The sequence below is a fragment of the Bacillus rossius genome, chromosome 17, assembly GCF_032445375.1.
Source record: "Bacillus rossius redtenbacheri isolate Brsri chromosome 17, Brsri_v3, whole genome shotgun sequence".
Classification (NCBI taxonomy): domain Eukaryota; kingdom Metazoa; phylum Arthropoda; class Insecta; order Phasmatodea; family Bacillidae; genus Bacillus; species Bacillus rossius.
Genome location: NC_086344.1, coordinates 14521473 through 14582420, shown reverse-complemented (window position 1 = coordinate 14582420; position 60948 = coordinate 14521473). Strand labels below are relative to the sequence as shown.

The following is a 60948-nucleotide window of genomic DNA, read 5'->3' as shown; positions in this document are numbered from 1 at the left end:
TCATTTCGTAACGTAGCTATGGTTAAGAACCGGAAAGAACCAAGAATTTAAAATTGATTCCCGGTTTTTTCGGTACTTTCGGAACTCAACATCGACAGCATAAAATGTTTTTATTGCGTGCTCTCCTCTGGCGAGACGATCCTTGCTGGAGGGGTGAGGGGAGTGAGTCTGGTTGGCGACCACACACTGGAATTTAGAGCGCAAAATTTGTCAAAAAATTAGTGCTCTATTTGTGCTCTTTTGTGCCGTAGAACACAGAATTTGTTCTACATGATATTAAAATGTATAGAATATAGTAAGGTGGTTGTTAACTTGATGTCAAGTTCTATGGAATAAATTCTATCTTATGAATTAGTGCTCAATTAATGCTACTCACTGCCAAAATTTCCAAATTTGTGCTAAGGAAATATATATCTAGCCCTTGATATGTTTGTAACAAATTGACAGCTGGCGACTACACATCAGAATTCGAACTGAAACTTTGTCAAAAATTAGTGCTAGATTGTGCCGTAGAAAACATAATTTGTGCGATATTACTTAAAAAATAATAGCATATAGCAAGGTGATCGCCAACTTGACGTCAAGATGTTGATAAAGGTAGAGGGGGCTATTTTTCATAAGAAATAATTAGGAATATGATTCCTCATCAAATATAAGTCCTTGTTTGCAAAATAAAAATAAAAACTTTATTTACAGGCACATTACACACACAAGACATCATTAGTATAATACTAGATAAACTAACAATCAACATATATTCACATAACTTGATATCTTCTCATAGGCTAATGATAGGTTGGGTGTAAGAATACTGCATTTATTACGATGTAACATTGGTTTTGGGATTTTTAGTTTTCCGATTAATTTATTAATAAACCAAGTTTTGAAGGTATATGTAGTATTCTTACCTTTCACGTCCTTTCCCTTTACCCAAATCTAAAACCAAGATTTTAAATTCATGCTGTATTCCTACTACTGGAAGCAGATTTATGTCACGTCACAAGAAAATATTTTCTTTTACGGCAGTGACAAATCTGAATCTTGTATTTGACCAGCAGGACAGCATAATACAACTACTTACAAGCACGATAATCTCAGTCACTCCACTACAAACTATGCACTTTCGCTTGTTTCATTCACGCTGGCTCTTTCAAGAGGCAGGGTGGCCTACAGACAAGTAGAAAGAAACGTGGATCACGTGATCTACACAGATGTTCACAGATCAAAAGCTTTAGAACATACTGTAGCCGCATCCGAATACTAGCCTAATGGATCCCTCAGCTAAGGGATGCACTAGAAGTGCATCATACTGAACACGGCCATCTTTTCGTTGCTTCCGAATTCTCACAAAGTGATAGATCGGCATCCCTAAAGGCGTCCACTAAAATCAAGGATTCTAGGGATGCAACACTCGCATCCACTGATGCGTTCCTACATCTATTAACTTCGGAATTGTGTTTTATTTTGTTTCTATTATATATTGATTTATATATTGGCATAAGATGTTTAAAACGTTATAATATAAGCATAAGTGATAACTCAAATAGTAGGGATAAATAAAAACCCTTAATAAAAATTACTTAAAGAGGATTTAAACTTACGTATTTAATTATAAGTATTTTTAATATTTTTAGAATCATAAAATTATTTTTTATTTTGATCGCTGACATTTATAACATTTTTTTAATTGGTCTTTGTTATTTACGTTTTGCTGAATATGTATTCGTAGATATTGCGACTGAAAATGACCACGTGCACATCGGTTCGACCAACGTGCTCGGATGCTATCCATCCCTCGGAAATACGTCCTGTACATTAGGACTGCATCTGGTGTGTGCTGTGGACGTATCCCTGTGTATTCGGACACAGCTTGCGTCACCACGCAACTGAAAACTACTGACAACATTCTTCCCTTGACATTTGTATTTTAACTGTTCGCGTGTAATTTTCGCAATTCAGTCACCGAGACTTCATTTTTAATATTATAGAAACATTTTTATTTGCTTCTAGTATTCATTGTTTGGTGATCCACATCTGGTTCATCGTAGGTGATTTTCCTTCGTTTCCACAGATACACACACTGCTGACCACTCTGCCACTTGTCACAAAACATTTTTTTTTTTCATTCATACGCAGACTGCAAACTTGAAACAACTTGTTAAGGATTCTAAACACATGGGAATCAGAATTTAATGAAATTATTTGGTAACTTTATTTATTCTGTCATGATTCCCATTTTACCATATGCTGATAAATAATTTTTTTTTCACAATATTAAAGAGAATGATTTCAATGTTTTCTATAGTATTCTATGGCACGGATAAAATTTCAAAAGAAATGGGAGGCCAGTTACTGGATGGAAATTATATGTATAATGCAAAGAAACAGAACTCGAGCGAAACTGTGATCTTGTAAAAATCTTTTTACTTTTTTTCTTTTTTTTTCTTTTTCTTTTTTCGTAAATGAGTATTGAGCAGTCTTTTACATTGAGGAACAAACATTCACGGCAGTGCTGTTATTGGGGCTGACGTCTGTCTGGAGCATACAATGTGATTCACGAGGCTTGGTCCTCACATCATCTAAATATTTCATTCCATGGGGAGGGATTTTCGCATTGTCTGCCAAAAATTCATAACAGCACTTAATTTTTTTGGACAAATCACTTTAGTAATAACAGCATTAAAATTCAATTTGATGAATAATCTAAGAAAACATCAATTACCTGGATAAAGTATTTTAAGTGTGGCTACAAAAGAATAAATTACCTCTCACACGGAATTTCAGGTTGAGGGGTCCATAACCCAAAATAGTCTTACATGATACCCTCTAAGTCCCTCTTTTTCTTTAAATATCACTGCACCTGATTGAATTAAACCCATTTAAGCTGTCTTCAGTATTCGCAAAACAAAATTTAGAGAACAAACGCAACAGCAATACTAGGATTCAAACATCATCACTCATCAGATATGTTGTTGAAAAAGGACAGCCAAAAATATAGAGCGAGATGTTAAGTAGGGTGTTCTCATCAAAGTTGTTGGAAGAGTCCCTAGATGGAGCGTGTGTTAGCGAAAGTGAAGCCAAACAAACTAAACCGGATAACTTATCTTTCTAATATGATGGTCATTGTATCCACTTGTTTATTTTTTTAGGCACACAGAAACTTCACACTTTCTTTTCGTTACAAGGTAGAGTGCAAAAATGTATGCCTTTGCATTAAATTGATGTTAATATCGCCACTCTTTCGACACTCCTCTCTACAATTGTAGGTGAGATAGCAACTAGCTAGCAGCACAGTGATCAAATCTGTCGACCCAAATATAAATTGGTTCTGTGGTAGGTAGAACCAAGATTATTGCATTATACACTGGCAAGTTGAATTTAGCCTGAATGAAAATATGCGAGCAGTAAGAAATCAAGTCAATGGGGTAAAGAAAAATATGGGTAGAGTATCACTGTGAATTTTAGCGTAACGGAATTATCGAGTGTCAATTATAAACAAAGAACCTGGCGTTCTCAAAACGGCGCTGTCAGGTTTATCCCTGTCGTCATTAATTTTGCTTTATGTTCGCCTTGTGACTGCTGAAGCCCTTCGCGTCAATGGGCATCCCAGACAGATGCCGGCCCCTTAAACGCACCACCACTCACATAACATACTCTTTAAGCTGCTTCCGAATACGTACATTCTCGGAGGAACCTTCAGCATGAAGGTACCTTGAAGAGTGCATATTTAAAGGATGTCACCCGTTTTATTTTTGTAACCTTCGGAACGGTTGCCAGGATCCTCGGAGAATTGCCAGTGCAGCCCCTTGTATACATCCTCCCGGCCTTTTAGTGAAAACATGACGATAGTCTGTTGTTTAGCCAGCCACCTTCTGTCCACGCCATTTTACGTAAATTGATTAACTAGAACGAGTCTAATTTTAAAAACTGTCTCAAAACACACTAGAAGTCACAAATTAGGGTTTCCCCCCTTTTCTTTGATGACCCAGCGCTCTTAGCCGTTAGGCCCTGCCGCCCTGGGGCCCCCACGGGCGTGGATGCGGATCACGCCGCATACGCAACCAGGAAGAGCGTTAGAGCTTTTGGCTATGCAAAGGGACTGAGGCTACCCATCTCAGTTTATGCACCACCTCCGGCCCCCTACTCCACTCAGTTAACCAGCAAGTTGGATGCTCCCTTGACCTCTGAAGTCATCACTTCTGGCGCCTGCCCCAGTCTCCCGCCTCACACTGGGACCCCTCAATCACCCAGCGAACCCGCGGTCCGGTGGAGGCCTACCCAACCTCTGCCAGCTGTCCAGGCTGGTTACCGGAGCTGTCCTCGTCGCTCACAACGTCAGTACTTCAATGGGCTAGGGAACCCTGATACCTGCCCCTAAGCACTCGGGGCACCACTCCCAAGTACGAGTCCTTCCCAACAAGAATCCTGGGCCTTAATAAAACCTCAGCGGGGAACCATTCAAACATGATGGATTCTTCCCGTACTACGACCAACTTTTGGTCTCGTCGGCAGACTGTTCGCCGGTAGTTTGACCAGACCACCGCTCTTCAGAGTGCAGCCACGAGGCGTCCTCGTCACCTCGGAAAGCCCTCCGACCCGCCGTACCTCGGCCCGGCGGGTTTACAGCCGATTAAGGCCCGGATGCGACTGCACCCCTCCGGCAGCGACCGCCATCAACCCCGGCTGGAAAATGGCAATCACAGTGCCCAGGCAGGAAGCACCTGGGGGTTGCCTCAGTACCTCTACCGACTGCAAGGCTAAAGGGGAAACCTCGCCGTGCAGTTTACAGCCCGTTTTTAGGCCCGGTCGCCCGAAACCGTGACCACCATACCCAGTCGAACTCCTTTACCATGGGGCCTGATCCATTCACTATGGGGCCCTTTGGGACCGATGCACCGAGGCTCGGCCGTCGAACCCCCCGGAAAGGTTTCTATCGCATCTGCTGTTGCCCGCAGATTCAGCCCTTTCACCATTTCCGGTCTCATACATGCAATTGAGGATGCACTGTGGCAGAGTCTGACCCGGCAGCGCCCTCTTTAGTTAGAGAGGTGCTATGACCAGAGGTTGGGGAAACCCATCCCAACATAGTCACCACGATCCTCCCCCAACAGCGGTGCCAACGTGGAGGCAGAGGGTTGCCACTTGGTGTGGAGAGGCTATATAATCGCATCACACACCCTTTCCGCGGACTTGGTGGTTCATGTCTCGGATACTAGAACCGGCAACAGTTCCGACACCTCAAACGACAATCACCTTCCTGATCGGTGTGTGGAAACCTTAGAGCAGGCAGAGGAGACCTCGGGGTTGCCTGAATCTCCTCACCGACTGCAAGGCTAAAGGGGAAACCTCGCCGTGCAGTTTACAGCCCGTTTTTAGGCCCGGGTGCCTGCTCTCCAGCGCCACTGCCAGAGAAGCCAAGTCCACTCCCACTTATCCGGACCTCGCTCGTCTGGACATCCCGTTAATCCAGGATTTATTTTCTTTTTTAAGAAGAATTTATTAAATTTCGCCATCCTCAGTTAAAACTGCGATTAGAAAGAGCAGAGGAAAGAAAAGAAATTACGGTTTTTCTCATATAAAAATTGTATTATGTGCATTTAAGGGCAATTTCCATTATATCCGGACTGTGTGTTCCTTATCCAGCCCAGATCAGCGGGACAGAAGAAAATGACTGCGTAAAGGGTATTTCTTTGGTGATGCACCGAATTGGCTGAAATAATTCGGACATCCTTTTCTGTGCGAAACGTGTTTCTTTGTTGACGCACCGGGTTGGCTGAAGAATTCGGACATGCTATCACGGCTAGTTCCTCGTGGGGAGGGGCCGCGCCGGCACGTGTTCGGAAGCAGCATCGATCGCCCCGCCGGGGGGCGGCGCCGGGGGGAGGCTAGTGGTCGTAGGAGCGCAGCGCCAGGAAGTTCATGAAGTCCATCTTGTTCTGGATGGGGCTGCGGGTGGGCCGCCCCAGCTCCTTGCGGCTGCCCGAGCGCACCTTGACCTCCAGCAGCACCGGGCCGCGGGCCGCGTGCAGCCACGCCATGCCCTGCTCCAGCTCGTCCTCCGTGGTGGCCACCCTGCTCTGCAACCAGGCCCCCCTCCCGCCGCTCAACCCACACTGTAGCACAGTCGCAACATGCTGCCCCCTCACGTTCACTTACGAGTAGAGACCCGGAAAAATTCGCAGGTTCAATGACCTCCAGGATAGACTCCAATATCTTCTACACACTCGGGCAAATGCCAACTGTTCATTGGCTGCTGACTTGTGAGTCGTCTCGACTGGGTGGGCCTGTGATTCGACACTTCTATGAGCGAGGGGTCCTCTAATTGGCCCTCAGTCCTCCAGATTAACAGTGAACCGATGACAGAAGCAGCACTAAGGTATAATTATTAGAATTTTAGCATAACACGAAGTGAACCCGCAAATTTTCCGGGCGAGAGACATTCTTTGCCCCCCTCATGTTTGTAAAACGGGAGAGAGACATATGTGTTTCTCACCACATGTTAAAATACACACAAAAGACATGAATAAAGGTGGACAACACACTTGAATAAAGAAACTCACGAAGATCAAGCTTAATGTTACATCAGAACGGAATTCCGTGGATGACAGGATAGACAAACACAGCAGCAGACCGTCGAGGACGAGACAGTTGCAACAGGAACAGTAAACACGGGAAAAAAACAATAACTCCGGACACCACTTCGACAGACGTACCCAGTGATGAAACTGAACAGATGATCTGGAAAACACGGCGATGACAGAACGGACGAACACAACTGGCATTTTGTGGCAAACCAGTTGTGACGTCGCCAGTTACAGAAAAAAAAAAAAGCTAAGGCTACAGGGGTAAAGAATTAATATAAAGTTGGACACACTCCCATTATTTGATGTACAGTTTTTTAACTGTATGTTTGTGGAGTCAGGGAGTCACGGGTTCGCGCGATAACCGCCGGAAGGACGCGGATAAGGGCCGGTACCTGCAGGTAGCCGCTGGCGAGGGCGATGCGCGGCACGCTGAAGCGGTCGTGGTTCGCCGCGGCGGTGGGCTGCCCGCCCACCGAGTCGTGCGTGCCGTTGTTGATGACCACGTGCTTGAGGTTGGGCGGCTGGAGCTGGCCCACGGTGGACAGGGTGCCCATGTGCATGATCACGCTGCCGTCTCCGTCCAGGCAGAACACCTGCGCACACCCGCTCGTCAGTCCCTGCCCGGGACACCTGTACTAGTGTTCCCCATGTCTTTGAGGCACGTCCTTGCCAAGTATCAGCAACAAGGCCTGTTTACAAACAGTCCAAACCAGCGCACGGACAATTTCCTCATTCTAGTGTGAACCTGCTCTGTCTACTAATTGCGACGCTCAAATCTTACCGATTTCTAAAATGGTTATCAGAGCATAATAGATGTCGAGGCTAAAATAAATTTTTTTTTTTTTCCCCATTGTTTTTGATTATAGTTTTCCATGCATAAAATGTTGTATTACCTAAATCCTATACTTATTCATTTCTGCAATCACCCCTTCCCTTTCTCATTTTATATCATCAGTCCATGGTCGCATCCCCAGGTCACTCGTGTGATACCGTTCCTAATCAGTGGCGTTCGCCAAAAAGGTGGTAGGGAGATATATCCTTCAACCACCCCCCCCCCCCCCCCCACTAACCCCACCAACCCATTTTCTCACAGATATCAGTGAAGGCATTGTGTAATTTTGGCGGACAGCAATGTTCAAGTTCCCGCCCCTTGCATGGTAGTTCTGCCCCGAACAACTCTTGTACCGGGACCCTTGCTACGACTGTCTGGTACGATATAACGAGATGTGAAGCAAAGTATAATATTTAATCTGCCTTTGCTACGATTGCCTGGTACGATGTAACGAGATGTGAAGCAAAGTGTAATATTTAATCTGCCCTTGCTACGACTGCCCGGTCCGGTATGACGAGATGTGAAGTGTGGTCCGGTGTACGACGGTGTGAGGAGGGAAGTGGTGACCTAGCTACCTGGCGGGACGGCTTGCAGAGCGCGATGCCCAGCGCGATGCTGGCAGCGTGCCCCATGGAGCCGACGGTGAGGAAGTCACGCTCGTGGCCCTGCTCGTGCGCCACCCGGTGCTCGAACAGCTCGCGCGACACCATGCCCGTGGTGCTGACGACGGCGTCGCGGTCCGTCAGGCCGGCCAGCACCCCATGCAGGGCCTGCTCCCGCGTCATCGGGAACCTGCGGCACACACCCTGCCCCCTTTACGCAGGCTCCCGCGTCATCGGGAACCTGCGGCACACACCCTGCCCCCTTTACGCAGGCTGCCGCGTCATCGGGAACCTGCGGCACACACCCTGCCCCCTTTACGCAGGCTCCCGCGTCATCGGGAACCTGCGGCACACACCCTGCCCCCTTTACGCAGGCTGCCGCGTCATCGGGAACCTGCGGCACACACCCTGCCCCCTTTACGCAGGCTGCCGCGTAATCGGGAACCTGCGGCACACACCCTGCCCCCTTTACGCAGGCTGCCGCGTCATCGGGAACCTGCGGCACACACCCTGCCCCCTTTACGCAGGCTGCCGCGTCATCGGGAACCTGCGGCACACACCCTGCCCCCTTTACGCAGGCTCCCGCGTCATCGGGAACCTGCGGCACACACCCTGCCCCCTTTACGCAGGCTCCCGCGTCATCGGGAACCTGCGGCACACACCCTGCCCCCTTTACGCAGGCTCCCGCGTCATCGGGAACCTGCGGCACACACCCTGCCCCCTTTACGCAGGCTGCCGCGTCATCGGGAACCTGCGGCACACACCCTGCCCCCTTTACGCAGGCTGCCGCGTCATCGGGAACCTGCGGCACACACCCTGCCCCCTTTACGCAGGCTGCCGCGTCATCGGGAACCTGCGGCACACACCCTGCCCCCTTTACGCAGGCTGCCGCGTCATCGGGAACCTGCGGCACACACCCTGCCCCCTTTACGCAGGCTCCCGCGTCATCGGGAACCTGCGGCACACACCCTGCCCCCTTTACGCAGGCTCCCGCGTCATCGGGAACCTGCGGCACACACCCTGCCCCCTTTACGCAGGCTGCCGCGTCATCGGGAACCTGCGGCACACACCCTGCCCCCTTTACGCAGGCTGCCGCGTCATCGGGAACCTGCGGCACACACCCTGCCCCCTTTACGCAGGCTCCCGCGTCATCGGGAACCTGCGGCACACACCCTGCCCCCTTTACGCGCCTCCAAGTCTCGTTACAACGCACAGTTTACCATTGCAGTCAGTAGCGGATCCAGAGAGGGAGGGGGCTAAGGGGCTTAAGCCCCCTTCAAAAGCATCTGGGTCCACTATCGTTTTAGTGTATGTCTTGATAAAGCCTAGCCTCAGCTGGGTCAAGCCTCTGCCAAAACAAAATCTTTTATCCGCCACTGATTGCAGTCTCGTAACAGACCCAATGAAATCTCGTTAAAAAAAAAACCTTCAGGACTCTATAAAATACCCAGTGTAATCTCTATAAAATGCCCAGCGTAATCTTGGTAAATTGCCAAGTGAAATCTTGTTATAATGCCCATTGCAATCTCGTAAAAGACCTAATGAAATATTTTTTTAAATTATTTTGGACTCTATAAATACCCGGTGGAATCTCGTTAAAATGCTACGTGATATTTTGTATAAATGCAGAGTAGACTTTCGGAAAATGGTAAAGTGAAATCTCGTTAAAATGCCCAATGGAATATTGGAAAATTTTAAGTGAATTTTGGTTAAAATGCAAAGTGAAATCTTGTTAAATCTCCGTGGAAATTCGTTTAAATGCCCAGTGTAATCTCGTTAAAATTTCAAGTGAAATATTGTTAATATGCCCTGCGTTATCATGTTAAAATGTCCGATGGTATCTCGTCATCATGTAAAGTAAAATCTCGATAAATACCCAGTAGAACTCTTACAACTTAAACCATGCTATGCGAGACATGTGATGGATGCTACCTGTCGAGTGGACCCATAACTACTAGCAAAAAACCACTCGGGCGGGAGTTTCAAATCCAAAGTGTCAGGTTCATAAATTAACTACTTGATGACTAACTGCTTAGTAAAAGATATAAACTGTTAATGTTGTAAACTTAATGCTGTATTTTTTTTAATGAAAAAAAGCATGATCTATATAAATTAGTAGAAGTTGCAAAAAATTTTCTGACACATGTGGCTAGCAAAATAAAGTGAAACTTTTCCTGTCTTGCCGACTTTTCAAAATCAGCGTAGCTATGTTGGTAATACATCATGGAAGCTACTATCTGGCAGGAAGCCTACATTTCACAGACGAGAGAGCCACATCCGACGTTCCCCGAAGTTCATGCTCGCTTTGTTTTTTCCGTACCACAACAGGTGTATTTATTTGGGTGAAAAAAAAAATTTGTGGGCATTTATTCTCCAAATGCGCGGGTTTAACTTATATATGTCATTATTAAAATTAGCAAGAAGTAATTTAAAGAATTATTCAGTAGGTTAGCTACATTATAAATACTTTAAAACATTGTGGATGGTTGGTTATATTAGGTAAGTATAGCTACATTAAAAATACTGTAAAATCATTTTATGGTTGCTTAGCAAATAGAGCTGGGCCGATCACCTATTTTGCCGATCATGCCGATGCCGATCATCTGCTGCCGATCTTGCCGATCTTCTGAGCCGATTAGAGCCTTTCAAGTACCTCTGATTACACGTTGCATTTGACGGATCACTATAAACGGTGAAATATTCCCAGACAAAACTACTTTTCATTGACATGATTACTTAAAAATCACGACATAATAAATTTCACGGACTAGCGATTATACAGGTAAGCCCGGAAGGTCTTGTCAAGCTTCTCAGACACCAGCGTGCAGCTGGGTTAAGGCCAAGGTCATGTGACGTAACATCTCCCGAGGCTTACTGCGCCTTGGCAGCAGATGGATAAAAATAGTAAACTCCCCATTATTCGTGTTCATTGGGACCCGCCGATGCCCGGATAATTGAAATTCTGTAAAAATAAATAAATAAATAAACCCGGATAATCGGTTAACAGTAAGGGCCGCCTACGAATTGTTGTCTCGGCTTAAAAAAATACGGCACTGCCTAGCCATTAGTTCACGGTCATTTACAACAGCCGAAGAGAGAAAGATAAGATCGTGCTGACCTTGTACACATAAATTTTGGGTAGCTCCCCACCCCCCTCCTCCCCTTCGACCAGCCGAATGCCAGCCAGACACGTCACTCGCAAGGCACCTGCCGTGCGTTGGCGGGCGGAAAGTAACTCAGCAGCACGTCAAACAACATTCAAACAAACGGGAGACGGGAAGCAGAAGTCAGGACATCCCCCTCAAGTTTAAAGAGTGACAAATGTGACAGCTGAAAAGGGGGGGGGGGGGGGGGGCGACACAAAGGGTCGGTACAAACAGCGTTGCAGAGTTTGGCGGCCCACGCGATGGCTTGCAGTGTTTGCCGGCCGCCGGCCAGCGTGACGTTAATTTTAAGCGCTGACAATTTTAGCTTCTCTTTTTTTTCTGCACTTTTAAATCGTCCCGGATTATCCGATTCCCGTATTAGCGCGTCACAGATTAACGAGGTTCTACTGTGGGAAACAAAACTCTTCATCAACCAGGTTTTTATACAAAAAAAAAGTTAAGCTCTATTTCCCGCTAAACAGTATAAGAATATTAATTTCGCTAAACAAAACTTTCAATGGGCCATATTTAGCGAGAAAAAACTAAATAGATGAATTCCCGAAGAGTAGTTGTTTACTAACCACGAGACTACTAGCGCCATTAATCCTACGAATTCCGTCGCGTGACGCGCGTCACTCTAATCTCTGGCGTCATATAACCAACCTAAACAACATTCGCCACTCGCCATTCCGGTAATATTAACCGTAAATGGTAAACAAACACATAGTTTTCGGTTCGTAAATGATAAATAACTTTACAAATAGTATAATGGAAAATTATTTTACCGAAAGTACCGTAAATATACGTGGAAATTGATACTTAGGTATGTAACTGTTCAATGTTTATAAAACTTACGGTATTTGTTTACTTTATTGGTATATTTTTTTTTTCGTGTGTGGTTAGTTTTAAATTATTAAATCCTAATATTTTTCGATGAGTACCTAATCAAATTTTCTTCCCGGAAAGTACTGTAAACAAACATGGAAAGTTGTTAGGTATAGGTAATTATTCAATGTTATAAGTTTGCAGTAGGAGACCAATGATCGGCTCAAATAATCGGCTACGTTTTGCCGATCATTATGATCGGCAAAATTAACAAAATCGGCCGATAATTACGATCGGGGATCGGCATCGGCCCAGCTCTATTAGCAAATAACTTTTTAATATGAAGCTATCCAGCGCTAGGAAACCGTTTACGTGATTTCACAGTATCTTAGATGTAGATATCCGATACCAAATCAACCGTCCACAATGTTTTAAAGTATTTATAATGTAGCTAACCTATCCTAATCGACCATTAGTTATCATGAGTTACAATGAACAAAAAAAAAAACCGAAGATGCACGATCGGGCGTTTGGCTCTCTCGTCCGTGAAAAGGAGGTTTCCCTAGCTATGTTGATAATACATGATGGGCGGGTGGGCCCGGAACTACTTCGGTCCCCGGCGACCGGAGCACGTACTGCGGCGGTGTCTTGGGCAGCTTGTACGGCAGGAAGGTCTGCCGCTTGACCAGCAGGGCGTAGGGGCAGCTGTGGCGGTCCATGTACATCTTGGCCTTGTCGAGCGTCACCTTGGCGCCGTCGATGAAGTCGGGCAGCGTCGAGAAGGGGATCCCCAGCGAATCTGCGGGTCGCACAACGGTATTTACCAATCAACAGGGGTGTAGCCGGGGAGGGGTTTCAGGGGTTCAAACCACCCCCCATCCCTTAGCACCAAATCTTTAATTAATTTCTTATTCATCACTCAAACAAATTTCATATTAAAATGAAAAAAAATTTTACCATTACAATGTTTAAATTTAAGAACAGAAAAACTGCTAAAATAGCACTATTTTACACCTTAAAATCAAAATTTTCCCGGGGGAGGACACCCCGAACCCCCCGCTTTAATACGGGGGGGGGGGGGGGGGGGCATGCTTCTTAACACCCCGCATACACAAATCCTGGCTACGCCACTGCCAATCAACATTACATACTTCACTCATGTTTGGCATTACAAGAATATATTTCACCGGTCTTGAAACTCTTTTTTAACTCTACACGAGAAAATTTAATTTTTTTCTATCGCGTGTCGTGCATGCTGGATCTTGGGGCAAACGAAGAAGACAAAATGGCGTGGTGGTAGTAGTGACCTGCGTGTTTGCTGCCACGGAATCTCATCTTCGTATAATCTTTATCTGTAGTACATCATGCATAAAAAAATAAGGTACTGGCTTTCATAAAATAATTGAAACCAGGGGTGTGTATGTCAGTATTTTATTCACGATGTACCAGAAATAATAATTTTACGACAACTGCCACAATTGAGCCATTAATTCCAAACTGTTCATCGTTCATACTAAAGCTAAGATCCAAAAAATCTTGAAATTAAAAACTTATCACATTGACAAAAAAACCTCATACGACTAATTTAATTTTTTTTAAATTATAAATTTTATTTAATAAGGAAAAAGATGCAGTTTTATAAACTGTTGGTTTAAAGCACCATTAGTCGATGCAGTGAGCATTGCAGAAGTGTTTCGTCACTTTTCTGCTGTAATGTTTTTATTTACTTAAGACTATTTTTTGTGTTCATGGGGGAGGTGATGTAGGGTTCCACGAGTTTGTATGGTTCTGTGCGCAACGTCCTTTGAATTTTTATTTTATTTTTATTTTTTTTTTGCAATGGGAAAGATTGATTTATGATTTTTGTTTAAACATACACAATGTCAATAGTTACATGGATAGAAATTACAAAAAAAAAAAAGTTTAACTTTCCACATATTTGTGAATATTTTTATCAGAAACTGTTGAAAATAAGGTTTCACATTTTTTTACAAGTGCGGCAACTAACACTCAGACTTTGGCAACTTAACATTATTATCAAATTAACAAAGAAATAGCTATTGATGCATGATAAGTTTGTTTGGTGCTTCACGAATCTGTGTTTTGTTTCGCGCACTGCGCCGAAATAAACTCAGCAGTGAAAGTTTTAAATTTACGTGGGGCACACGTCGAAAAAGCGACGCCTTATCACGAGCACAGTTGCACGACTGTAGCAAGGTTTGGCGCCCACAGTTTTCGACATTGGCGGGAGTAACTATGACTCTGCGGTGCACTCCCGTAATCCAGCTTCTGGAGGCCGATTGAGGTCGTAGTTAGCAAGTAGCGGCCTCTGCGTGGTTCTCGCCACTAGTAATCTTAGTAGGGAGTAATCCCGAACAGATGAAGCTAACAGCTACCTCCGCGATGGTATCCGGGGCTGGCCGCCCCGGATGTGTACCTCAGGCTGGCTCAGTTTGGTTTAAAACAGCCTCGGATGGCGAGCTCGCCTCATAGCGGCAGCTCTCAAAACGACGCGCCCACCGGTGCCGTCGTGCCAGCATCAGAGGAGGGTGTAGGACCATCTAGTCATGACCAAGGAAGACAGTCTCTTTCCCGCGTCTCGCCGTTTTCGCTGTCCTCCGAGCGGGGCGGCTTCCCGTGCGACGTGACGCGACTCGCACCGGGGAACAGGACGCAGGTCGGGACTTGCTCGGGACGGAGGAGGGGGGAGGCCGCCACTCACTCAGCATCCCGGGCGTGACCTGCCCCTGCAGCATGTGCTGCGGCTCGTCGCGCTTGCCCGGTTCGCCCCGCCAGCCAATCAGCAGCAGCATGGGCACGGAGTAAACCTCGGGCGCCGCCAGCGACAGCAGCGGGTTCACGGTGTTGCCGAGCCCCGAGTTCTGCCGGGAGAAGGCATCGCGCACGCACCCACACGCGCGGGGTTAGGCCCGTCGCTTTCGCTTCCCCGTTGCCCGACTACCACTCAACCAAAATACTACAATTATTGTACGTTAAATAAGATTTTAATTTTCCAACTCCAGCAGGAAAAGTAAAACATCCGATCTCTAAAAAATACATATACAGTAGAACAGTAGAACCCCCCCATATCCGACCTTCCCACAACCGACTCCTCCGGATATCCGACCCTGGTCTCCGTGGTTGGCGAGCCTGTTCAGACTTGAAAATATGACGCATCTGCATGTTTTCGTTTCGCAAACTGTCAGTTCAGCCGTGATTGTTGGTGTAGAATGTGCTCGTACTATGATCTTGTACTGTTCTATGTTTTTTTTTAACCTAACATAATGTTTTGTGGGCAAAAAAAAAAGTGGAGGGACACTTCCGCAAAATCAAGATTTGGCAAAACTGAAACAAATATGTACATCACTGAATTATTTAAATAAGGTATGCTTACATTGTATTCATCTTCCCATTTATAATTTAACAACAGCAAATGTTTTAAATGTATACAGCAACATTTTTACAATAAAGTTGTATTACTGTACATACTGCATAGCTGGGAAAGGCGTTTTTTTTTTTTTTTGCTCCTACGGATATCCGACCTTTAGACCGTCCAACCATGGCCCAGTCCCATCAGGGTCGGATGTGAGAGGTTCTACTGTATGTTAAATAAACAATTAATGTTACATGAACTATCATTGAACTTTTGCATAATCACTATTTACATCTCAAACTTACTTTTATAACTAACATACTTACAAAAAAAATTGTTTGCCCTGGGAAAAAAAAGCATATGATTAAAAAAAACTACGTATTACAAAATAACCTTTTTAAGTTTATTAATGTCTGTGGACGAGCGAAATTCACGTTAATGTTTGGTAACAGACCAGACTGCACACTGTGCACTACCGGTCGTTCGAGGGTTATTTGATCAATTCTCAATGACTAGGAACCAATAACAAACTTCGTAACAATTATTTTGGGCCAGTAATTTGCGAATGCACACTGTTAAAAAATTTTCACCTTCAAATTACGTACACTGCATTCGCTTATTTTGAACAATACATCCAAAAAAAATATTCTTGGTATATTAACAAACCTTTCAAATATATGTTAAGAACACTCTCCACGTGTTAGTTTATCTTTGTTTGGAACGGAAGATACAACTCGGAAATCGAAATACGTTGTAGTTTCTATGAGGATTCAGTTATTTTAAATTACGAAGAACTCTTCGTATATTCTGTTAAGAGTTAAATATTTCTTTGAAAATTCGGTGAACTAACTGTGATTTTTAAACAGCGCACGGATGTGTGGAATCTGCCCTTGTTACGAGACATAACGTGAATTTCGCAAGTCTTCGGTAACATTCAGAGCCATGACCATCCCTCGGATTGACTTCCACTCCGAACTGGACTCAACTCGCACGTCAGTCAACGAGACTGGCTAGCTGCTGCCTTTGAATATATATACTGTATAGAAGTTGCGAGTGGATAGGATTTACTCTACGTTTTTCAGGAGCGTATGATGAGCAGCTTGGGAACTTCACCGCTGCAGTGCGCTGCCGTAACGTCCTGTATCGTCTTAGGTTGTTATTTACACGTTAGAGCGCAGCGCTGTCACCCGCTGTCATTCCCCGCACCCCTCATCCATCATTCACTGCAGCTCAAGTTCGTTCAACGGGAGGGGGAAGGGGTGTTTGAAGAGTTCGACACTTGTCCGCTAGGGACCACCACAAGTCGATGCCCTAGAGATGGTGGCGATTGCAGCGGTGAATTAACCAACTACCTCAAAACTGTATTAGAAATTTTAACCTGGGCTGGCGACTTCTATACTGTATATATATTCAAAGCTGCTGCGTAGCGGTCGTCGGAGAGGCGTGGCGAGAAAACTGCCGCCCAATCAGCAGCGTGGAGCCGGGGAATAATGGCGGCTCTAGCGTTACACACTTACAGGGACGGATCTAGGCTTTCCTTCGCCTGGGGCAGAAAATGTGGTTAGTGTCGTACTTCCTCCCCCCTCCCCCCCCCCCAGTATAAAAGGTTTTATCAAACTTCTCCGCGTAGTTACCAGTTTTTTTTAGTGTACGTTTAATTTCACAGCCTGTACACGAGCACTCCACGCAAAATCACTAGAAAATGAGTAATAAATACCACCATTTAATATGTACATGATTGTTGATAACAAGTAAGATCAAAATGCTGGTAGATATTATACAATTTTATTTTTTTTATTCGCCTTTTACTTCAAACTTTTGGTAGACTTAAATTTTTCTACGTAAATGGAACAGAAATATTCATGTAAAATTACAAATATTTGTAAATTAGAATTTTTACCTGGAAAACAACTTTATCACTACAAAACAGTGCTCGGAGTAATGCTGGGTTCGTATTCTTACCTGGGAATTTACGCTTTTTTTTTCCCCAGTACCTCCAATAGTTAAAAATATTTGTAAACCATTCCCTGAATGACTTTTCAGTATCAACTGTGCATATTAATAAGCTCGGTAAAACAAAAACAAGTATATTTGTTGAGTATTAAATTATTTTTTTCCATAGTTTAAAAAAATATATATATATGCTTGAATGAAACATCAATTTTCATAAGAAATACTCAGTATTATCTCGGAAAAAACACCCATTTTATATATTCAAAAATTACCATAGCCGTGGGTTGTACAAAGTTACAGCATGTTTCTTGTAGTATAACAAACTATTTCTTGGCAACTGGTTTCCAAAGTAATCTTTCGTAAAAGTACAGTTTCCGATTTATTTCTGTATATGTGGATGTATTTAATTTACACTTGTATCGTTTCAGAATCTTTCAGTTATTTCACATCAATATGCACAGTTAGGTAACATTTCCAAACATTTTAGTTCTTTCTTTCAATTTATTTCGGTACAATTAAAGCATTTAATCATTGAAATTCGATTCTATTAAAGTACTTTTATTTCATAACAAATGTGTTGTTTTGATGTTTTTTTTATGTAGTTATACTTCATTTTATTTATTTACATTTGGGTACAAATAATTTCATTTGTATTGTATCAAGCGATTTTGCTTGTTGTATTAGGTTTCCGATTTTATTTCGGGTATATGTTGATGTATTTAATTTCCGTTTGCAGATATCGTTTCAAATTATTTCGGTTATTTCACATCAACATGTACAGTTAGGTAACATTTCCTCACATTTTAGTTCTTTCCATTCGATTGACTTCGGTATTTCGCCCCTAGACCCGTCCCTGAAGACGTCGCACAGACACGTACGTCGGACGCGCGCAGTGAAGAGTCGGAGAGCACTTACTGCGTGCCTACCTATCAGGACCAGACACCGGTCCGCGAGGAAGGCCTGCGGTCTGGTCGGGCCCCTCGGAGCAGACAGAGAGAGAGAGGCGTGTCCGGTCCTGCACCCAGGGGGAGCGGAGCAGGTTACGAGACACGGCACACCAGACACAGGCGGGACCCCGAGGGGGGGGCAGCGACACCGGTCCTCACCTGCAGGTACACCAGCCCCGTGCGGCCCGACGCCAGGTGGTAGCCCGTCGCCAGGCCGACGGCGCTGCCCTCGTTGGCGGCGATCACGTGGTGCGTCTCCGGCACGCAGTGCGTCACGAACGCGCAGAAGTCTGCAACACCCACACCCGACATGCTGGACACACACTTCTGGAACACGTTCCCACGGCACGCACGGAAACTGACATCTCACGACAGCGTCTGCTGCTTCCGCGACGCACGGAAACATCACGAACGGCAACTATGACACTGCTTTTTCAAAGTTAAGAAATACCAATTTAACAATAAAAATATATTATGCTTCAAGATCGTGGCGCAGGTGGAATTAATGTGCACGATAAAAATAAACGACAAAGTTATGATAGAGCATTAGATATTCTTGTGCTTGAAGCAATTTGCCTTGTCTCCGGTGTCGGCTAGCGGGGAACCACACATAACTTAGAAACACTTAACTTAGAACAGTCATAACTTAGTAACCTCGAAAAAAAGCCACGTAACTTAGAACTGTCATAAGTTAGAATGATCATAACTTAGAAACACACAACATAGAAACACACATCATAGAAACGTCATAACTTAGAACCATCACAACTTAGAACTATCACAACTTAGAAACACACAACTTAGAACTGCCATATCTTAGAAACGTGTAACTTAGAACTGCCATAACTTAGAAATACGCAATGCAGAACCACACTACTTAGAAACATAATAACTTACAAACACACAACTTAAAACAGGCATAACTTAGAAGATTCTATCTTGTGTGTTTCTAAGTTATGTGTTTCTAAGTTGTGTGTTTCTAAGTTGTGACAGTACCCCGGCCAGGGAGGAGGAGCTGGCCTCATTGACGAGGAGGGCAGGGGAAAGCAAACGGGAGGGGGTGCAGTCCCCAAGGGGTCGCCATCAGGAGCAATAAATTACAATATTACTTGTCGGGTTCCATTGCCCCAGATTTCTCTGGGGTAGGGATCGCTGAAGTTGGAGGTTTGCCCAACATACACATGTGACCAGGTTGTACTCTGCATTTACTCCATACAGGGTGTTGGGTGTCACATCTCATTACACAGGATAAACAATACACAATTTGATACGTTGTAATCACAGTTTATATTACCTATGTTTCAGCGCTGGATACACAGTTAAAAATAATCGTAATATTTTCGCTGCATGGAAAATGAGCAAATATTTATCAACCATTTTATAATATTGAAAATAAATATATATGATATACATTAAGTTCTTGTGTTCCAGAAGTTTATAGAAGTTGCAAAAATATTTTCAGAATAAATAGGTACTTCGAAATCTACTTACGGCGCTAGGCTGTGCCGAAAGGGATTTTTTTTTAAAGGATAGGTTACAGACCATCGACTGATATTACTGTAATAGCAGCTAAAGAATCAACTCACGTGGCTTTATTCGATTCATGGTCGTTTAAAAAGTTTCTGAAGTATTCTTAAGAACAATGTACCATATTTACACAAATTGAAGATTGCCTGGAAATTGAAAGAACATGATGTCTTACATAGAACGACAATAAATCAAACACCACCATGAATAGTTTGTGACTTTGGTATATGATTATAGATTTTGGTTAAGCCCATCACTTAATGTAACTGTAATTCTGAAAACCAAACTACTGTGAATCTGTTTTTAAGTTAGGAAGTTTATTGAAATATAAACAGTATGTATGTGTTTCTTTAGACACTGCCTTCTTTTTAAACAGAAAAGACCCGTCTACAACAGTCCGATCATGTGAGCGGTCTGTGTCCTTAACTTAATGTGAATGATGTCACATTGTCGCACGGAAAACTTCCCTGTCTACAATTGCGATGTCTGATGTCCAAATCCACCAATTTCTAAAATAGTCACTCGAGCGCAGTAAATATGTAGCGCCAAAATAAGATATTTGATTGTTTTTGTTTGTTTCCGTGCATTGTAAATAATGAATACGCAGCTGTATTGGATATTCACTTAACTTGTGAATGCCATGGGAGTTCAATAATACTTAAGTTATACGGCAGAGCAAAAGTAAATACTATTATGTGAATTCTAATCACACTGCCAAAAATTAATTTGCGTGTGCTGCCTTTGAAAAGCACCGTTGGCAAATGGGCAGCACTAATTAATGTTTTTTTGTCTGCGTCTTATTAGCTTCCTGTCCATTATTTTCTGTTTTACCTTTTTGAAACGGGAATCGGAAACAGCAAGTATCATGAGGGTTATTCTTTCATGCTACCAAAGGACTCAGATTGGGGCAAAATGTTCAAGTTGACTAATGTATTCGGACCAGGGAGATTCGGTCAATCGCCCACACCACCCATGACATCAGAGGTTCACGTGGACCAATCAGCGATCAGTGTCCGTCGGACACAGTTTAGGACATTGCAATTGTAGACGGGCCTAAATTCATCACAGTACAGCGTGTATATTTGTCTGAACAGCTGCATTAACATGTTTGACTTCACCTTTCAGCAGAGAATCAGGGACCCCGCAGAAGAATTCAATGTCAATGTTGCGCAGTGCTTGGTAGAACTCCGAAGGGTTCAGGAAGTCTCGGATGAGTTCTGTCAGGTGCGCGGATTCTTCGTTGCGCTTTGTTTGCTCGTGGATTTGCTGAAAGCAAACAAAAAAAAAAATAACAAAATAAATTTAGGAAATGGACGTTTGCATGTTACAGGAAAAACTATAAAAATGTATGACTCAGTTTATTTTAAAATTTGAAAGACATCTATTAAAGTGATTATCTTTTGTCAGAGATATAAAATGCTTAAAAACAGTAGTTTTCTAATTTTATGGTTTCTGTAATTTTCTGTTTTTGCCACTTATTAAAGTTTAATTTGTAACATAATCCTGTTTGATAGTTTGCAAATATATGTATCAATTTAATAAGTTCTTTTTTTAAGGTTTTAAGAATTTTAAAATTTTAATTTCTTTCAATTAATTTATGAACTGAGAACTTAACTATGCAGTTTTAAAAAAAAAATTGTTGTAAAACTTGTGGAATATTTCATAGATCTCTAACATTTTTCTTTCATGCAAATTTCTTAAGACATTAAATTTTTTCAAAGATAGGGGGAAAACAAATATTTTGAGTACCATAGACAATATCATAAAACTAAAGAGTTTTAGTACTAAAGCTAATTGCAAACGGTTAATTCAAACTGGTATACCACAGGATTATAATCTATCAGTTCATGCTAGGGTGGAATGGTAAATTTAAACATGTATAACACAGGATTATAATCTATCAGTTCATGCTAGGGTGGAATGGTAAATTTATATTTACAGTTCTTAAAATGAATAAGCACTATTGATAAAATTGTTTAAAAGAACAATTATTCTCTCACACTATGAATGAAATGTAAATTATAAGCAAAAATACAAAATTATTTAAAAAATAATAAATAAGGAAACTTTTAATCTTCTAAAATGTAACTATCACACTAATAACTATTAGCAGGTCCTTTTTTGTGATTTTGTTTTGAGTATGTATTTCAATGTTATCAGCCAAATAAAAGCATTATAAAACAAAGTCCAAATTTTCTATTATTTTTTCATGATTTAAAAAAATTGTGCTTGTGATTGAATCAAATATAAAATTAGGTGACAATTTACGTTAGAAATACTCACTGTTTTCTCGAAAAACATATCTCATACATGTAAAAATAACAATAGCCTTGTTTTGTACAAAGTTACAATATATTTCTTGTAATGTTACAAACTATATCTTTGCAACTGGTTTCCAAAGAAATCTTTTGTAAAAGTGCAGAATTAATTTTTTTCTGTGTGATTGTGCCGCAGTGCCTTGACATGCCCTTGAAAGCTCTCAACCAACCATAAAAAAGGAGAAGAAGTGGTTACCCTAATCACAAGTTACCCGCCGAAATACGTCGACGAATTAGCACTAAAAAAATTGTTTGGTTGTACATACATAGTCAACATTGCAGGAAGCAGTTACCTCCTGCGGGTAGGTAGCAGTAGGTAACTGCTCCCTGATGATGGCAACTGCAACGTCGACCGAAACTTCGGCGATATATTCGCCTTGGACGCGGCTACAACCCAGAGGCCAAGCAACTCCGGACAACTGCCGCGGAAACCTGCGATCTTTACTGCACGTAGGGCAAGTTGAGTCCGGACTGGAGTGGAAAGAATCCGCGATTTAACCGTGGCTCTACTAAGGATGGGAGTCGCAATGCAGAGACAGCCCTGACACGCTCAGTAGCCAATGAAAGACAAAGTCGCAGTAACGTCAACCCCGACGGTCCCGCAAGAAGTAGATTCCAATTACCATAAACACGGTGATATCCATTTATATAAACAGATGAAGGCAAGCTACAAATATTAAAACGCATAAAACCAAAAAAAAAATCTTTTTTTTTTCAGCAAAAAATATTTACCAAGTAGATAATATTTTTTGAAGTTAAGTTCTGTGAGATTCTGTTTCCGTTACTGCACGACGCGGCAAAACTATAAATGTAATCTATTCCTTGTAGGCCGTCGGGCGCGTGTATTTTTTTGTAGGTGTGACGTCAGCGCAGGCTTGGAGCGTATCGGGCCTGTTGTGGCATTGTGACCCCAGCTGTTTGTCGTCCCCCCCCCCCCCCCCGCGATGGATGTGAAGGCACAGAACAAGAAGGGAAATAAACAAGTGCGACTCTTACAGTGGAAACTGAAACCATGTTTCATGCGACATGTGTCGCTATCTGTCGGGCAGGCCCGTAACTACCAGCAAATAAAAAATCGGAATAGAGGTTCTCATACAAAATTTTTTAATACTTTTTTTTTGTTATATTAAGTTATCTTCTTGGCGGCGCAAAACTAATTTAATCAATGCAAAAATACTTAATGCTGTTTTGTAATAAACCGTCATGTAATAAATAAAGTAGGAGGTGCAAAAACTCATTGTATTACACACCACAAAATTAGTGGCTACCTAAATAGAGTGAATTTCCACTGGTTTGTTTGCCTGATAATAGCTTATACATTACTTCTCATAATAAATTAATGTAGTTGTGTCAGCAATATATTGTGAAAACTACTATCTAGCGGACGGGCCCATGACTACTTCAGAGAACTAGGTCTCCAGTCTCGGTAGTTAGAGTTTCTCCCCCATGCTCACCAGCTCGTGAGGACTCCTCAGGTCCGCCAGAGTGGAGAGCGGCCGCAGGAGCGGGCTGCCGTGTCGCAGGCCGGAGCGCAGTGCTACCACCAGACTCTGCATGGAGAACATGGTCCCAGCCGCCTGCAACCACACACACCGCCCGCTCGTCACACACTAGTCGCGCTTCCGTCGTCTGTTCCGATGTGCTAACATCTCAGCTCTAGGTGTGCGGCGTTTGGGGAAGCCTACATTTCACAGACGAGAGAGCCACACCCGAAGTTCCCAGAAGTTCATGCTCGCTTTTTTTTTTTCCGTACCACGACAGGTGTATTTATTTTTGGGATGTAGCTTATTCATACGTCATACGCCGTTCTATCTCATTGTATAAACTGGTGTGGCATTAAATTTTGCGGTCGATTAGGATAGGTTAGCTACATTATAAATACTTTAAAACATTGTGGATGGCTGGTTATATTATGTAAGTATAGCTACATTAAAAATACTGTAAAATCATTTTATGGTTGCTTAGCAAATAACTTTTTAATATGTAGCTATCCAGGGCTAGGAAACCGTTTACATGATTTCACAGTATCTTTAATGTAGCTATCCTAACCAAATCAACTGCCACAATGTTTTAAAGTATTTATAATAAAGCTAACCTAAACTTTTACAATGAACAAAAAAAAAAACCGAAGATGCACGATCGAGCGTTTGGCTCTCTCGTCTGTGAAAAGAAGGCTTCCCGTGCGGGGTTTGGTGCGAGTGATTCCGTGAATGGAACGGAAGTATCACGGAACAGTGCTGCCATCTGTGGTGGATGGCGTGAACGTAAGTTCACAAAGCTACAGGGAAAAACAGTTTTTAACCGTTTTGACATGGAGAAAACCACCAACATAATGTAAGGAATAACCACCTAAAAATATGAAAAAATAAGTTGTGCAAACGATTAAATTGATTAAAGCAACAAAAAAAATTATAAATAAACTTTTTAAATTCAAACAAAATACCCAATGCAAATAATTCTTCATCGTATTTAAACTAAGGAGTTACTCAGAAATGTACTACGTATTGACAAACGAGGTAGTACAATCGGGAGGCCTCTAGTACATATATATTTTGTTCCATCAATGTTGATTTTTTTTTATCCCAAGGTTTTCTGAAATTACACAGCGTAGGTACGTCTCCAGTGACCTCGCTGTCACGTTGAAACCAGCTGTTTGGCTAAATGTTTTCTGAATATTTTGTAAACAAAGCTCGTGCAGTATTATTCCGAAAATTAACATGAACATAGCATCTTAATTTGTACTTTTATGTAAAGGAGAAATTTAATTTCTTTTTTCCTTAGACCTAAATTTTGCAACGTTTTTTAACTGTTTAATGAATCTTAACAATTTGGGCAGAATTTTGATAAACATTTTTGTCGAAAATCAAGTCCAAATCCGGGGTTTAGTATTTTCCCAAGACTTTTTCTTCATACAAGTAGTTTAAAATTTTGGTCTGCTACTCAAATGACTCAATAGTCGACGTAGATGCTCCGGCAGCGAATTCTAGAGGCGGATGCGGAAACTACGTGTGATTCGCGTCAGTAAATATAGCTGAAAACACAATTTACCGATATTTATCATGCTCGGCGTTATTTGAAAGAATTCTACGTCAAATTTCGTGTCCGAGTTTCGTATTATAAATATAATGGTCTACGGAAATAATTTTTTGTAAATAATTATCATCATATCTTCAAGAACTGTTTTAGACATCAGAATTAGTAAAGGTAAAATTAATTCTGAAGTTACTATCTAAATCTTATTTGTATTTCAAGTCAATATCATTAGAAAATTTTGATCTGTAACATTATATTTGGTATGTGTAACTAATAGCCTATGCAATAGTAAAAATATTTAACATGGAATAATTCGGAAATCATACACACACTTCAATTTTATTTACTTTCATTAGTGTTCTTTGACTCCTAGTACAAATAAAGATATTTTCGGTCTTCATACCTGGGTCAATTTAAATAACAAGTAGACAAATCGATTGCGAACTTCATCATTCCTACTCCCCTAAAAAAATTGTCATAAACCACAGCAAGTGAGGCAGGTCGTAAACACATCAATAACAAGAAACAATTTTAATGTACTCGTAATCAATTCATTTGGGCTACGCAAAATGTTTTTTGTGATAACGGGGTCAAAGCACTCGTGTTTCTTTTTTCTTAAAAAAAAAAAAAAAAAAAAGAACTTCTTATCTGCGCAGCATTCCCAAAATGAAAACAAAATTGACCTTCACAACACGGTTCAAATTAATTCATACACTGCCAACGTAAACACGGGAAATCTTCATCAGCCTTTTATCTCGTGAAGTGATTTAACAGTTTTTTGGACGATTCTCGTACATGATACGAGGGCATTGTTTTGGTTCGTCAGCGGGCTCTCTTACTCTGTACAGGGCGCAACTTTACTTTAGCTTAAATTACGTTATGTCGCACACCATACGATTGCTGACTACATATTCCGAGCTTTATTTTGTTATATATGACTGAAAATAACTAATTTTGAGCATAGGCGTGCCTACAGGGGGGGCCAGGTGGGCCATCCCCCCTAATGTAATCACTGAGATCGACATTTTCTCTAATGCGTTCGTTAATATTCGTATATTCCTGGCACTGTGACACTCAAACTGTGTTTCAGTGTTGCAGCGTGCTAATTAACAATATTTTTAAACATTTTATCGTTCTGGAAATACAGCCGCCTTAGTTTATTTAAAACATGAGGTCCCTTAAAATGGCCAAGCAAAAAAAAAAAATTTAAGAGGTTTGTTAAAGTTCTGTTGTCTGAATTGCTGTGTTTGCATTCACTAAAAAGAAGTTCATTTCAAGGTAGATCTGGACCAAGCTATTGAAAAATTCGAGGGGGGAAAATGTATAAGTATCCTTTAAAGATTGTCTATGAAAAAAAACAACATATTTTCAAGATTTTTAAAACTATACGGATATAAATATTAACTAGTAAACATATCTCGTTGATACTGCACAAAAATATAAACACAGCAATGAGTGAATGTATTTAGGCTATTTAACATTCTAAATTCGGCTTCTGATTTAAAAATTTAGCAGAGCCCCCCCCCCTAATGGAAATGTCTGGGCACGCCTATAATTTTTAGTAGGGGAGGATGGTGACGTTTGGAAAATTTTTTTAGGTTTTATTTTTTTTTAATTTTTTCCATTAGTCTGATTTTATTTTCAACTACAAGAACTTTTAGAGTGTTTTTTCTCATTATTGTTGCAACTAAAAGTAAAAGCAATAAGAATTAATTCCTATGGAAAAAGTAATTATATAAGCCAAGTGTAAACTGTCCCAAACCTCCCCATGTGAGGGAGTTTCGGGACACAATTTTATACAGATTACAATTGAAGGTATGTTAAACATCTATTCCATTATTAATAGAATAATTAATATGTAACTCATACTAAATAATGTATTTGTAAACATATTTTTAAGCAACTAAATAAAAATAAGTTTTTTTTAAATTTCAATAACTTTATGCATACATAACTGTAAGTAATATCATCATATTGAATCAAGTTTGGAATAAGTAGCTACAATTCCCAATAAACTAGACATGTGGACAAGATGTTACAGTTTCCATTTACAAAACACAGTTTCTTTGTCAAGTGATCAAATTAAAATCATTTTTCAAATACATCCACTTTCTTTGTGAATACATATCTACATCTGTCACCATGTGTAATCAAATCAGGAATGGGCAAAATCCCCAGGACATTTGACATCTTGACAAAAGACACATCACTTTCATCAACTACAAACATTCATTTTCTTTGTCTTGTCTAATGATTTCAGAGCCATCACACTTAGATCTGCCTCATCAGAAACCTCACCCGAGCCTTGTTCAGGTGGCATCTGCACTATACACACATATTTATAAGTAACATAACATCGTGACCCACCCTTAAACTTAACTAGCACATATGTGCCTTGTTTCAAATCCTCTGCCTTGAAATTCAGCACATCTTCCACTGTATCTTCTGAGCAGTTGACTACACTCACACTAGATGAGATGCTACCACTTTCCTCTGGAGAACTATCCTCAGAAGAACTGTCCTTAGGTTTAAAGGTTAGCCCTAATGACTTTGTAATTTTTTTTTAAATCCAGGCTTCTTCACTATCTTCTTTCTTTTCGCGGCTGCTTTTACCTCAGCTTTCACTGGTGTGTCTGTCAAAATTTGTGTTCTTCCTAGTTTCCTAGTAGTATTTTGTAGTTTCCTTGGGCCAGATTTTGGGTATGGTTTGAGTTGTTCTGGAGTGACAATCTGCTTTGTTGTTCTGTTTGGCGAGTTAGTTGGACTAGATTGAAAGTTGGTACTTGCACATGGATCAGTTGCAGTTTCATCGGGAGATGTAGGCCTATGATGAGATACCTGTGGAATATTTTCATTTGATTCTGTCGTAGACATATGTTCTGGACGGTCAGTCACCGAGGAGCACAGAAAGTCATCGTCAGTAAATGTGTCCCTATTTAACGGATATATTCCACATTTTGAAAATCCTGCTTGGATGTTTTTTGGTGTGAATGACAGAGCAAGTGCTTGACCTGCCAGCTGGGCTACTTCAAAAGTCGGACACTGTTTTACCAGGGTTTGATACCATCCATGAGTCCTATGCACGGTTGTAGTATCCCTTGAAGGGACCGAAAACACTCACGTCTAAGGGATGTAACTTATTGCTACAATGTGGAGGAAGTGTCAAAAGTGTAATGCCATTTTCCTTTGCATAGTCAATTGAATTTACTGAGACATGACTCTCATGATTATACAGAATCAACAGGATTGGATTTGCAAGAGAGGGTTTTACGTGCTTGACAAAATGCTTTAGGAACATGGGGAATATTTCTGTGGACATCCAGCCTGATGGATTAGCTGCATCACTAGACCCAGGTGTAGCTCCTTTAAACATTATATTTTCCTTAAAATGTACCCTAGGAAATACATAGAATGGTGGGATGAAATTTCCCACTGCATTTACAGCTACACACATGAATGGTGGGATGAAGTTTCCCAGTCCTCTTTCTGCTGAGGCCATTTGCCCAACTTGCTTGGATCCTTTCTGAGCTATTACTTTGCAGGTATTTTGAACTGTTTTCACAGCTGTTTCATTCATATTATAAATGAATTTACTTAGGTCCAAATCTGTACCTTTTGTAGACATCACTCAAACTATTAAAAAAAGTCCCCAACATTTTTTTATTGAAACTTGTGGCGCTTGACAGACTAATAGCCTCTGGTTTGCGTACAGAAAGTTCAGGGTTCCGAGCAAAACAAAACCTCAGCCAGTCTAGTCCTGCCAATTTAGTGAGCTCCCAATTTGTTGGTATTTTCTTTTCGTTTGCCACAGCAAACTGGTATGCTAATTGTCGAGTTATATTGGTCAAGAGACATTAATGCATCCGGGAAGATGTAAGGACATACTTTACCAAAAGATTTTCTTCATGAGTTGTGAAGATTTGTGTGGAAGTGTGCTTGGACTGATATTTTCCATCAGCTCCAGGCAATTTATCTCTATTCATCACATACCTCGATAGCGATGACTTGGAAATGCCATACTTGAGAGCAGTTTGCCGCAAAGCCATCTTTTCCTCCACCACTTCTCTGATGGCATTCTGAATTGTATCAAAGGCGGGAGGTGAGCGATCCGTTTTCCGTTTATATTTTAACGGCATGTTTTTAAATCTAAAAATAAAAAGTAGACTATTAACATTAATTTAAATATGAATAACTATTGACCCATAGCACTCTTATCTTAATTTTCAAAATTTTAGAGAATATTATGTAAAACAGTTGAAGTCCAAATAAATGCTGTAATTTTTATCTATATGTTAAGGGTGGAATGGAACAGTCCAAAACATGTCCCATTCCTCCCACTTGACCTATTTTTTGTATATTCAAAATTGTTCCAGTTAGGTTAGGTATTTTCACGTCTTCGCCATATGAACTTAATCTACAGATCTCTGTTTTAAAGTTGATTTAAACAGCACTCACCTTTTTTATTCAAAGTAGAAGTTATGAAGCTCACATATCTTCACTAATTTACACGCTCTGAAGCAACAAAATGGTTTTCTGCTAACAATTCTGTAACCCTTTAAGAAAGGAAGTAAACAAATCCGTTTGGGGGGGGGGGGGAAGTATGTCAGGGCAGCCAACAGTAATATGGAAAATTACTCTGTCACAAACGTCACCACCCTTCTCTATGCTAACAATGTGGCATACTTATTTCCGAGATTAAATTTAATGTGCTAAAATATTAGTCAATTTAAATTAATAAATAATCGCAGAATATTAAAAAGGTAGGTCTCTTAAAGGTTTTATTTATTTTAAATTTGCGTTAAATAATATTAAATTTTTAGAAATATTTCATTACTTAGCTTTCACAAAATTAATAGGTACTATATATATATTTCAAACTATGTTTGTAAGATTACATTGAAGAATTAATATTTCTAAGTTTTTATAACATATAGGTAAATAAGAAAAATTAAGGATTAATAAACAGAAACTAATAGAATCTTATAAAATTAAATGCTATGATAGTGACTTGAATTGTTGATATGGTTGGTTTAAATTTCTTTCAGGAAAATTTATTTATTTTTACCTACCCCATAAATCACTTTAATTTGTGGGAATTTTGACACCTAAGTAGTATATAATAGTACTGTGGACAGAGTGAGGTGCCTGGTGCCAGTCCGCCAACTGGGATTTTGACGTTACGGCGACCATCTTATATAGGGGTTAATTTTAGGTAACAAAACTCCAATTTGTTAAAATTGGTGTAAATCCCTCAAATCAGCTAAAATTCATAGACATATAAAAAAAGTGCGTATTCGAATGAAATATTGCGTCAAAATTTCAAATATAGATAAGAATTAACTCTCTCTGTGAATTTACAGCTAGCTATAGTAGCTCTACCTATCATGTCAATTAGAAACTCTGCTTGGGTACACATCGGGCTGGCAGGCACTTGGCTCAGGCAGTAAGTTACTTACAGGCGAAAAGGATCCAGACAGTGCAGTGGCGACGTGCTTCTCTGGAAGGCGGCGGAGCGATTGAGTCCGCTCGGCGACAGCGCGCGTGTATACAGCCTTGGAGGCACGCGACGTCACAGGCACGAGCCAGTTCTGGCCGCACAAGGTCGCCGGAGGGGGGACCTCCGCTGCGCTGATAGCAGCCGCGAGTTGCAGCGACGCCAATGGCCCCTTGGTGACCCCCGCCGCCGCGTCGAGTGATAACTCTGGGAGCGCCTTGCATCAGCTGCACGCAGAGCTGATTTGAGACATGGAGGCGATACCAACATCATCCTTCACCACCTAAGCCCTTCAGTTCCCACTTTAACAATTTTCCCCACCATCATTTTGGCTTCCGCCTACATCACTCAACCTCCAACCCATTGCCAGTTGTGAGCTCCTGGTGTACCAAGGATTCTACATATAGTAACACAGAGCTATGGGTCTCCTAGACCTAGCAATGCACTTTCGACTCCATCACCAAACTCCCACCCCACCTGACCCTCACTTTTTCTCGTTCCTGGAGGCCCATGATGTCCAAGTGGTGAGCGAATTGTCCCTTCCCCTTCCCATTTCCATCCTCAAGCCCTCCTGTTATTACCTCTACATCACCAACCTCAAATCTCCTTCTGGTACACAACTGACACCTTTATTCTAACGTCATCTATATCCGTGTGGTTGTTCAGTAACCATACCACAACTGTCATCCCTAGAATCTCGATTACACTTACACAGCATGTCTTTTCCCTTAATTTTTTTAAGCAGGGGTGCAACAACAGGGGGGGGGCAAGGGTATCCCCCCCCCCCCTTCTGAAATCTTGAAGTGGTGGCAAACGGGGGCAAATAAAGTGCTGTGTAATCAATTTTTAGATAATAAAACTGCTTAAATAGCACCATTTTCCACCTTGAAATATAAATTTTCCCGGGGGAGGACCCCCGAACCCCCCACTTCAATAGGAGGGATCGATGATTCTTTAAAAAAAAAAAAAAGTATATTGTCCCCCTTTGGAAATTTAGTTGCTGCGCCCCTGGTTTTAAGGGTCCGAGCCCCCGGGGTTCCGTGCCCTTAAGTTTCTTTACGTCTATTGGGGTCACGCCCGAGGCGCTCGCCTGACTCATTCCCGCTGGGCTGGGGGTGCGCTCCAAAAATGGAATCGGGTACTAGCGGTGCGGAGCATGGGCTTAGAGGCCATGGTCGGTACGACATCAAACTAAACTAATGTCTCATAATACTTGTGGAACGATTTCTTTTCTTCTACTGTTACATTACGAAATAATTCATTCTCAGCATGATAAAAGAAACCATTACATACTTCTTTGTTTCCGTTATTTTTTTTATTACATGCCAACCTTATTTCTTTTTAACTTGTCCAGAACATTATCAGTCATAAATCTGTCCAGTTCCACTTTAATAAATCGCAAATATAGGTAAAAACAGATCATTTAAAATTGGTGAAATTGGGGTTTTGGTAGATTGGTTCTTTTTTTTTTTTTTTTTTTTTTCACTCACGAGGGTGGTTATCTAACAATTATTTAAAGGAACAAGACAACATTTACAAAATAATGACTATTCTGATAACATAGAGATCAGCTCCTTGTTGGTTGCCAAAATAGACCAGATGATGGTGAGTGGACAATGTGAAGTGGGCCTGTAATAATAGAGCAGCCATACTAAAGTCGTACGGCATATCGGTGGTTGAAAATGCTGGGATGATGAATATGGTGAGTAGTTTTAATATAATATTTCTAATTTTTTTGTTCCAATTTTCACATTAAATTATTGTAAATGATCAGGTAAACTTTTGTATCAATGCTCTGTAAACATATTTTTAATCCTTGAAATAACTTGACATTATAGATGGTAAAACCAATTCAAAAATTTTTACATATTGCATTTAAAATGTAATAAATTAAAATATAAGTTTTTAATCATAAATAGCACTGATTGTAAAATTTTCAATGACAATGTAAAATTACTGGTATGGCCCACATTTTGGGGAAGCCTACAACTCACATAGTGTCGGTTCACTGCAAGAATTTCCGAAGATTTCCGAAGTTTTGCGGTTTGGTATTAACGCCAATTCAGCCGCTTAATCAGAAGTTTCAAATGAAAACAAGCATTTTGTTACTGACCTAACCTAACCTAACCCTTCGATTTTTTTAAATTCCAATTTTTGAGAGAAATCCGAAGTTGCACGAACGTTGTAGAGAACCGAAACTATGTGAGTTGTAGGCTGCCGCACATTTTGCTTTTGAGCTTCACATATTTTCTCTCTACTCTATTTTGTTTGAAAGTTTACACCACCATATACGTACATAACATGTTTGTTTTTGTTTGTTGTGTAGGTGTGCCGTGAAGTGTCAAAGGAAGATAAAGTAAAGGTTTTAGCACGTGTACCGTTGGTAAGTTTATATATATAATGGTTATTTAGCAACGGTATATAAATACATATATACATAAACACTTTGTTTTATATGACAAAAATTTAAAAAAAAATTCATTAGCAGTTGACATTTCTTTATTTCTTTTTTTTAATTTTATACTTGTGGACTAGGTAAAAGCTGTTGAATTATAAATGGGAACCACCTCAATTTGAGTAGGGTAACTTTTTAATTATGGTTTTAGAAAATGTTGTTTATTGCAAATAGTGTAAGTGTGCACTGAGATGAATAGAAATGTGATGTTTGTTTAGTATATTTTGAAAGAGAACCTCTTTTCCAAAAGAAAAAAAATTCAAACTTTTTTTTTCAAATTTTTTACATGTTTTTGAATAGTGTACATATTGAGTACGTGGACGCATCGGAACAAAGGCAAATTAAAAATTGTTAATATCTTAACCTTTATAATGACATTGTAACACGTCATTACAATAAACCAAGCAGTTTAGCAGAAATTAAAGTTTTTAATGTTAGGTTAGGTAAAACATTTAAATAGTGATTATCGGTTTATGGTTTGTATGAAATTATTATCAACATTATCTGTAATGCAAGTGATGTAAATTTGTGTTGTTCTAGCCGAGGGCGAATGTGCGCTGTTGATAATGGCCTTACACGTCGTACGATGACGTACAATCATCTAAATAAATATCTGTAAGGGCCCAAGCTTCTGATACCCATACGTAATGGTTCAGTTGGCGTTCTGACACCACTAGTGAAAACTCTGGAAGGTAGGGGATGGGGGAAAAGGAGGAATGAAGTTGGGGATAGGTCAGCACCATAGTGGGCGGAATTCGGAGCTCCGGACCTTCGCACTTATCGGTTAAGGATTTGCCTTAGTCTGGGGAGTCGGCTATCAATGCCTGTTCAGTTCCATACACACTCTATTTATTTCTTCTGCACTTATCTGCCCTGAACAGCTTTGGTATCTGGATTCTCTCTCTCAATCTCTCTCTTCCTCTCTCAATCTCTCTCTCCCTCTCTAAATATCTCTCTCTCTAAATATCTCTCTCCCTCTCTAAATATCTCTCTCCCTCTCTAAATATCTCTCTCCCTCTCTCAATCTCTCTCTCCCTCTCTCAATATCTCTCCCTCTCAATATCTCTCCCCCTCTCAATATCTCTCCCTCTCTCAATATCGCTCTCCCTCTCAATATATCTCTCCCTCTCAATATATCTCCCTCTCTCAATCTCTCTCTCAATCTCTATCTCTATCTCTATCTCTATCTATCTCTCTATATATATAATCTCGAACCACAGATCTCCAGCATGCGCGACCCCGAGTGAAGTACATCCTGATATTATTGTGTCGGCAACCCGCCATGCTCGTTGATAACTATCATCCTAGTATAAAAGTAAATCTTAAAGCAATACTCGGTACAACTATCATTATGTACTCTCGCTGGCATTACAACACAACTCCATCTGCACACGTCCCACTGTAAGTCTCAACAGTAAAGAAGTAAGCGAACCTCTCGTGGCCCAACCACGGAGGGCGTCTCCACGCTGCAAGTCAGCGATTCCTGCCAGTCAGTGTTGAATTGTACAACACACCTCTAGCGATGCAAAGCCAGGGCGGCGAACTCCAAGCTAACGAGTCGGATACACACTCGCCCGCCGCAGACTACAGTTTTAAATTCCCTTGCATACTTATCTTTAATTTATTTATCTATCTCCAGGCCGACTTAGTCGTTCTGAACACACCCCTGAGTGATAATAAAATCTTATGCTTTCAATACTTTAAAATACAAATTATATTACGTCTTGACTTTGTGAAGTGTTTTATGCCTAATGCTTTTAACGTATGTGGCACTTTTTTGAATAACCCAGCGGCTTTTGTGTCGTGGCGTGGGTGTGGGCCTACAGGGCGCTCAGGTGTCGTCTATCCCCCCCCCCCCTCCCCGACGCCGGGATCATCATCGTCGCCTGCTACCGATGCATTACTTCTGATTGTTGCTAAATTTTGCTGATCTCTTTTCTTTTAACCTCGGGGTCTGTCTCGGAAGGCAGACTGTTTCATTTAATCCAATTGGAACCCTGCACAGGACTTAGACATTAATGCACATGTTGTGTCCTAGTCACATGCTGCATGACGTTTCATCTGTTTCAACGTTATTTTTGTTTAATGTTAATTGCGGTGAAGTACAGAAGCGTGCTAGAACCAAGTGATTCTCTTCCCAAACGTGGGACTGCGTGGAGGTGTAGAGGCATGGGAGACGCCTTCAGAGCCGTCGCGATTGGTAACGTCTAGCTTGTCCGACACTGAGAGAGGACCGAGTTTTTGCGTACCGTACGACGTTACTATCAGGGGTCATGACTTGAAGTTGGCCCGCTTGGGCTGCGTCACGCTCCTAGTCGAGAGTTCCGTTGCTTGGCCACACGGTGACGCATGGCAATATGTCGGCACACTCTCGCCAACTTATGCCCTGCAGCCCCTGTGTCACCTCCTAGGGGTGGAATTGTAGAGAATTGGAAAAAGAAGTGGGTAGTTATTTGTTGTTTATTATTCATGCCCATTATCTTACCACCTGCCTTCATTTGCTTCACAGATATTATCATTATGTTTTATAAAAACATATTGACCTCCTTTTCGCCCCCTTAGATGTGAAATTTCTTAATGGTATATAGATATATAGCCTGTATTTTAAGTAAGCCGAAGACCATGCTAACAAAATATTTCCTTAAAACTTTATTCAGTAGTTTTCATGCGATCCAGGAACAAACACACACATGCACACAAAGATTTATATTGTTATAACATATAGCGCAATATATATTTATATATTTTTTTCCACTGATGTATATTTTAATTAAATTGTTACCACATTCATTGGAGTTTCAATTTAGCGCATGAATTTAGCCTCAATGAATCATTGAGTTTTGAAGAAAACCTGGCAATGACAGGTGAGCCACGCATGCTAACCCAGTGTGAGAACAGTAGCGACAATAGGTGACCAATATGGTTTTTACACTTCTCCGAAGCCAAGATGTAGTTATACTTTTTGGCTGCTCTTCTGCCAGATGTAAATACAGCTAGCTGTTGACTTCACGAGCAAAATGTAAAATATTAGAGTTTCACTCCGTTTATATGGATCATCAGGAATGTGCAGAGTCAGAAAAACAATGCACTTTGAGTAGATGATGAAGTATCGTTATTAAAAAACGGTGTAGCAGACTAAGTTCTGTTTTCATGTTGTTGTGTTTATTTCTCTAGATGATAGAGAGAGCATTTTTTTTTAAATTTATTTTTCAGTTAAAGTTTGGAATTGAAAATTTTTTTTTCTTCAAATTTTGAAGTAAAACAGCCGTATCACATTTGCTCATGACTAATGCAGACTTTTAAGTTGATGATTGGTGGAAGGCACCAGAATGTGTTTCCTCCGTAAGAAAACGGAATGCTGAAGCGAGATTTATCTTGTTATAAAGGTAAAGTTACTCTTTATAGCAAGGAGTAAGGAACAATTCAAATTCAAGGAAAATGCTAATTTTTTTTGGGGAACATTTTTTTTTTCTCTAAGCTTTTATACGGAATGTCATGTAAGAGTTTTAACGTGTGGTTTAGTTTTTGTTTAATCTTTGGTTGTTGGTTGTTTAAAAAAGAAAAAATATATAAAAAGTGGAGAAGATAAAATAATTTAAAATTTGAATTATAATTTTATTTTATGAAGTTATAGATGTGACTAGTTTTAAAATTGCTGGATTGTAAGTTGTTGAAATAGCTTAGGAGGTTGGGTGTAGTCGAAGTCCTTGAGGATAAACTGTATACTACAGCGACGTGAAGCATGGTGCAGGACAGGGGCGTAGGAACCGGGGGGGACAGGGGGGACGTGTCCCCCTGAAATTTTTGGGTGGAGGGGACTGTCCCCCCCAACTTTCTAGACCGTGATATTTTTATTTTATAATATTATTCTGCCCAACTTTATTTGTAATTTCTTCACTCTCAAATTTTATCTTAAGGAAACAATAATAATTTTAACATCGATGTATCCAATGGTTAGATACAAAAACTGCTTAAAAAAAGCTATTTTGCACTTTTAAAATCAAAATTTTCCGGTGGAGGACCCCCGGACCCCCCGTCTTAGTAAGAGGGGAATGGGTTTACATGACATAAAAATCATTATTTGTCCCCCCCAACTACGCTAATGGTGCAGGAGCCAGATAAGGAATAGATGTTGAATTGATGAAGCTACCAGACGACTACTGGTAGTACTGTGCCGTCATCGGGACGATGAAGTGTCGCAGGAGTGTTCCATCTGGTGCTCGTGTACTGCCTACATCGGTATAAATTTCGGGAAACCTAAGATGTACATAAAGTTCTGCCATTCCCAATTACACCTGAACAATTCATCTTCGACCAACCTCGGGTTTATTTATATATATTTATATTTCTCTGTTTATTTTAATGTAGCTATACTAACCTAACTAACCGTCCATAGTGAATATAGAGATCACTCTACCAAAGGACCGGTTATATAAAATAACTTCTATAAGGTTGATCAGTTGGTTGAGATATGGAGAACTGTAAATTTTTACTATTTATAATTATTTAAACTGGAGTCTTACTCCAATATAATCATTATTGCACTAGTGAAGGGCCCTGTGTTTATAACAAAATAGTAAGTAAGAAGTCAGTCGATTACCAGTAAGGATGAGTTGTAGTTTGATACCCGTATGATTGCCATTTATTTAATGTCTTCTTTTAGTTGTTTTATCTCCACTTGTACAACCCCAGAGGAAAAAAAAATCCGGCTGAGTTAACTAAAGCTTGGCAAAAATAAAATCTTTGTTTTTTCAATATTCGTAAAATTAAAATAATAATTTATAGAGTATTGATATTAAATTTAGGAAATGAAACTAAATATCTAATTAGGTATTAACTGAGTACGTACCACCTACCTTGAGCATAATATTTGGTATAATATAACTATTATCCAAAATCCACTAAACGAAGTTGTACATTGTGTTAATCAGAAAACGTATTAACAGACCTTTAACCCTCTTACAGTGAGTGTTGATTTTTTTTTTTTCTCGCACGCGAACAAATGGCCTAAACTTGGCGACTGGCCAAGGATGTTTCGAACTGCGCAGCTTGCTGTACTGACCTCGGCTAGCGAGTCGGGGATGTTACGTGCTTTCGCTCTGCCACTTACGTAAGCCCTGCGTCGCAAGGCTGTGTCCGTTCAGCTGCCTGTCGTGTCGGACGTGTGGCGACCCTGGGTCGCGCCGTGTCGCGCGCTCGGCGTTTCTCGGGTGAGCCCTTTCGCACCGTGGCTGTGCGTTACTCTGTCGCAGATATTTCAGTAACCGTCTTCAATAAATCATAAGTCGTAATCTCTCGGGCACCACCGGTGGTAACTGGTATTAAGAGGTTCACAAAACCAGCTCGCCATATCTCAGATGTACTATGTATTTTCCTGAAATAATTGCTCTAATCTTTATAGCTGTGTTAGAAAAAAAATAGTTTTTTTTTTACCAAACAACCTGTTTTTTATTTTTCAAACCAGGTTTTATAGGTTTAAACCGGCCTTTTTTTTTTGCTAGTTATTTTGGTTTTCAGCATGTTCAAGTAAAAGCCATGTAACACCAAATAACGGAAGTCCAGCAAATCTGCACATCCGACCGGGACTTAACCACAGAAAGGGTATTTCCCCACAGGAAGAGGATTCTCCACAGAATGGGGATTTACGTTACAGTCTTTCCCCACAAAATAGAAATTGATTTTTAAGTAATAAATTTTATTTATTTCGTTTCTTTTATGCTTTTGACTACAATTTACTAATTAATTTAATTTTAGAGGAGTATTTAGCTGAATATAATTTGAAACTTATTCAGATAATTTAAATTACATATAAGATATTGATTAGTATATAATTTTATGTTTCTGTATAAATCACAAGAAACATTAACGAACAAACTTTTGTTGTTATTAGAGTGAAATTAGTCCTTTCATTAAAAATTGAGATATTCAATTTTTTTAAATTTTTTAAACCATTGTGGCTTAAATCAGCCAACCCTGATTTATAGTTTTCATCTTTGCCCACATTATGTTTACAAACGAGTATTGTTTTAGGATTTATGTCTTGCTTGCCAGTAGGGTTGTGCTGTCTCCAATTTTTAGTTTTTTGATCATTTACTCACATCATAGCCAGATCAGAAAATTTAGTGTGTGAGAAATGTTTAATTCATTTTGATTTTATTATTGTATTTTTTATTTCTGTATAGGGAACTAGAATCATCTTATGTCTTGAGTGCACCCTATTGCAGACCTAAAAGGGATTTATAAAATCGGGGCCACTGTGGTACAGAGGCCTGAGTATGTACTCTGCTCCTATCACAACGACCCAGGATTTCCACACGTGGGAAACTTGAGAGCCAATGAGTTTCTTTGGCAGGGTTCATACGCCTCCTTATTGGACTTACAAAGTCCTTAATTTGTCTTTAATTGAAAAAGGGCCCCTTAATAAATCCTTAAATTTCACTAATTATCCTTAAAAACACGTTAATAAATATTGGTAGCGTGCAAATAAGGGATGAATGCAGGTATTTTAATGTTCTTTTGATTTCCAACTTGGCAGCAAACATTGCATGCACAGTACAATTTGTGGGCCATGTGATTAGATTTTTGTGTAATATAAAAAAAATATATTTTGAATTTGTTTGTCATAAGTAGCATGTCACCTTTAAACTAAAAAAATATGTGTTTTACTGTCTCACTTTGAACTTGTGATGTAAATGTAATTCGTGATCAGATTGAATGTTATGGTTATGAAGTTCAGATAGACCCTATGCTTGGGTTATATGTGTGTTCCAGAGACGACCCTGAACAATGTAGGCTTATCTTTAAAAATTGATCTATCCAACAAGAATATTTTTTGTGCATTATGTAACTATTTTAACATTATTTCTGTGAAGTATTTTTTGATATTAATAATAGTTTTTTACCTCTGTATAATGTTAAAGGGCATCCTTCAAAACTACTTAATTTTTGATTGTAAAAGAGATTCCTACTATCGAGATATGTTAACTCCTTGTTATTTCAGTTGTGCAAATACCATTATTGAAGGTTTTTTTTTCAGATACAGTACCTATAAAAAGATTTTACAATATAGTGCAGGGATAGCAACACTAAAATAAATGAGTGCAAAATAGAAGTGTGTCATTGGTATAGTTCATGCAACATAAGAAGGGTCCCCTCGAATAATTTTGTATGGAACAAAACATATTTAAGTGCCTATTGACGATTTTTGTATGTACCATAAATTCTGCATAAATTTTACGATTTTATTACGTTAGCACACAACAAATGCTCAAAAGTACCCTGTAGTCTACTTAAAGTATTTTTATTTTTCAGCACTCTAATACAATTATCAAAAATATGAGAAAAAAACTATGGAACAATGTTGTATGGCACAATGAAAATAAAACTGTCCATAAGACACAATGTTAAAATTGTGCATGGAATAACGTTGTATGACTAAGACACTGGTCAGGAAAGAGACGCCCACAATAAACTACTGATATTGTATTTAACATTATTTTCCATAACCCATACATTTCGTCCCATGTATCAAGTGGACTGCATATGTTTTGGCAAACAAGACAGTACATGTTGAAATGCCATACTCCTAATTTATTACTTTTTTTCTCCTCTTCGGCTCGCTAATATCTCTACAGTTCCTTAAATATTGTGTTTGCTCATGATAATCTTTGTTGTAAAATTCTGTAAAAGCTTCTAGTTTTGATTTCCATGTCAACAATCCACATCCCTTCCTTGGACAGGTATCTGCAGAGCATGCACGTTCCTGCAACATAAAAGTAACACAAACATAAGATTTTGTGGCTGCTAACATTGTAGTACATATAATAATACTGTATATTCAATATAATACGAGAATTACAACTGCATTAGAGGTTAAAAAAACAAGATACCTCTGAATTTACATTGGTTTACAAGGTTATAATATGTACACATACAACGTTATTCCACCCACCTGTTCAGGTTTCGTTTTTGCTGGGTATTTAATCTCATTTCTGCCTTCATACTCCATTCCACTATTCCTCAGCTTCTTGCGTTTCATGTCCTTCCACTCTGTAACATTTATTTTTCTTTTTCGCCCTTTATTTAATATTTTAAGCGCACTTTGTGACACATTACACTCCTGCCTTTCCGCCATCATGGGCACCATTATGTGTAAAATGGGGTACATTGGTGGGAAATTTTTTTTAATCTTTCTCATTCTGTTGAAATTATTTTTATTATAAAAACTTATAGCATGATAAAATCAAACAAGTGGTGTTTTTTAATAAAAAAAATTAAAATAATACTACCTCCTATTTACTCCAAGTGGGAAAATCTGGAGATAAGAATCCAAAACCCTATTTTGAATGATATTAAAAAGCTTATGTTGATTGGTTCTTGAACAAAAACCAAAAAAACTTAATATAAAACACACTTTCACTTGAAAGAAAACCAAGGAAAAATGTTTTACATAGAAACTTATTTTAAAATGTATTTTGGAATTTAAGAAAAATTACCTAAAAACATTGCTTTGTTAATTTGGTAGTATAAAATACGACTGACTTCCGGCTGGAAGTCCAGGGCTGCCAGCTATTGGCAGAGGATGCTGGATAATGGTTGCCACTACGCAGCAGCGTGGGAAATGCAAACTAGAATTATTCAGAGACTTGTCGGAAGCACTGATTACTTCGAGGTCCAATCAATGTTACTGACACAAAATTACACACACTAATACCCGGTCTGAACACAATGATTTTGGCTGAGCTTTGCTGTAAGAACTATGAAGGTGTGTTACCGCTGATGAGCCCTGCCTGTGGACTGTGTATGTGCTCCAGGTCGAGAGAGAGAGAGAGAGAGGGACATGGACGCGGGCCAGGTGCTGCAGCAGCAGCTGCTGCGGGCGGCCGAGGTGGTGGAGGAGCAGCTGGATGACGAGCTGCGCAAACTGGACCGCCTCGACGAGGACGGCATGGAGGAGCTACGAGAGCGCAGGCTCCGCGCGCTCAAGAAGCAGGCGGAGCAGCGCCAGCTGTGGCTCTCCGCGGTGAGCTCCCTGGGCCGCTTCCCTCCGCGTCCTCGCCCCTTCCCTCTGCATTCTCGCCCCTTCCCTCTGCATTCTCGCCCCTTCCCTCTGCATCCTCGCCCCTTCCCTCTGCATCCTCGCCCCTTCCCTCTGCATTCTCGCCCCTTCCCTCTGCGTCCTCGCCCCTTCCCTCTGCATCCTCGCCCCTTCCCTCTGCATCCTCGCCCCTTCCCTCTGCATTCTCGCCCCTTCCCTCTGCATCCTCGCCCCTTCCCTCTGCGTCCTCGCCCCTTCCCTCTGCGTCCTCGCCCCTTCCCTCTGCATCCTCGCCCATTCCCTCTGCGTCCTCGCCCCTTCCCTCTCCGTCCTCGCCCCTTCCCTCTGCGTCCTCGCCCCTTCCCTCTGCGTCCTAGCCCCTTCCCTCTGCGTCCTAGCCCCTTCCCTCTTTGTCCTCGCCCCTTCCCTCTGCGTCCTCACCCCTTCCCTCTGCGTCCTCGCCCCTTCCCTCTGCGTCCTCGCCCCTTCCCTCTGCGTCCTCGCCCCTTCCCTCTGCATACTCGCCCCTTCCCTCTGCGTCCTCGCCCCTTCCCTCTGCGTCCTCGCCCATTCCCTCTGCGTCCTCGCCCCTTCCCTCTGCGTCCTCGCCCATTCCCTCTGCGTCCTCGCCCCTTCCCTCTGCGTCCTCGCCCCTTCCCTCTGCGTCCTCGCCCCTTCCCTCTGCGTCCTCGCCCCTTCCCTCTGCGTCCTCGCCCCTTCCCTCTGCATCCTCGCCCCTTCCCTCTGCGTCCTCGCCCCTTCCCTCTGCGTCCTCGCCCCTTCCCTCTGCGTCCTCGCCCCTTCCCTCTGCGTCCTCGCCCCTTCCCTCTGCGTCCTCGCCCCTTCCCTCTGCGTCCTCGCCCCTTCCCTCTGCGTCCTCGCCCCTTCCCTCTGCGTCCTCGCCCCTTCCCTCTGCGTCCTCGCCCCTTCCCTCTGCATCCTCGCCCCTTCCCTCTGCGTCCTCGCCCCTTCCCTCTGCGTCCTCGCCCCTTCCCTCTGCGTCCTCGCCCCTTCCCTCTGCGCCCTCGCCCATTCCCTCTGCGTCCTCGCCCCTTCCCTCTGCATCCTAGCCCCTTCCCTCTGCGTCCTCGCCCCTTCCCTCTGCGTCCTCGCCCCTTTTCTGCGTCCTCGCCCCTTTTCTGCGTCCTCGCCCCTTCCCTCTGCGTCCTCGCCCCTTCCCTCTGCGTCCTCACCCCTTCCCTCTGCGTCCTCGCCCCTTCCCTCTGCGTCCTCGCCCCTTCCCTCTGCGTCCTCGCCCCTTCCCTCTGCATCCTAGCCCCTTCCCTCTGCGTCCTCGCCCCTTCCCTCTGCGTCCTCGCCCATTCCCTCTGCGTCCTCGCCCCTTCCCTCTGCATCCTCGCCCCTTCCCTCTGCGTCCTCGCCCCTTCCCTCTGCGTCCTCGCCCATTCCCTCTGCGTCCTCGCCCCTTCCCTCTGCGTCCTCGCCCCTTCCCTCTGCGTCCTCGCCCCTTCCCTCTGCGTCCTCGCCCCTTCCCTCTGCGTCCTCGCCCCTTCCCTCTGCGTCCTCGCCCCTTCCCTCTGCGTCCTCGCCCCTTCCCTCTGCGTCCTCGCCCCTTCCCTCTGCGTCCTCGCCCCTTCCCTCTGCGTCCTCGCCCCTTCCCTCTGCGTCCTCGCCCCTTCCCTCTGCGTCCTCGCCCCTTCCCTCTGCGTCCTCGCCCCTTCCCTCTGCGTCCTCGCCCCTTCCCTCTGCGTCCTCGCCCCTTCCTTCTGCGTCCTCGCCCCTTCCCTCTGCGTCCTCGCCCCTTCCCTCTGCGTCCTAGCCCCTTCCCTCTGCGTCCTAGCCCCTTCCCTCTGCGTCCTCGCCCCTTCCCTCTGCGTCCTCGCCCCTTCCCTCTGCGTCCTCGCCCCTTCCCTCTGCGTCCTCGCCCCTTCCCTCTGCATCCTAGCCCTTTCCCTCTGCGTCCTCGCCCCTTCCCTCTGCGTCCTCGCCCCTTCCCTCTGCATCCTCGCCCCTTCCCTCTGCGTCCTCGCCCCTTCCTTCTGCGTCCTAGCCCCTTCCCTCTGCGTCCTCGCCCCTTCCCTCTGCGTCCTCGCCCCTTCCCTCTGCGTCCTCGCCCCTTCCCTCTTTGTCCTCGCCCCTTCCCTCTGCGTCCTCGCCCCTTCCCTCTGCGTCCTAGCCCCTTCCCTCTGCGTCCTAGCCCCTTCCCTCTGCGTCCTAGCCCCTTCCCTCTGCGTCCTCGCCCCTTGTCTCTGCGTCCTCGCCCCTTGTCTCTGCGTCCTCGACCCTTCCCTCTGCGTCCTCGCCCCTTCCCTCTGCGTCCTCGCCCCTTTCCTCTGCGTCCTAGCCCCTTCCCTCTGCGTCCTCGCCCCTTCCCTCTGCGTCCTCGCCCCTTCCCTCTGCGTCCTCGCCCCTTCCCTCTGCGTCCTCGCCCCTTCCCTCTGCGTCCTCGCCCCTTCCCTCTGCGTCCTAGCCCCTTCCCTCTGCGTCCTCGCCCCTTCCCTCTGCATCCTCGCCCCTTCCCTCTGCATCCTCACCCCTTCCCTCTGCGTCCTAGCCCCTTCCCTCTGCGTCCTCGCCCCTTCCCTCTGCGTCCTCGCCCCTTCCCTCTGCGTCCTAGCCCCTTCCCTCTGCGTCCTCGCCCCTTCCCTCTGCATCCTCGCCCCTTCCCTCTGCATCCTCGCCCCTTCCCTCTGCATCCTCACTCCTTCCCTCTGCGTCCTCACTCCTTCCCTCTGCGTCCTAGCCCCTTCCCTCTGCGTCCTAGCCCCTTCCCTCTGCGTCCTCGCCCCTTCCCTCTGCATCCTCGCCCCTTCCCTCTGCATCCTCACCCCTTCCCTCTGCATCCTAGCCCCTTCCCTCTGCATCCTCGCCCCTTCCCTCTGCATCCTCACCCCTTCCCTCTGCGTCCTAGCCCCTTCCCTCTGCGTCCTCGCCCCTTCCCTCTGCGTCCTCGCCCCTTCCCTCTGCGTCCTCGCCCCTTCCCTCTGCGTCCTCGCCCCTTCCCTCTGCGTCCTCGCCCCTTCCCTCTGCGTCCTCGCCCCTTCCCTCTGCGTCCACGCCCCTTCCCTGTACATTCTTGCCCCTTCCCTGTACGTCCTTGCCCCTTCCCTGTACATCATTGCCCCTTCCCTGTACATCCTTACTTCTTCCCATGTACTGACTCTCTGACTGCCTAATTACTCTCGCTTATGTAGCCCACTCCTGGCGCCATATATTTTGTTTACCAAAATAACAGGAACTTTTCCCCTGCGTCGACTTCGAGGGTTGCTTGGCACTGATAAGCTGCCCGTTTTCCACTTGCCCTTTTGTCCCCATCGCCATCATTTGGTCAAGTCTTTCATCACTATACCCACTATCTTGTTTATTAAATTTTCTTCTTGGTTGTAATAGTGGAAACTGACAATGTGACCCCTACATGCACTCATGGAATTCCACGTGATGTCATCAGTTGAAATGGAAATTTTTGCTCTACCGTGGAACTTAGCGACTCACCTCTTGGATTGTTGAGAGCCTGTCCTCCAATCAGCACCCAAGTAAGGCAGACTCTTGTAGTGCGCAGGGGTTCCATGCAAAGTTTGGAGTGGGGTGCATCCCTCTCCAACCCTGCTAGCATTTCAGGCACAGTCCCCTGAAGAGTTGCCAGAATTTTAAACTTAATAAACAATATTAAAATAGTTTAAGGGAAGTAATAAAAATCAGCTAATAAATTATGTTATGCCTCTCTAACAGGAAAAGATTGATATTTTATACTTATGGGTCTAATCTAATTTTTCTCAAAACAGAATCTAGAATTAAATTTTTCAGAAGTGTGCCTCAATTGAAATAAAATAAATAAGAAAAAAAACAATTTAAGTTTCAATAAAAATTCTTCAACCAATTAAATATTTATTTTTAAAATAAAAATGGACATTTAAATGTTTAGGATCAAGCTAAACATTCTAAGATGACTCTAGTTGGTTGTAGACACAAACGTTTGTTTGATAGCCCCTTCTCGGCCAAGACCCTCTTTTGAAGCAGTCAGAAACTTTTTGCTGATGGTTTTTGCTTCCTCAAATGTTGAAATTACTGTCCCTACTCCCCCCCTCGGCTCTCCGAGTTGCTAATTCTTTCCCTATCAGCTGTTTGAAGGTTACGGTTACTTGCATCGCATGGCACGCACGCACCGGCTATCGCTAGCAAACATTTGCCGTGCAACTGGGTGCCGTCCGGGCTCGAATCTCGCTGTAAGTGTCCTTGTAAACTGGTAACTGTTGACTGTCTGTTTCCCCGTCGGGCGTCTCGCGTCTCGCTGGCCCTGTCGTTCCCTAACGCACGGACAACTAGTCTTCACAGAACTGTTTGTGCAAAAAAGCATATCCTGGGTCTTTAATCTTAATACGTTATTTATCTGTAATTTTTAAGGTGTGTCAGTATTACAGGGGCTCGGAACCTCTCGATATCTACAATTATTTTTTCCATTAAGTAATGTAGATAAAATATAATAAATGTTATTTTAATTTTGAAAAATATGTCTTCAAAAAAAATTAGGATGTCTTTACATAGTCAACTCTGAACAGGGAAGTTCCGTGTAAAATCAAATTCAGTCCTTATTTTATAAATTGTGTTTGTGCGTACGCACATGCAAATGATTTAGAAAGATACCGGTAGCTGCAACCTCTTTAAATATTTATTCCTCTGTGACATTTCTGTTTGCCAATCAGTGGGCTGAAGTGCAGTTATGAACTTGGAACTTGGTGCATTTAGTTTTTTTCATGCTCATGCCACGTCACGCTATAAAAACTGGCTCTTGTCGTTTGGCCGGCGTTCTGTTAACTCTTTATCGTCTACATGACGCAGCGCATAGTCTGTTCGAGCGATTGCTCTTGTAAACAGGTCGTGCGACCCTGGTTGGGGTCATGATCTGTTTATGTAATCTTCCAGTCTGTTACCATGAGAAAACTGCTCTCTCTTACAACAACTAATGTGCAATACATGTTTACTTGGGAATACTTCTTCAATAACAAACTATATTGTGTTGTGATTCAGTAAAACCTTGGAAGTTAAAAAAAAAATTAAAGGAAGTATTAAAAATTTTGGCTGTGTCAATATTAGAGATGGTCCAATCAAATCCTATAATATAATCAAATCTTTAGTACTGGGACGATTCAGTATTTGAAAATAAAAACATATCAGGAAGGAAAAAATAAATTCAGTTACGAGCACCAGTATAGTTGATAAGTACTACTTTGTTTATCTCTTAACAGAAGCTATCAAAGAAATGTTTGTGTCTACGACCAACTAGAGTCATCTTAGAATGTTTAGCTCGATCCTAAACATTTAAATGTCCATTTTTATTATAAAAATAAATATTTAATTGGTTGAAGAATTTTTATTAAAACCTAAATTGTTTTTTTTTTCTTATTTATTATTTTATTCCAATGGAGGCACACTTTTGAAAAATTTAATTTAATGATTCTGTTTTGAGAAAAATTAGATTAGACCCATAAGTATTAAATATCAATCTTGTCCTGTTAGAGAGGCATAACATAATTTATTAGCTGATTTTTTTACTTCCCTTTAACTATTATTAATATTGTTTATTAAGTTTAATGTAGATGAAAAGTGCCAATTTCAGTTGCTTCAACTTTACGCACTTATGGGGCACATTTAAGGGTGACACTGCTGTGTGTATCAAAAGGTCTTTCACCTCTATGCGCAGTCTTCTTGTCGTGATGCGTGAACCTATATGGCCGTAAAGTGTGTGACAAACTTTAGTACACTTACTTAGGATGTTAAGGTGGGTTTTAAGTGTGGAGGTTCCTACTTTCTTGAACGGCTTCAAATGCTTGCCAAATGGTAAATTTTGTGCCTTGAAAGTAGGCATTGCATGTAAAGCAAAGATATCCTTTACACAGAAATGAATTGCAAATACATTTTGTAGTTACTGTAAAATACGTATTTAAAACACTTTGCAATGTAATTACGTGCCAGATAGGCGAACCTCTGAACTGTTGATAAATTTAACTAAATTATATTTCTGGTAATGTAAAACCACGTAAGTAATAAGATACTTCCAAACATTGTGAAAATAATTATTTTTTAATAGCTTAGTTATAACTAGGAATGGGGGTATATCAAATCCTCAAATACCATAAAATCCTTAGTATTCAAAAGCTTCTATATTTGAGGGGAAAAGATTCGAAGAAAAATATTAGCGGGAATCAGGGACTGGAAGTAACGCGCTACTAGTAACGACGTTATTTGTAACAGTTACTTTTTATGGTAACGATCGTGGTAACGCAATATATTAAGTTTTCAGTAACTGTAACTGTAACTGAATTACATTTTTCTGCCTTAAAGTAACGATAGTTGTCGTTACTTCTTGCGTTACATTTTTTAAATGTATTTCTTATTGAACGAACAACGATTTGTTGATTTTTTCAATCCCGGAACGAAAATCCCGACAAGCATATAATTTGCGATGGTATTGCTTGTACTTGTAAAACTGCTTTTGGCTAGCCTGCGCTCGTATTTTGTTTTGATTGTCATTTATTTAATATTTGCGAATGCGGGTTTACTGCTGTGCTGTTTAATTAATTAACCTACCTGTGCACATGCGCGAAAGCAATGACAGAATCTAATGAAGCGAGAAGCCAAGAAAGCAGTCCAGAATTTTCGTTGGCGTGGCCTTCATATTCTAATTTTTTCGAAGTTCGGTCGAGTGATAAAAATAACCTTATTGTGAAGTGCTTGTTGTGTGGTTCTGCGAACAATTTTGTAGTGTGAACTAATTACTCAATGTAATTTAAGACCTATTTAAATTTTTTCAGTTGAAATAAACATATATATTTACTAAACACAATAAGTTTTATTAGCTTTTAATTATAACAATATTACGTATCACATTTTTAGTTTTTCACAAAGTAACTGTTTAAATAACTTACAGTTACTTTTCTCAGAACTGTAACTGTAACTGGTTCATTTTCAGTAGCGTAACTTGTAGTTGTAACAGGGTTACATTTCCAATGGAGTATTTGTAACTGTAACTGAGTTACTTTTTAAAAGTAACTTTCCGGTCCCTGGCGGGAATACAAGTAAATCTAAAAATTTAACTCTAATAACATCTGAAGTTTACTAGTAGTCCAGTCAACTTTTATCTTAAAAACTGTGTGTCCTAGACCATTCTATACATAATTAAAGCAGACAAAATGTTCCACAACATTTATTTTATTCACTTCATCGCTGTATCACCTAGTTTATGAGATATATGTGCTCTAAAGTCACAAATTTTGAAAAACAAAAAAAATTGCCTCACCTTTTTTTTTTTTTAACCTTATTTGACTACCTAACTTTTATGTTCTTCATCCTATGAATCAGTCATAAGAAAAGAAGTTGTAGGGCATAAAATTTCCTTTCAGAATATATTTCATTTTTACTATCCTATCTTTAATAGATCAAACGTTGCAGGAATTTTAACCTTTTTGTAAGTTCCAAGATATTGCAGACAAGCTTAACTTCTGTATTTTTTTGTCACTCCACTGCTCTTAACTCGAATTAAAGTCGAGTTATATGACACAAGCCATATCCGTACCATTTAAAGTTATTCGTAAACGTTCCCTGAATAGCTTTCTAATTTTAACTACACATATTAATGAGCACGGCAAAACCAAATAAAGTCGGAATGTTGAATATTCGATTATCTTTTCCATGGCTGAAAAAATATGCTCGAATGATACGTATAATAATATATAAAATTATTCAATAATTTTCTAAAGAAATACTCATTACTATCCTGAAAAACGTATTTCATAAATGCATAAATAACTGTAGTCATGTATAAAAGCCAATACATGTATATTAATATAGTATATTTTCAGGTGCACAGGTGGTTCATCGTACAGTTGTTACCAATTCCTGGCTCTCTTGGGGCAGGAGGGTTCTGCTTTGTTTTCTTCTTCGTCCGTTGAGAAAGGGGATAAATCTTCAATCTTCAATCCGGTCAATATGGTTGTGTCATGGTGTGTATGTAACCTTCTCTAATGACCTTTTCCTCAATGAGACTTAAAAATTGGGAAAGATTCGCAGAAAGAGACCGAGCATCTGTCTGTCTGTTGCACACAATTTCATGTTACGCAGCTGATAACTTTCCTTCCGTTGGTTTGTTCTACTTTCCCGCGGAGACGTGCGTGTTCCCCTCTGCCGTCGGAGCGAGCGCGGTGACGCCCGTGGGGTCGAGGGGTCGGCCGGCCGATAAGGCGCCCCGGGGTTCGAGGAACGCAGCGATGAGCTCGGTGCCCGGGGCTACGTCCGAGGCCGGGCTCCGACCTCTGCTCCGCCCGGCCGCGGCGGGGAGTTCCGCTCGCCTCGCCAGCGGCCCCGAAATGTGGGTCCGGTGATATTCCTCTTCGTTCAGGAGCTTTCCACAGACGTTTATCGGCAGCCGTGCCGCGACACCAGCTGCAGTCTGTTCACAAAGGCCGGCAGGATGCTTGACAGCGGACATTGTGACATGTCCAACAACGTACACCAAAGTTAGTTATTAAATTTTAGTATTTACCAAATTTCGATAAAGACTTAACTGTTTAAACTCTTTAAAAAAAACTGCATTTAGTCTGCATTACTAAGAGTTTCTTTGCGCTCGTCTGTATTTAGTGTTATATTCCATTCATGTACCATGAGCGGGGGTTGACTTCGTGACCACTGGGGTAGCCGTGACTCAAAAGGCGTTGTACGAGTGCTGTAATCATGCGAGTCATTTACAGGGGATGTATACCTCCTTAGCATCCTTAAAAAGTCCTTAATTTGTCTTTAATTGAATAAGAGCATAAAAAAAATTTATTATTTAAAAAAATTCCTACTCTGCGGAAATCCCCGACTGTACTGTAAATCCCTCTTCTGTAGAAAACACCCATTCTATTATAGAGAATCCTCCTCCTGTGGGGAAATACCCTTTCAGTGGTTAAGTCCCGGTCAGATGTGCAGATTTGCTGGTCTTCAGTTCTCTGGTGTTGTAACTTTTCTGGCTCAACATGAGCGGCAGAGAGCGGGATGTTGTATGGCTTTCATTTGAACACACTGAGAACATACATAACTAATGTAATAAAAAAAGGTGGGTTGAACAAAAAAAAACAGGTTGTTTGGTTTTTTAAAAATTAAAACCTGATTTTCACAAAAAGCACTTGGGCATATCTGAAAGGATTTGTGAAACCATTTTTGGAAGGTCAGCAAAAAATGGCTGGCATTTTTTTTTAAGATGCACATTCGAAGGTTCCTTTAGGCTATAGGGTCATTTAAGAAGGTACTCAGGAACAGCCTAGCTCTCAATGATAATATATTTACAATCCTAAGACACCTAAAACCGGCATTTAGGTTAACCTGGGTGTTTTAGGTTGCTGGGTTTAAATTAAAATTTGTAATATAGGTAGCTGCAATTCCAAAATTGGAATACAGTAAGGTGACGTAGTGCTAAGGCAGTGGACTTGGATCCGAGTAACCTGGGTTTGAATTTCTCTCCACAACATGATTTTCATTAACAAACCTTTACCTGGGAATGGTTATTTTTTTATGGCCACAGCTGAGTCATTTCATTATGTATTTGGTGTTTTTTTTTTTAAAGTTAAAACACTAGCATCAACTGTGTTTCGTGATTGGGTAGTTTCTTTCCGATTTATGTTGATTGTTTCACAACCAATCACAGTAATTCAGTGCGGAAGCAAACGCGTCCTGAGTGACTCGTGCACACAGGCAACGACTTCTCTCGTAGACGGCCGCCAATCACAAGGAAGAAACCGCTGGTGCCGGTACACCTTTTTGCAGTCTATAAGGCGATCAGATTTTTTCTCAAAAAATACATGCTCCTTAATGTTTCATGTGTACCATGCTTTTTGAACTTGAGTAATTATTTTTCAAATTATTATTATAAGTTCTACCCTAGCACAATCACTTTTCGTAATCCCGTAAAGCGATGTTAAAATCTCGTACCACGTTACTTCGCACCAGCGGGTAGACCTGCCCACAGCAGAACAGCTGACTCAAAAAAATGATCTTAGTAATTTGAAGGCAGATTTTGCAGACTCCAACTGAACCTCAAATTTTGGGCAGCATGCAGTTGGAGAGGGCAAAATTTATTTCTCGTCTGGAGTTAATTTTTTTTACAAGGAGATAAAACTGATGGCAAAATCAACCACTAGCCCCAAAAATTTTAAAACCAATTTATTTATTAATGTATAAAATGTTGTAGAGATAATACTGATTAGAATTCCATTTTTGTTGAACATAGTGAATTTTTAAATAGTGTTGCAAAGCATGTAGTACTAAATTGTTTTAAGAATTTAAAAAAAAATTTGGTTGTCTGTAAAGTCGATTTACGGACGATAGTTTAACGTGACTTCATAACAAAACATTGATGAAATGATTGCATACTTTTATGAATAAAATTTAATCATTTTTTATTGAATTATCACTATTTTGTATGGATACAAAGAAGGAGTGAAATGAAATCTACAATTTAATTGATAAAATTTACTTTCATTTGCACTCACTAATTCAAATATGTTTATTACTTTAACTGAACAGAATATTTTAAATGTAACTTTTATACATGTTTGCTATTTAACTTCTTCCAATATGTGTTATTCTGTTAAGGATAGGACGATGATAGGAAAAGGAGGAAACGAATGGGAGTGTTTCAAGTTTAATGTGCCTCGAAAAAAGTCAAAATCGATGGTTGTTCCAATCGAGTGGAAGAGAGATAGATGCGGCGCAAGCGTACAATGAGCGTAACGGGACAATGAGTCATCCTTTTTCGTGCGTGCAGCTGGCGTTCATCGATTTATTAGACGTTGTCACGTCAAAATACCTTCTCTTTGTAAGTGCAGTTGTATCGTGTCCAGGGCCACGGGGAGTACTCGGAGCTCCCGGAGGAGAAGGAGTTCTTCGAGGTGACCAAGAAGTCAGCCAACGTGGTGTGCCACTTCTACAAGAACGACTCGCCGCGCTGCAAGATCGTGGACCACCACCTGAGGGCGCTGGCCCGGTCCCACGTCGAGACGAGGTTCGTCAAGCTGGACGTGGAGCGCTGCCCCTTCCTGACAGGTGCGTCTGTCCCCTTCCGACCCCGCTCGCCGCTTTTCTGCTGAGGGGGGTTGCCACTTCCGTGCATTGCACGAGGGGAATCAGGGGCACAACAACTAAATTTCCAGGGGGGGGGGGGGGGGGGGGCAATATACCTTTTTATAAAGAATCATCGATCCCCCTATTGAAGCAGGGGGGTCCTCCCCCGGGGAAAAATGTATTTCAAGGTGGAAAATGGTGGTATTTAAGCAGTTTTATCATCTAAAAATTGATTACACAGCACTTTATTTGCCCCCGTTTGCCCCCACTTCAAGGTTTCAGGGGGGGGGGGAATACCCTTGCCCCCCCCCCCCCCCCTGTTATTGTGCCCCTGAGGGGAATAGTTAGGTTTTTTGAAAGAAAACAAAAATTATTTTAAAGTAATTTTGTGCTTATTTGATGCTGATGGAAACGGGAAAAGTAGTATAACCCTTAAAACACGTTCAAAGATGAATTTTAAGGTTAATGCTGCGGTAAACGTTTATTGCTACATTATTCGGACGTTTCGGGCTGGTAAAGTGTTTAACCGTGTTGTCTTGAACATGTTTTGTTTATTACGCTGCGAGTAGTTGCCACGACGATTCCCGCCTGTGTGATGTCGAGCAGGCCGGCTGCGGATAAAGGTGATCCCGACGCTGGCGCTGGTGAAGGAGGGCAAGACCAAGGACTACGTGGTGGGGTTCACGGACCTGGGCAACCGCGACGACTTCTCCACCGAGACGCTGGAGTGGCGCATCGCGCAGGCGGGCGTCATCAGCTACGCGGGCAGCCTGCTGGAGCCGCCCGACGAGAGCCGCCGGCGGCCAGCCGACCTGCTGGGCCGAGGCGGGCCCAAGAAGACCATCCGCGGGCGGGACGACTCGGACGACTCTGGCGACGACCTGTGAACCCACTCTCTCGTTCTCTCGTTCTGCTCGCAACTAACGCTTGCTACTCAATCACCAGCTGTGATTCAGCCCTGATAACAACTAAATTAATGTTTCACATTCATATGTATTTTTGCCTTTTTCAGCAAGTTTGCACGCCGAGAAATTTAAAATAATTCCCAAAACTAAACACGTACCGTAGTGACTTTATAATTAACAGGACTGCTGCTCAAAAATAAGTTGTTTAGTGATTTGTGCTAATATTTAACAAATTCAAAAAAAAAAAAAAAATTAGTTCTTAAGTACAATGTTGTAAAACTTGTTACTGTTTTCTATTTTAAAAAAAAAATTTTTGGTACACAACTGTTTTGTTTGTTTACAAACATCCCATCACATTTGTTTTTGCTCTTGAGGGTGTTCTTTTTTTTCTCGCCTAAATTATCTTATCACCTCTGTGGCAATGGAGTGTTAGTTTGGTTTGGTTTTATGATACTAATTAACTGCTGTACTCTGCCCGATCCAGCTGTGTTCTTCTGTGTGTGTGTTTGGCATTTGTTTTGTTTTCCAAGTCTCCAGATCTTCAGATGTGTCGTTGCAATTTCAGTCACAAGCGTTCTCATTAGGCACAGTGAAAGTTGTTAAAAATGAGTGATGGCCAATCAAATCCTTATGTGACAACTAGAGATAAACCAAGGCTCGAAAGCTCGAGTCGGGCGAGTAGCTGAAGCTCGACTTCACTCGAAAGTTGAGTTTGTTGTAATCGACATGACGGACTCGACTTTCTTCTTTTCCTGGATACATATTTGACATATGCAACAAGCATACAGTCAGGTACATTATTTAACAAACACTCCACACCATTATTTCGTACTATCTGCAGTACCCAGCGTTGCCCGGGCTGAACACAGGGTGAATGGGAACTGTTTAGAGATCAGATGTAGTTAGTAATTGTCTTCTTAATTTGAATGCCAAGTGTGCAAAATAATTTATATCACTTTCAGATCCCGACAGACGTTCTGCCAGTTTATAGTTATTTACCTGGTCTGTATGTAATCTAGACTCTATAAAGCAATATAGAAAAAAAAAACTGAAAAATAAGGGATTACTAATATTGAAAAGATTCCATTATCTAGCTAATGCTCGGCATGCATTGCAATGCCTCATTCAGTTATGTTTTGTAATATGTTTGAAGTAGTTACACAATACACATATACAAATAATCTATCCATGTCTCTAAATAAATATTTATCTCTATCTACATCTATAGTCCTATATATCTATGTATCTCTCTATCTGTATTTATCTCTTTATATCTACATATATACCTCACACTATCTCTATGTATTCTATATGAGGGTACTGATTGCTTCGTTGTTAATATCACACTGGTGTTTTTTACTTGTATAGGAAAATTAAGAATGATAAGGCATCTAGTGCGTGGCAACAATGTTAATAGGCAATAGGAAATAAACTTCTAGCGCCTGCGGCATTGTCAACACACACTTCGTACGTGTACTGCAGGTTGTATCTAACCCCTTCCAACGCATTTGATTCTAAATTGGACTTTTAGTAAGGATCCCTAATGTTATTGATAATATAATAAAGCCTATAGCCTTCCTCGATAAATGTACTATCCAACACTGAAATAATTTTTCAAATCGGACCAGTGGTTCCTGAGATTAGCGCGTTCAAACAAACAAACAAACTCTTCAGCTTTATAATATTAGTATAGATTTACATTCTCACTGTTTTCTTGAAGTATGGATAATTTTACTTAATTACACTGCCAAAAAACGTGTGTTCTGCTATCTATGTTTCAACACTGAAAAAGATGCCATTTTGGAACAGCTGGCTGTAAATAATAGATTTGTAATACATAGGGACAAGATTATATGATGAATTGCGATAAAACCGAAATAACACCAAAAAGCTTGTCAATAAACCACATAACAACAAAATGCAAAGAAATAAATGAATTGCAACTAAAATCATGAAATTAATCACTATTTATAAACAAAAAATCACAAAAACCTGATTTTTTAATACAGTAAATTGAATAAATGTAATTTATTTAAGCAGGAACTTTGTACAAATATGTACGTGCTAAAAAGATTGGGGGAAAAAAACATTACTTTGGTTCTATCTCGCAATTGTTATCAGTAACTCAGTTTTACATTATGGTGTTACATTGTCCGAGTTACAAATTAACAGAATTCATAGAAAAATAAAAACAGTAGCACTGAGATCTCCTGATTAAAATTTTTAGCCTAAAAATAAAACTACATAATCTTGGCCCTAGTAATACAGTTAACAAACTAGGAAAAGAAAATATTTTAATTTTAATGTATTTGTTTTTCTTCTACAATGTCAATTGAAAGTACTGCTATTCGGCACACACTGAAGTCATACCGCATGTACCTTCTAGAGATAGGCGGAGACTTTAAAACTATAGCAGAGTCGAGTGAGCGAAGCTCTACTCTGCTCGAAAGTAGAGTTCATTATACTTGACGAGACAGACTCTGCGATCTTTTTTTATAACGCCGTACATATTTGACATGTGAGCATAAAACCAAGTACCATTTTATTGCAAACACTTCACAATGTAATCTCATTTAAATGTGCACAGTTTTCTTAAAAGTACAGTTAATTTTACATAGTTACATTGTCTAAAAAACGCTATGCATTTCATCCACTATTTCCATTTCGAAATATTAGAAAAGATGGAATGGCCTTCTGTACGTCACAGATAGAATAAATTCTTGAAGGCTACATTTAAAATTGCCTAAGTACTGCAGCTTTTTAAGTCAGGAAATTCATTTCCAACCAGAAAATGGTAGAAGAAAAAGGAAACCAATTTAGAGATGATTTTGTTGTGTTATTTTTTGGTAAGGTTGCACCGTATGCACATGATTTTGGCACATCTATTTAATGACAATGTAGTACTACTTGAAGAAGGTGGCTATTTTTTTGGAGAAAAATATAAGGACATTCTGAAAAACTGTATATTTGGATACAGATTCTACTAGATTATGCTGAAAATAGATTTTTTTAAAATCCTACTGATGATTTCTATAAAAAAAAAATAAAAAAAAAGTTTGCAAAAAAAAAGGGGGGGGGGGGGGGGGAAATCTTGGATTAGGAAGATAATCCTGAAGAATGGCCATTATAAATTCAGAATTATTTTTTGCTTTACTTTATATTTTTTTTTTTTGAGTCCTCCTCTAAGAGGGAGCTGATAAACTTTAATTAGTTTATCAGTAGTTCACTGTTTAAATGAGTGGTTAGGTTAGGAACATGAAAAATTATAGAACAGTCTGTTAGGTTAAAATGACAACTTTTTTTTTTACGTACAGTAAAACCCTGTTATAATTTTTCCTGCTCATAACTTCATATTTCCAAAGTCCCAACATTTCCCCTAGAAGGACAATGTATATAATTCCTGTGTATGATGTTTCACAAATTATGCATTTCCTGCTTATAATGTTTGTTTTCTAAATTTCAAGAAATACAAACAAAAAAATTTAAAACCTCTGTATTCTAAATACAAATCAAAGGTACATATGTTCACAGCTGTGTGTCTGTTGGTACCTTTGTCTTGAAAAACAAAATAATAACAAAATCCTTTCCTTCCTTGCTTTTCTAGTGTGTTTTCAGATGTACGTACATAGTTTTACAATATTTTGGTTAGTAAACCGTTGCACAATGGCATAAAAAAATAAAGCTTTTTTTATATTGCTTATAGAGTTAAATTTTTTTCATTCGTGGATAGGAGTCCACAGAAAAAACATCTTCAAGTGGCGAAGGAATTGGATATAGGCATTTTCACTCTTATGATATCATTGTGAATTGTCAGACAGTTTTACAGCGTGTCTGTAAAGTCAAATAAAATAGAAGCTGAAACCTTTGTGAAGTTAAAAAAAAAAAAATTGTTGGCTTAGTTTAAGCAAATCCAATCATCGAGTGAACCTATCAGTGCATTTTAACAGTGTCATTTCCCTGTTGTTTTTTTTTTTTGTCCCCTTGAAAAACTTTATGACAGGGTTCTACTGTATTCTAACACATTGCTACTACAGAATGTTTTTGAAGTTATTCACTTACTAGGGACAATATTTTATAACAGATTACGATAAAACCTAATGACACTAAAATACATGTCAATAATCATACAGCACTGAACTGCTGGTTAAATCATGACAAAATTAAGCCGCATTCAAACTATAACCAACGCAAATCACGAGATGAATAATATATTATTAGTAAGTAAAATTCAATGAATGTCATTTTAACATGAAGGTTGTATTGAGATGTATGTACAAAATTAATTTTATATTGTTTGATAATGCATCATTTATTAAATAAACTGAACTTTTTTTTCTTCTGTAGGTATATTTTTGTAACACAAATTTCTTGCTGGTATAGTTTTATTGATGGACACCCATTTTACAAAATAATTTTATAGTAAACTTGATTTTGCATATGCTCACGGCTCCAGAGATTGCATTCATAAAATCGCTACCTCCATACAATATGGGGTGGCTCATTTCACCCCCCCCCCCCCCCCCCCTCCGCATATAGAAATATAACTTTTTCAACCAAATATATTGGGTATTATTTGTGTGCATTTGGTCTTGATAAATGAAATACCATAAAATATTAAAGACTATTAATGCAACGAAGCAAATAACCTCTGGTGAGGAAATATGATCATAGGTTGAACAAAACCTCTTGCTTTTACTACTGAGACAGCAGGTTAACCTTGCCCATAAAAACCCGAATTTTCCAGGCACACGGAATTTCGACATACCGGAACTGACGCTTAAAAATCTGGCACCGCGAAATTCCTTAAGTTTGTATACGACAAACGGTACCAGTTATAAATTATTCCAACACCACACGCGCTGCTTCCAGTCTTGGATACTTCAACTGTTCGCAGTTCCTCACGCAGAAGGTTGTATGAGGGGAGGGAGACAAGATGGTTTTTGTATTTGGGAGGGATGAGCAATAGCCTTGAAGAACGTAAACCAGAGGGAAAGATGAGCCCTACGTCGTCATGATGCAGCTGCCAGCTTAGCCATATGAGTTACGCACACGTCCACTTACGTCGCAGAAGCTGGAAGCTACCGCCGCCTTTCTAAACGTTATGTCAGATTTTTTTTTCCTTACAGGAACGTAATTGAGAGTATTAAAACCCACACAAAACATACGCTGTGAGTTAAAAAAATTAACATTTTTATAAGCTTTCACTGGAATTTTTTTCTGATTTATATTTTGGTGTTAAAAGATTTCAGATTTTTCAACAGTTCCTGAAGAATTTGTTCGTGAAACTGCTGCTTCGTTAAATCAAGGTTCAACTGTGTGTTTGTTGATTTATTAAAAACCAATGTTTACAAAAAAATAAACCACATAATCTCGTCTTTAGCACCAACACAAGCATTATAGTTGATACCTCTTGCCTTTCACAGTCATATTTCAGATGGTGTACAACTTCTCATACATGAACACATTGAAACATTTACAACTGCAGACTGTGAAGTTTCTTATTCCATGCATCTCTACTGCACTCTGCTACGAGCGGTGTCAACGGGTTATCGAAGCCCCCAAAATGTCACCAAATGTACAATAGTTAGGGACAGGAAAAATTCGCAGGTTAAATGACCTGCAGGATGAACTCAATATTACTACATACATGCCACCCACTCATTGGCTGCTGTCTTGTGAGACATCCTAACGTAGCAGTCTGTGATTCGATAAAGCTTTAGTCGGGCGTTTCTCGTTGGCCCAGAGTCATCCAGGTGAGTTGCGAGCCAATAGCAGAGGCAGCACTGAGGTATAACTATTTGTATTTTAGTCTATCGCGAAATGAATTCGCGAATTTTTCCGGTCTCTAACAATAGGTCACAAAAGTTGGTAGTTGCTAATTTCAAGTTTTTTTTTTCCTTATTAAATAATTATAAAATCATGGATTTAAAACTTCCCATCACTTTACGGAGGAATGTATTCATCATCCTGTATTTGGCAATATTTTACTACAATTCCCATTTTAAAATAATTATCTTAATAATTGGCACAAGACAAAGCACAAAACATATATTTCCGATATTTAATGGTTATCGTCTAGTAATAATGTGACCACCTGTGAGAAATAACTATTTCACATGAGTTACTTCAGATTTCGCAACAGTTACACTAGCCCGTGATTTTTTATTTCAATAAGCTCCCTCCTGTGATTTGTTGAGCCATGAAACTATGTAAATACATAGGTAATACATTTTCTTTGCAAGCTGTTGGATTTATTTATTTTTACCATTCAAAACTGTGTGATATAATCTCTTTTAAGAATCATCTTAACACCCAAAGTTGGACAATCATATTTTCATGTATCTGTTTTAGACCAATTTATTACACATTATTTTATCCTAAAAACGCAACAATCAAATACATTATTTCGGTGGAGAACGTACTACAAAACAGAATTCATAAAAACAATAACACTGAATGAAATTGGACTAAAAATAAAACCTTATAATCTTGTCTCTAGTCATTGGTTTGGTTGAAGGACAAGGACATACCTGCTACATGATTTTGAAAAGTCAGGAAAGTTGTTGGACTGATTGCATCATGGTAAAACAACATAGGTAATTTACTTTGTTTCCAGTTTGACAATTTAACTTCTATAGCTAATTGTCACAAAAATTTTTTATCTGTCTGAAATAGCAACAAAAAATGAAACATGGCATGTAAAGACAAACCAATAGGGCACATACACTGATACGATTGTATAGAAAAATTACAGTTGGTATACTTAAACTTTTTTAAAATAGGTTTGGGGATAAATTTAATTATTTTGCCAAGAGGGTACTAAGAATGCTATGTTATGCACTAGTTTTCAAAGTAAATGCACTGC

At 40.9% G+C, this 60948-nt stretch overlaps 3 protein-coding genes and 1 long non-coding RNA gene across 5 annotated transcripts in view; 1 reads left to right on the top strand and 3 right to left on the bottom strand.

The window, feature by feature from the left end:
* Positions 1 to 663: 663 nt before the first annotated feature.
* On the bottom strand, positions 664 to 30682 carry LOC134540720 (phosphonopyruvate decarboxylase-like). The gene is made up of 9 exons (XM_063383614.1): positions 30597 to 30682; positions 23562 to 23684; positions 20908 to 21055; positions 18422 to 18552; positions 14712 to 14871; positions 12626 to 12788; positions 7992 to 8208; positions 6977 to 7177; positions 664 to 6077 (listed from the first exon to the last, which is right to left on the bottom strand). The coding sequence occupies exons 2-9, from the start codon at positions 23670 to 23672 to the stop codon at positions 5886 to 5888; spliced, it is 1323 nt and encodes a 440-aa protein (XP_063239684.1). The 5' UTR covers positions 23673 to 23684; positions 30597 to 30682; the 3' UTR covers positions 664 to 5885.
* LOC134540724 (uncharacterized) lies at positions 27731 to 30052 on the bottom strand. Its single transcript, XR_010076494.1, has 2 exons — positions 29596 to 30052; positions 27731 to 29286 (listed from the first exon to the last, which is right to left on the bottom strand). It is a non-coding gene; the product is annotated as an uncharacterized LOC134540724 (long non-coding RNA).
* Positions 30683 to 32900: 2218 nt separating the features above from the next.
* Positions 32901 to 54407, top strand: LOC134540721 (thioredoxin domain-containing protein 9). Of its 2 annotated transcripts, none has more exons than XM_063383616.1 (4): positions 32901 to 33017; positions 41903 to 42111; positions 52959 to 53160; positions 53785 to 54407. In XM_063383616.1, the coding sequence occupies exons 2-4, from the start codon at positions 41929 to 41931 to the stop codon at positions 54063 to 54065; spliced, it is 666 nt and encodes a 221-aa protein (XP_063239686.1). In that variant the 5' UTR covers positions 32901 to 33017; positions 41903 to 41928; the 3' UTR covers positions 54066 to 54407. The 2 variants fall into 2 exon arrangements, with proteins under 2 accessions (XP_063239686.1, XP_063239685.1); XM_063383615.1 differs by lacking the exon at positions 32901 to 33017 and adding an exon at positions 38124 to 38299.
* A 4989-nt stretch (positions 54408 to 59396) lies between these two features.
* The window catches only part of LOC134540722 (UPF0547 protein C16orf87 homolog), a 9150-nt gene continuing 7598 nt past the window's right edge, over positions 59397 to 60948 (bottom strand). The window contains exon 3 of the mRNA XM_063383618.1: positions 59397 to 60948. This exon is cut by the window's right edge and continues 1315 nt beyond it. The gene's annotated coding sequence lies outside the window, so the exon portion shown is untranslated.

Coding starts and splice junctions, on each gene's coding strand:
- LOC134540720 (XM_063383614.1), bottom strand. CDS start 23,672: ATGTTCTCCATGCAGAGTCTGGTGGTAGCACTGCGCTCCGGCCTGCGA. Junction 14,872..18,421: donor CGGGGCTGGTGTACCTGCAG/GTGAGGACCGGT, acceptor TTCTCCCGGCAG/AACTCGGGGCTCGGCAACAC. Junction 12,789..14,711: donor GGTCACGCCCGGGATGCTGA/GTGAGTGGCGGC, acceptor TGCGACCCGCAG/ATTCGCTGGGGATCCCCTTC.
- LOC134540721 (XM_063383616.1), top strand. CDS start 41,929: ATGGACGCGGGCCAGGTGCTGCAGCAGCAGCTGCTGCGGGCGGCCGAG. Junction 42,112..52,958: donor GCCAGCTGTGGCTCTCCGCG/GTGAGCTCCCTG, acceptor TATCGTGTCCAG/GGCCACGGGGAGTACTCGGA. Junction 53,161..53,784: donor GCGCTGCCCCTTCCTGACAG/GTGCGTCTGTCC, acceptor GATGTCGAGCAG/GCCGGCTGCGGATAAAGGTG.